Source organism: Sapajus apella, unplaced genomic scaffold (assembly GCF_009761245.1).
Source record: "Sapajus apella isolate SASKATOON/1434 unplaced genomic scaffold, GSC_monkey_1.0 scaffold4, whole genome shotgun sequence".
In the NCBI taxonomy this organism is placed as follows: Eukaryota; Metazoa; Chordata; class Mammalia; order Primates; family Cebidae; genus Sapajus; species Sapajus apella.
This window is the reverse complement of record NW_022436944.1, coordinates 34005541-34077629: the sequence shown is the minus strand read 5'-3', so window position 1 is coordinate 34077629 and position 72089 is coordinate 34005541. Positions and strand designations below refer to the sequence as shown.

General features: G+C 40.4%; 1 long non-coding RNA gene and 2 other non-coding genes across 3 annotated transcripts; all 3 read right to left on the bottom strand.

The window, feature by feature from the left end:
• Positions 1-29135: 29135 nt before the first annotated feature.
• TRNAC-GCA lies at positions 29136-29207 on the bottom strand. The gene has a single exon. It is a non-coding gene; the product is annotated as a tRNA-Cys (tRNA).
• Positions 29208-31812: 2605 nt separating this feature from the next.
• On the bottom strand, positions 31813-31884 carry TRNAC-GCA. The gene has a single exon. It is a non-coding gene; the product is annotated as a tRNA-Cys (tRNA).
• Positions 31885-40636: 8752 nt separating this feature from the next.
• LOC116542012 lies at positions 40637-49814 on the bottom strand. The gene is made up of 2 exons (XR_004265040.1): positions 44912-49814; positions 40637-41446 (listed from the first exon to the last, which is right to left on the bottom strand). It is a non-coding gene; the product is annotated as an uncharacterized LOC116542012 (long non-coding RNA).
• Between the last annotated feature and the right edge of the window lie 22275 nt (positions 49815-72089).

Here is a 72089-nt window from a genome sequence, read left to right as displayed (position 1 = left end):
TTTGATCCAATCCAGCACAACTCTGAAAGACCACCCCAAACCCAGAGCTCCCTCTAAGTTGACTGAAGCTTTTTTTTTTTCTGCATTTCAGTTCAACTTTCCTTTCTTCCCAGTCTTGCTTTCTTCATTCCCACATGGGGGTTGATCCAGAGAGCACTGGCCATAAACTTTCTGCATTTAAATCTCAGAGCCTGCTTCCCAGAAAACCCAATCTGAGACAACCACTGCCCCTCTCCTTCCAATCCAGCTTCTCTTTAACCATGGCCCACACTGATGGGCTTACTTCCCTCCTAACTGGTCCCGTCAGTCTGTGTGGGCCGCTGTGCACAGGGCTGGCCAGCAGAATTTCTAGGTATTGTTCCTCCTGAAACACATTTTTATCATTTTGCTCAGGCCACAGCCACTGCCACTAGCATGGGTGCTGCTACTACTGCCCACTCTGGAGAGCTGCGCACAGGTAAGTCTCAAACTGTATCCTGTATACAATACAGATTCCAGGGCCTCACACCTGCAAATTGTGTTACGGTAGATCTAGGATGGAGCCTAGGAATCTATATACTTAACATGCATTAGCAAGCACCACAGGTGATTCTAAAATTGGTGGTTTGTGAACCATTCATTTAGAAAGTTTATACTATGCTAGCACATAGTAGCTACTTCATAAATATTGATTCAAGAGATATTTCTAAGTACCTATCTTGCTACCTATATAAACCGATTGATGTATGTATATATATGGATATGCAAATAGTAAATTAAGACCAATTAAATCAGCATATGAATAATCTGAATTACACATAGAACTTTAGAACTATATCTTCCTTGAGGATAAGAGTCATTAATAATACCTCATTGAGATGAGAACAGGATTAGAGTGGTTAAACTTGGGAAGACGTTACCAGCTCACGTATGAATACTGGACTGACATATAAGGTAAAGGCATGACAGAGCTAGATGCCAGAGAGTGGGAAAGAGAGAGGCTGCAGCATACCCTCTCCAAAGGCGACAACCAAAACTTTTATCCATCAATTTTGACATGTAAAAATGGGAAAACAGTATTTCCAGGTCACCTAACTTTCAAAAGTAGACTAAATACTTAACAATATAAAATCTATAGGTTTTTAAACATTGGCTCATGTTTACTGTTTCTTGAGTCTGTAAATCAATTAGGCCCTCAGGTATTCTGCAGTAGCTAAAGTATTCTGAGGGTAGCAAGTAGGGTAACTGCTCTGTTTGTGAAAAAGAAATATTCCAGAATTCCCAAGGATTGTGGTCAGAGGAGTTCTGGGGGCCACCTTTGCAGAAAAACACCACAAACATTCTTTAATGAGTCAGAAAGGAACAAAAGCAGAAGTTTATAAGGAAAACTAGAGTTCAATTCATACATAAACATTCCTGGAATGAGAGTGCAAGGGTCAGAAGGGAAGTACAGCTGAAGATCAGACTCCGCATCAACTCTGGGGATGACCGGGGCTTGGTCAAAGCAGAGAAGGCAACTGCCTGAACAGAGGCCACCTCCAGGAGATGCAGAATAGGGGCTCAGCTTCACAGGTCACAGAACTTAGGCTGGTTAGAAGTCACTGTGAGAACTGGGTTCAAAATCAAGTTACGCTGCCAGCGGGAAGGATGTACTTTTGAGGCAGCAGAGGTCAGGGTATTACAGGCCTATCATAGAGCCATAAGAGAGACTACATTTTCAGTCACAGATGAATAAGCCAATGGCTGGTTCCAATCACTTTTATTTTTGTTTGTTTTAGTTGGCAAGTCAGCTATGATTGTATTCTAGAAGATAAATGTATGTAAGAACTGACATGAAAACTGGCATATCTAAAGGTTAATAATTTTAAAAGATTAAACAACTTCCTTAAAGATATCACACCTCCTAATGATGACTATAGTTCTTAAAGTTAGGAAAGGAAGGAGACCCAGATGTTAGATGCACTTCCACCACTACCAGACTATGTGACAGGTGCCCACCCTGGCTTACTCCTTCTATAAAATAAGAAGTCAAAGGGGATAAACCTCAGGTTCCTTTCAGCATGAAACAGTATTTTTAGCATGTATTTTCAGCATGAAACAGTGGTCATCTAGATCTGAATATTTAGGCCTTGTTTGCCTGCAAGTAACAGAAAACATAACTCAATGTGGTTTAAGCAAGAAGGAAAATCATGATCTTATGTAATTTAAAATTATCTGGGGGGGAATCAGATATGGATTAATCAGGGCTTGAAGGATGTTCCCAGAAACCTTTATTTATTGGCTTTGCCTTCTAAGTATTAACCCCAGTCTTAGCATTCACATGAGAGCAACATGCTGCAACAATGCCAAGATCTATGTTCTCTTCAATTCAAACCCAGTGGAAAGACTGCTTCTTTCCATCCCATGTCTCAGTGACAGTCCAAACATATATCATTGGCTTAGTAATGAACTTACCACCCAATCAAAATTCATCTTTGTAGCAGAAGGCATAAAATGTGTTGATTGGTTTAGGTAACATGTTCTTCTCCAAAGATGGAGATAAAATTCCCAAAGAACTGGTACTAAAAGTGAAATAGACAGACGCTGAATGCCCAAAAGAAAGGCAAACAAAATCTGACCTTGTGACTTCATTAGATGCAATATGCTGTATTCATAAATAAGCTGCTTTTCAAAACACATCCTTTCTGATAGGCTCATTAGGTCATATAAGGTATTACTCTCATAAAGATGTCATAGAAGAAACAGTTACCGTAATCTACCTCATGTTGGTGTTTGGGTCATTGACAAAGTCCTTCACGTATTGAACAGGCTCTACTTTGTTGTTGCTGTTGTTTTATCAAAAAACCTGCCAGTTTTAGGCATTGAAATCAAGAACGAATCCAAAGAAAATATACCCCTGCTACTGCTTTGGGTTCTTTAGGAAGAAAGTTGCTCACGTTCTCCTAGTTGAGACTGTTACCTGTGGTTTTTCACCCTGGAAATGGCTTCATAGACCTCGAGAAAACCAGCTAATAAGTATGAAACTGATCCCACTCATTAGGCATCGAAATGAGAAGATTCAAGGGCACCTAAGATCTGGGGAGAAAATCAGACAGAAAATTGTCTAATGATATTTCATAGTTAAGAGCAAATAGGGTAAAATTTAAGATAGAGATTTTTTTAATTAGTGCCAGAATTCTCAGCTTGCATTATTCATACTCCCCTAGTAGCTAGAGAAACTGCTCAGTGTGGAACTAAGCCAGAGGTTCCTAGGACCTCTTTGCCTTTCCACGTCTAAAAATGAGGCCATTGGAAAGGCAGAAAAGTGCAGCCATATGCTGGCATCAGTCAGATCTTTCCCCTTGATTCTGGCTGTTTCTTTAGAAAAGTTTTGGGGTTACCTGATGAGTGATCTAGCAAAGCTGGCAATTAAGTGTATGGTGAACCGCAGGAAAGGCTTCTTGTGCAACTCTCATTTCCGCTTGCTTTAACACACTATCTGAAGTTATCCTATAAGAAGTAGCGATGGCACAAAACTTGGAAGATTCACGAAAAGGAAGAAATCTAGGCCACGTTTTGAGGTAGTGTCATTAAAATGTCAAATGTACAGAAATGCAGGAGTGCTATTGTACAGATGATGTGGGTTTCATTAGTGTAGAGTTGATTCATAATCATCCCTACTGCCGTATCACAAAGCCAAATATGCTGACTGTCCTTCTAAAGCTAAGCAATACACCAGTGTCTTATGTCTCAGTGATGGTTATCTTACTAATTTAACGGTCTATTTTTCTGCAGTTAATCTAGTTGTAATATTTAATTTGCTGCAATTTTTTTTGCTATTGCTTTCCAACATCCTCTCTTTTGTAGAAAATTTAAAAGGGCATTTACAAAATAGGGGAAATTATTATGGGTCGAGCTCACCTCACAAGAACATCACAAGTTCATTTGTGTCCTATCTGTGAAAAAGAAAAAGATCGAGAAAAGTGACATAAACCCAGGATCTGGAAATCCAACACTTTGGACCACAGGTTCATAAGTAAGATATGCACAGGGAAATCTCAGTTACAATGAACTTCCGTGAGCTGAAAGCCCAGCAGTATGTTAGCTGCAAGAAATTATCATCCAAAGAAGCAAACTATGGCCCATGGGCCAAATCCTGTCCGCTGCCTATTTTTATAAGTAAAGTTTTAGTGGAACGCAACCACACTCATTCAAGAATTATCCATGGCTGCCTTCATACTAAAACAACAGAGAAAAGGAGTTGTAATAGAGATTGTACGACCTACAACGCCTAAACTATTTACTATTCTGGCCCTAGAAAAACAGAAAAAGTTCTTCCAAACTGTCCCAAAGGCTAGAAGCAAGTGGATTTTATGGTCTCCTGATCTTAGTTAGCATCTGGGTTTTATCACACCAATGAAAAGAGTGAGAAGGAAAGAGAGACCCAAGAACATGTGTACCGAGGAAGAAAATTAAATGTTTCTCCTTGAGACCTCTAGCAGAGCAGGACAAGGTTGCCCACCCTAGGCCTTCCAAATGCAGAAGTCTCCTTTCAATGAGGCGACAGCTCCATTATAGACCTCATAAGAGAAAGTGATGCACTTGATACACGTACAAAGAAAACACACCCCAATGACGAGCAGGCATGGGAATTAGTTGGGCTACTTGATTGTCACACCTCATAGTTCCATTCTTACATGCCTCACAGCAAGGTATATTCTTTGCCTCAGAGAGATTATGTGCGTTTTCCACTTAATACTGTTCATTGTAGCCATGACTTAAGGAATATTTGATATGGATATATTAACAACTATGTGCATGAAGATAAAATGTGGAGTAATCTCAAAATTTTCACCTTTCCCTCATCACACCCCAAACTATTCTTTCTAACCTGTGACCCAATAGCTATCTGCCTTGAAAGCCATTATATTAGCAATCCTTCTTCTCAGAATGAACTTTCATGAGTGTGCTACATTGGGAGGATGGTGAGGGAAGAGAGGGTCAATTACTCTTCCCCTAGGGGCTAACTCTAGTTATATCTCTGCCTGCTTTGGTAGGATGTGTTGTTCTGAAGAATAAGGATCCAGTGGGAAATGCCTTTCCCTCTATGGCCTTCTTAATAATTTGCCATGTACTTAGCACACTAAAGTCTTTAAGAAATAATATAATAGAGAAGTTTGTTTAACTTTGCTTAACCCAGTATAAAACTTCATGACTTACTGTAAACGTTTGTTCTAACACTTACAAATCTGCTGGTTACAATAATTTGGCTGATGTAGGCTGCTTCAGGCTGAAAGTTGGTTGGGCTTAGCTCAGCTCAGCTTCTGGGGCCCAGCCTAGAGTGGCAGCAACTACACAGAGGAAGTTCTTACACAAGCATGTTTCAAGCCTCTGCTCATGTCAGATCTGCTAACATCTCACTGACCAAGGCAAGACATATAACCAAACCCAAGTCCAGAGGCAGGAGAATATATCCCACCCACCACAAGGCCATGGCATGAGCATGGGTGTGTGATTCAACCACTCTGACAACCCATTGGCTTTCCTGCATTTCTTCTAGCCCACCTTAACCCCACAAATATTCCAACTAATATCTTCAGCAGTTCCCAACTAACTTTTTTTGACCACAGGACTTTCTTCTAATATTATTCAAAACTAGTTGCATGAACATACTTCATGTGCATCTACACACAACTGTATGCATTCCTATGGAGTGAGGCTCAATTTTCAAACACAAGATTCTTTATACTGCAAGAGAAAAAGAAGAAAAAAATCTCTCAGACCCATACTTTCTAAACATGTATGTGCCTCATGTGTAGAATACTACTTGAAAGAACCTGAAATTGCAAGACTTGCCTCATATGTAGAATACTACTTGAAAGAACCTGAAATTGCAAGACTGGCCTCACACTGAATTTGAAAATTTTTCCAAGACTATGCCAGCTGTCAGGCGATCATTACTGACTCCTTGAGATATATTGACTTCAATAATTGTCCAACTTTCCTCCCATTCAGCAGGAATTTCAGGAAACTGGCCTGGGAGCCTGACCTGGGTTATGGGTGGAAGACATTAGCTTCTTTATCACCTGTTTGGTTCTCAATTTCAAGGAGACTTAAGAGGTAGCATCTGGGGTGAAACAAAATCAGAAGGCAAGCAATCAGTGGTGTCAACTGAATAGGTTGACGAGATAGGCAACAAAAACAAGAACCAGATACAAATCATCCAAGGCACAGCAGCTGGGTCCAGCACTGGGGCAGGCAGGGGTGGTCCCTATAGCCCCTCGACTTTGCTGAGGAGTGAAAAGAATCTTGGGTCAGTCTGGACCAGTTATGAGTTGCCGGGTGGAACCTGGGGACACCACAAGTTAGACTTAGCAATCATTTCATAGTTAATAGAAGGGTTTTTAGAATATTCTAAAACATGTTTCAGAAAACGCAAGTTATGTGGTATGCTAATGGATATTATATGAAATAGGATTCCATGGTCAAATGAGTTTTGGAAACAGTTAAATAAGTTTAGAGGGATTTCTTGGCAGGACTTTGCAGAATCTTTATAATGATAATGTTTACTGCCAATCTTCAAGAGGAATATATCATTTACAGCATTTTCCAAACGAATTTGATTATGAAATCTCCCTTTTTAGAGCATTTTGCTGAAATACACTTTAAGATGCATGGATATAATAACACGCATCAATTTGCTTTCTACTAACAAACTGCACAGCATCAACATAAAAACATGAAAAAAACTAAGTATAACAATATTATCAACTTAACCATTTTATTCCTCTCATTATTTTCTTTTCTTTTTTTAAAATTAGACTATTTTATTTTAAAAGTAATTTTCTCTTTTGCATTTCCACATACTGAACTTCCTGTAGTTTACCAGAAACATCTATTTCCCTTAAGATGGTTAACAATTATTATTGCAATTGCGCAAGAAGAAAAACAGTTAATATTCAGCTTCAAAAGTTTAAAATATGATTTTGTAGCAACTTAATGGTTTATAAAAGCAAGCTTTTTCCAGAGAAAAAGGATTTCCTAAGTCTTTTTAACTCTCATTAGCTTACCTAGGCCTAAGCCTAAGTAAGCAAGATCATACAGTTTCTTCTACACCTGCTCTTCTCAACATTTAGTATACCTATAGGTCACCTGTGGATTTTGTTTAAAAATGCAAATTCTGATCCATCTCAGGCCAGGTGGAGCCTGAGATTCTGTATTTCTAACAAGCTTCCAGGTGCTGCCATTGCTGTTGGCCCAAGGACCACAGGTTGAGTGAGGTTACATGTGAGGGAAGCTACTCCTTGTATATTTATTTGATGGTTCACCATGAGGCTTGCCAGCCCAGGCAGAAAGAATATAAAATGTAGAGAAAATGGAAAGCCCCAAATTGTTCACTTTCAACCTGAGGGATGGTATAATTAACAAAGGAGGTAGAGGAAGCCAAGATGTATCTCAGTCTCACCTCTTTGGCTTAGAGTCCCAGAGATTAGAGTTACATTAAAAGGGAGTCGAGGGAATTTCCAAGAAGGAAAAGACTTCTGTTCAACTTGTGGTTGCCAGCACTACCAGAAAAGTACTCCTCAATCTGCCCTTGCACCAGGGTGAGCACTTGGCCTCAAATCAAATTTGATGAGAAACAATTAGGCAGAGCAAAGACCTCAGTTAACTCGCCAAAGTTGCCTTCTGGTCCCCTAAGTGGGAGGGGACCCAGCCAGACTTCATGGCTACCCACAGCACGGCAAGAACCAAGGCAGAGGCTAGGTTAACAGGGAAACCTGTTGCAATAAGAGAGGACAGATCATGCGAGTCCAGAAACAGAAAACATCAACAGCAGACATCAGCAGAACACCCCTCTGACGGAACTAGTTGGCCTTAGAGTTCTCCAAGCCAAGGAGCAGCCCAGCTCAGCCCTTCTGCCAGAGAGATCACAGTGATTGCAGAAAATAATCCACAGTTCAAGAATGTCACCCCACCACCACCAATGACGACGACCAGCCAAGGTCACATAAGCCACACACCCCCAATGCACCCACCATCACTTTGAAGAGGCACAATGGGTGAGGAAAAGAAGAGAGTGGATAATCTATTCAAAAGAAAATAAGCATAAACCTATAAGTACTGTTTAAGCTATTGGCCTGGACTCAATAAAGCTGTGTTCACCTGTGATTTGATTCATTAATTACTTTTAATAACTCTCTGCCATTTGGAGGCCATCAAGTGGTTAATTTCTTTTCATATAAGTTATGCTTCTTGTTTCATGTAGCTTCAAACAACTGACCCTGACCTTTTTTATCTTCCTCAAATAATTTTCTACGGATGTCCTGAGACACTGAGGAATGTCTTAAAAGGAAATGCCTTCTTGAAAGAATGCATATCCCAATATTGGGCATTAAATGATTAAATATGTGAGCCCCTCTAAACAGGTTGCCAGGAAGAAATATAGAAGTGTTGTCCAATAACCATCCTGGCATCCTTGGTACCGCCCAATGAGGAATGTGCCTTCGTGTTAGATCTCAAATGGGAAGTGATTTGGCCCACCAAAGATTTACTAAAAGACTTTAAAACTTCCTTCCCAAACCAACAGCAGAAAGAGACACACAAATTACTGCAAGCCATTTATGACTATACACATACATACAACACAGTATCCTGAATCCTGAGGTTATAGCAATGCTCCTTAGCGAAAAGCACCTCAAGGAGAGGAGAAGAGGATTTCTCAGAATCTCTGTGGCGTGCCCCTTGGTGATGCGTAATATGTCCTTTCATATGTCACCCCAACCCCATCTCCATTCCTGTAAGAATCACTACCAAAGACAGCCACTGCTACAAATGGAAAAGAGGTTAGTCTTTCAGATTGCTCAGACCAAAAATAATGGTAATAATAATAAAGCTGAGAAACACTCTACATTGGAGAAACAAGAGCTGCTGTGTCACCAACCTGAATACAAGGCAGTGCTTTAAAACAGGGGCCCCTGTTTTAAAGGTACGGTAACAATTCATGGCCTCTTAGGAATCAGGCAGCACAGCAGGAGGTGAGTGGTGATCGAGGGAGCATCACCGCCTGAGTTCCACCTCCTGTCAGATCAGCAGCAGCCCTAGGTTCCCATAGGAGCACAAACCCTATTTTGAACTTCACATGCAAGGGATCTAGGTTGTACACGCCTTGGGAAAATCTACTGCCTCCAAAACCATCCCCACCACCACCTTCTGTGGAAAAACTGTATTCTACGAAACTGGTCCCTGGTGCCTTAAAGGTTGGAGACCGCCGCTTTAAAGAGTTATAGCAGAAGGGCATGACAACTCTCATTAAAAAAATTGAAAAGTGGGAGTTTTACAGTGAGAACGCATGGACACGGTGGGGGAACAGCACACACCGGGGCCTGTTGCAGGGTGGGGGGATAAGAGAGAGAGAGCATTAGGAGAAATACCTAATGTAGATGACGGGTTGATGGGTGCAGCAAACCCACCATGGCACATGTATAGCTATGTAACAAACCTGCGCGTTTGGCACATGTATCCCAGAAGTTAAAGTATAATTAAAAAAATCATAAGGCGGGCAGATTACGAGTTCAAGAGATCGAGACCATTCTCACCATGATGAAACCCCGTCTCTACTAAAAATACAAAAATTAGCCGGGTGTGGTGGCACGCGCCTGTAGTCCCAGCTACTCGGAAGGCTGAGGCGGAAGAATCGCTTGAACCCAGGAGGCGGAGGTTGCAGTGAGCCGAGATCGCGCCACTGCACTCCAGCCTGGCGACAGAGCAAGACTCCGTCTCAAAATAATAATAATAAAATCAGTTTCTTAATTTAAAAACATTGTAAAGGACATATTCCAGACAAATGCATAAGCAAAAGCCAAAAATGATCCATCAATTATTGAGAGATAGGATATACAAAGAAAGTCTACCTACTGAGTCATAACTAATTTCTAGATCACAATTACAATGATAGTCACCAGCCCATTCGTGGGTAAAAATTTATCATTTGTGTCCTTAATTGTAAAAATTCATAGTTCACTGTACCTGGTTCTCATTACAATATTCTCAGCAAAACTTTTATCATCTTTTATACATCCAGACAAGAACTAAGCACATTCTAGCAACTCACAGTCAAGACTATAATGCCCCGGCTGGAAGGAATGAGGCATTATATCCTCCCTAGCAAACTATTTAATTGGAAGCTGCCTATGTCAGATGCAAGTGGCGTCAATGCTTCCTGCCTCAAGTGATGATACACTCTTGTTGCTTAAAGAAGCCGGACTCTGTTGCTTCAGAACTTGTTGTAAACCACCTAAACAAAACCAACTTTATCAAAGGTCAAACTAATGTCTTTATGCCCCAGCCCATAGCATACTCAAGGCACTCTGGAAACAGATGAGTGGCCTCCTCACAAGCCAGCAAACAGAATGAGCTTTTCTCCCTTGTCTCGCTGAGTGTCCCCAATGCCTAAGTCATACTCATCCATTAAAGATCATCACATTCCACTTCCTTAAAGGTGTCCTCCTTGGCCACTCAAAGTTTCACTGGTCTCCCCTTTCACTGAAATTTTTGAGCAAGTACTGATTGCACCATAATTGCTGTATTTAACCATATATGTCTTGTCTTGTTTGTTTTTAATACTAAGGCATTTTCTGAAAATAATTTTAAAATCTCACTACTGCAGGGTTTTTCAAACAAGGGGTTGGGTTCCAGGTTTCTAAATAACATGGTTATGGTTTTAATTTACGGTTCTTTGTCAGAAGCCCAACTGTTTCCTGATCTTACCAGGACAATTACCCCTTAGAATACTGTGACTCAGGATAACTACCTCCAAAGCAGCTGGTGCTCCCTGGCAGCCCATTAGTTATCTCACTCTGACACACTCACCACTTACCCCTGCTCCTCGCTTGCCAGCTTGCATTCCTGACTTAGCTTCTCTCTTCCCCTCACTAGCCGGGACATTGCCTTTTCTCGTGGGCGTAGGGAACTGCCTCTGTTTCAGGCTCAGCCCTCCTCATTTAAGGCTAAGTTTCAGCCTGCTCAAACTAGGTGTGTCTTCAGCTAGGGTAGCCAGCTCCTGGCTGCTGTTCTAACCTCCTGATTGATAACCTTGGTTCACCTGGCATCTACGGACCATTTGGCAGCTCTCTGCTGTCCCCTCCTGGCCATTTGTGGGACAATGTCATTTCTTTCAAGGAACTCAGCCAGCTGTCTTGACACTAGTTAAATCCTGTGGATTTGGCATTTCTGGTGACAAACAGTTGCTTAATATCACATGAGGGGAGATATTTTAAGTTTAACTACTATTTCTTTAGCACTCACTTGCCTATTCCACATGCAGCGACTCATAAGCAGCTACCCCTGCCTTTATTAGATACTAGTAGATATAAAAGTTTCTCCTAAAAAGCCAGCTACCTATACCAGACAAACATATACGTATCCACGTATATAATAAAACGAAATGGGAAATGTAACGCTATGTGAGGCACTGCATGTCATTATACTGCTCCCTTTCTCTGAGTCCTAATTCATATAATAACAAAGGTTAGGTCTGATGGTATACAATGATAATTCTCAAAGTTTAGTTTATATGAGAATTGTCTGATAAGCATGTTATAAGTTAAAATTCTTGGGTATTACCCCTAGAGACTAATTTTCCAGGTGGAGCCCAGAGATCTACATTTTTAGAGGCGGGGGTGACAGAGTCTCACTATGTCATCCAGGCTGGAGTGCAATGGCACAATCTCAGCTCACTGCAACCTCTGCCTCCCAGGTTCAAGCAATTCTCCTGCCTCAGCCTCCCAGAGTAGTTGGGATTACAGGTGCGTGTCACCAGGCTTGGCTAATTTTTGTATTTTTAGTAGAGACGGAGTTTCACCATGCTGGCCAGGCTGGTCTCGAACTCCTGACCTCGCGATTCACCCACCTTGGCCTCTTCAAGTGCTGAGTTTACAGGTGTGAGCCACAACATCCAACCGAGATCTACATTTTCAATCAGCACCAGGTAATTCTAATGCAAGTGGTCCATAATAAACATTAATCTACTAGCCATCTTCTGGTCTATTATCCTATTCCTTGATTCAGCCAAAACTACACACTCTGAGGTTTGGCAATGGAGTAATAGCCTAACAAGGACCCGAGGCAAAAACAAACTTCTATAAATAAGCATCTTTTATAAGCACAATAATTAGGAAAGATTCTCTTCTTGCTGTGCAACAATTGCAGGCCCACAATATGCCTAAACTATCATCTGATGTAAGAGGATTGTAATAACCCTCTCCTCCATAATTTACCACACTGGAACTTGCCGCACACAGAGATGAGAAATAACTGAGTCAGCAAACATTTTAGCTCTCAGCAGACATAACTGCTGTTTAAAATACACTGTAGAGTCCTTTGTTAGACCTAGAGACATGAATTTGGGGAGGTTCATGGTTTTCTTAATTATTTGCTTAGCCAAATGACTTATCAGACTAACTAGGCCCCCTAATATTGTTGGAGGAAAGACCTAAAAAGAAGATATTTCAGCCAGCTTCACAGCAGCTGAAAATATACTTTCACTGCATTTCACATATAGTGTTTGGTTAGTAATGCTTCTCAAACTTTCAGGTGCATTTGGATCAATAGGGCTCTTGCTAAAATACAAATTCTGCTTTGGCAGGTCTAGGGCAGAGGTTGAGACTCTGCATTTTCAACAGGTTCCTGAGTGACCCCAGTGCTGCTAATCCACAGAACATATGTAGAGTAGCAAAGCTTTCTTTAGGTTTCTGCTGTAGAGGCAGGCTGCTTGCCTTGTAGTCCTGGGGTTACCATTTATTAACCATCTGACTTGGGGCAAGCTGTACTTTGAGCCTTGGTTTTTTAAATGTGTAAAAGAGTACTTCCCTCAAAGGGTTATTGTGAAATTTAAAGAAGAAATGGCTGTAAAACTCCTGACAAGTGGAAACATCATAAATGTTTATCCTTACTGCCATATGACCCCACAACTTCATGTGACACCAGAGGCAGATTATGATCACTGTTTCCCAATATTATTCCCACCCTCCTCCTGGATCATCTTTCACCTTGTGTCTACACTCAGCACAATGCCCAAAAGATACCTTGAGGCCTGAACAGCCTGCCAGAGTTAGTGGAAGTCACAAACCCCAGGAACAGCCCCGAACAATCTTCGCTTCTTGGCACAATAGGAGAAAGAGAAGGCAAGGTGATGAAAGCAGAGAGAGAGATTTGAAGATACCACGCTGCTGGCTTTGATGACGGAGGAAGGGGCCACGAGCCAAGAAATGAAGCTCCAGAAGCTGGAAAAGACAAAGAGATTCTCTCCCGGAGTCTCCGGAGAGTCTGTGACCCTGCCGACACCTTGCCTTTAGCCTAGTGGAAATGACATGGGATTTTTGGCCTCCAGAACTATGAGAGAAAAATACAGGTTATTATTTGACTTTGACTCATCATTATATTTTTTCTATTTTTCTATTTCTGAGGCCTACCTAGACTGCCCCTTTTTATTCACCTCACTAAAATATAAATTCCATAAGGACAATGGCCCTATGTTATTACCTGCTCTACCGCTAGTGGCTTGAACAGCACCTGGCAAATACCATGTGCTCAGTAAGTAGTTGTTGAATGAATAGATTGTAGCCACCTTCTCATCATTCCCCGACTTCAAGAGTCTGAGTCTAGTTCTTTAAGCTCAGCATTATTCTTGTTGACCGAAAACTCTACAGTAGAGATGAAACTGGATTCCAAGAGTGATTACAGGATCAGTGAATACAGGCAAAACCATTTCTGATTTGCCACTAACAGAACAAAATGAAGGAAAGGGACCTCTTGCCTTTAAAAGCAGCAAATCATTACTGAAAATGAGGAAGAAATGAATAGCTTTTGATCATAGATGAGGAAACTAAATCTGAGAGAGCAAAGAATTAGGATTCTTCTCTTCTTCAGGTTTGCAGTTTTTACTATCTAAATGGTTCCTCTCACATGTACTTTCCGAACTACCAACAACACATCAGCAAGAAAGGTGTGGAAATGCAAATTCTTCAGCCCTGCCAAGACCTACTAACCAAAAACTCTGGGTGTGGGGCTAAGAATCTGTGTTTTAATAAGCCCTCCAAGCCAGGCATGGTGGCTCACACCCGTAATCCCAGCATTTTGGGAGGCCAAAGCGGGAGGATTGCTTGAGGCCAGTAGTTTGAGACCAGCCTCTACAAAAAGATACCAAAATCAGCCAGATGTGACGTCGTGAGCCTGTGGTCCCAGCTACTTGGGAGGCTGAGATGGGAGGATCACCTGAGCCCAGGTGGTCGAGACTGAAGTGACCCGAGATCACACTGCTGCACTCCAGCCTGGGTGATGACAGTGAGACAGCAGCCAAAATAAATAAATAAATAAATAAATAAATAAATAAATAAATAAATAAATAAAAGGGCTCTCAGGCAATTCTGTGCACATTAAAGTTTGAGAACAAACATACTCTACCATGCTGCTCTCGGCATCTTCATACCTACTTTTAGAAATGTTTAAATAGTTAATTCACAGAACCCACTAATTACCCTGGAAATTATAGACTGAGTGTAAGAAGATAAAAAGATTAGTTTCCCTCGTAGGATGGAAGTTTGACAGAAAGCCCAAAATGGTGGTCCTGGTTCCATCCCAATCCCCATGTTGATGCCCTACCGCTCCTCCACCCGCACATTTCCCTTTCCCTTCCCACCCCAGCCTCCGTGGAGGACACAGCACAATGCAAACAGATACCTCGAGGCCTAAACAGGCTGCCAGAGTTAGGGGAAGTCACAAACCACAGGAACATCCAAGGGGGAAAAAAGCAAGGAATATTATCTTGTGAAGGGAGATAATACTTTTATATTTACTATTTCATGAAGGGAAATAGAGATGAAAAGTGAAAGCTTGGCAACAGAAGAGACAGATGTTATGGTTGAATGTTTGTGTTTCCCAGTTTCATATATCAAAATCTAATCGCCTGTGTGGTGGTATTAACAGGTGGGGCCTTTGGGAGGTGACTAGGTCTTGAGGGCAGAGCTCTAATGAGTGGGATTAATGCCATTATAAAAGAGGCCTGAGGAAATTTGTTTGCACCTTCCACCTGTGAGGACTCAGACGGAAGACACCATCTAGAAGAACGGGCCATCACCAAATGCACTGGTACTTGGATCTTAAACTTCCCAGCTTTCAGAACTCTGAGCAATAATTTTCTATTGTTTATAAGTTTAAAAGGTCTTTTATTAATAGCACCCCAAAGAGACTAAGACAATATACTTTAGAACAGAAAAGGAAATATAAAATTAAAGGAAGCATAGTATCTAAGGGTGACACAAAATTTGGGATTTTCTTAAAAATACTCCTGTCAGATAAAGGTAGTAGAGAGAATATATCAAATAAGATAAACAAAATGTTGGCAAATGTTCAAGCAAAGTAATAAACATTATCATTCTTTTCACATTTGTGTGCATTTGAAATTTTTTCATAATAAAAAGTTTATTGGCCAGGCGTGGTGACTCATGCCTGTAATTCCAGCACTTTGGGAGGCCAAGGTGGGTGGATCACTTGAGGTCAAGAGTTCGAGACCACCCTGGCCAATGCTGTGAAATCCTGTCTCTACTATAAATACAAAAATCAGCCAGGCTTGGTGATGCACACCTGTAGTCTCAGCGACTCAGGAGACTGAGGTAGGAGAATTGCTTGACCCTGGGAGGTGGAGGCTGTAGTGAGCCAAGATCACACCACTGAACTCCAGCCTGGACAATAGAGTGAGACTCTGTCTCAAAACCAAAATAAAGAGTTTGCTATTTTTCCATAATAAAAATATATATACACAAAATATATTAAAATGTCATATATTTATATATTTTAACTAATTGTATACATAAATATTTTATATATAACATATTTGCTACTAACGGAACAACATGAAGGAAAAGTGATCTCCTCAGGCATATTTATAATGTATACATATATATGTATTATATGTATAATACAGAAAATGTATATATATAACATATGTAAATATATATTATACAGAAAATGTATATGTAATGTATGTATTATAATACATGTTATTTATATATTTTTTATATATTGTATACATATATAAAATAACTATATACAGTATAGTCATAGTGCTTAAATGAGAGGTAAGAAAGAACATGTGACTACTTCAGCCTGCTAAGGGCATTTGTTGAAATAAGGAAGAGGCTATATGTTCCAGGAACTTATAATGCAACTATTCTGTGGTCTTATCATATTATTAATAACTGCAGTCTGTATCACCTATAGGTTCCAGGATGCTAACACAATAACCCATTGACCCTAGAAGAGAAAAATCCCTATATTCTCACATTTAGCAAGGCCATGTAATATTTAAATGAGATATATTCATATTTAGAAAGTATTTATTCTCTAAAATTTAACTTTAGCTGGGTGTTCTGTATTTTCCAACCAAAATTTGAAATCATGGTCACAGGTTGATCCAAGTATATTTTCTGAGTCAATTGATGTTGTTTCCCTCTCTTCTGCTCATCTTCTCTCTATCTTTCCTCTTCCTTCCTAATGTATTTTTGCTTTCCTCTTCTTCCCTGCTGTCTGTATCTTCTTATTGTTAATTTCTTCCATACTAAGTGTACTTAACTCACACAAATCAATGGAATATTTTCTCAAAATGATACCAATTGATGACAAACCTAGATTCAAAAGAAACAGGTAACGTTGACAGCTCACTGGCATTGGCATTTTCTGAATAGCTGCATATCTTTCCAGTACCAGAAACCCAAAAGTCAAGCATTTAGAAAGATTGAGGAAGAAAAGTAAAAGAACAGAAAAGAGAGACCCAGTCAAGCTCTAAATCCCCTCACCTCCCGTCAGAAGGAGAATTATTTTTAGTTTAGCTGTTTACACCTTGAGAAGTGAATCTAGATAATTAGTCATTTTTTAAAAAACAATTTTTATTTTGTAAAGGGGAAATTAAAAAGAAGGCAGGAGAATCAAGAGTAACAGATATGAATATACAGAGCCCTTTTGCTAACATTTTGCTAAAATGAAAGATTTCACAAGTGTTCTTAATTAGTCCTCAACCTCTGTAGGTGGTGGGTGGCATAACTCATTATCAGAGATTCACAAAGAGAGAAATAAGTTCGGCAGGATGAAGGGACTAAATGGAATTCTGAGATTAAGATTTAGAGTGTAAGAAAACTGGACTTTGGTGCTAAGCATAGGACTCGGGCCTTATTGGACCTCTGTAATTACTGGAGCAGCTTGGTGTCAAGATGCATCCTCTGGGAATCGTTTGTTTGCAAGTCACAGAAAACATGAAAAACAAGGAATTTACCGGGTCTCACAGATGAAAAGTCCAGGAGTGACTTGCTCTGGGGGCTGAAACCATGTGACCAGGTCTTGAGTATTTTTCTCTCTGTCTCTCATCTGTAACATCCTCTGTACTGGCAGCTGCAACCACAGAACAGATTGCCCTTTATGGTTTTTAGCTGATAGCAAAAGCTCCAGCTTCACATACTATCAAATTCAAGTCCTGCAGGAAGTAAACAGAGAAAAGAAAAGATCCCTCTCCCCCCTAAAAAATCAGATAAACCTCTTTGAGAAGCACTGGCCACACTCGAATTGTGACTCTGTTTCCTAATCAATTACTGAAGAAAGAGAAATGCAATTGTCTGACTGGCTTAGGGCCCTGGGACAAGTATGAATCATCCCAAAGCCTATGGCCCAAACAGGGTAAACTCCTCAAGTGACTTCTCGAACTCCTCCAGTGCACTTGCTTTGTAATTAAATTTTTGGATTCTGAGAAGTGGTGCCACCAACTGGAATTTCTTAGAGCACCAGAGTTGTAAGCTTCCTTCTAGCCTTTTCTCAGGTAGGTCAATCTACCACCCATATATAAGGAGAAAAATACTCTTTGGACTCCCTTCAGAAGAGTCAGTACCTGTGATATCAGCTAGCAGTCCTTGGAAATGAGCCAGCATAAGAAGGCAAAATGAAAGACTGGTGATATCAAGAAGTAACACATCCAAAGCATACCATTCTTCAACCCAGACTGCAATGTACAGCTGGGAACCCTGACTGAGAACTCAGTTTCCTCTCTGCAATTCTCCTCTGTAGTGACTAGTTACACCAACATGTGAATCCGGTGATTGAGTGTACAGAAAATACAATTTTTTAATCCATCCAAGATCTATCTCCCTCTTTTTCTGATAAAAAAAAAATCCAACTTTTCTTTAGGTAACTACCAACTCCCAATCTTAGTGGTTTGAATGAGGTGGAACCAACTCTCAAAGTCTAGAAATACACAAAGAATGAAAGTCCAGCTGAATAGAGAATTTCATGGTCAATGCCACAGTGACTGGTTGAGAAACCAGGCCAGTGAGACTTAATCACAAGACTTCTGCTAGAACTATCCAGAAGACAAACTTCCTTTTGTCCTAGGATTGCCAAGAGGTCAGTGAGTAAACCTGGCCAACTTGCCACCACATGCAGGGAATTTTCCTCAAAACAATGTTAACACAGAGAAAACAGATCCAAGAGTAGAGAAACAGGTTCCTGATAACATGACTTGGATGGATGGATCCAGCCATGTTCAAAGCCAATACAAAGCCTAGGTTTGTCAGTTACGCTACTTTTTTTCTAAAACCAGTTTCAGTTGAGTTTCCGTCACGTGCAACAGAAAGAGACACAACCAGGGCCGCTGTTAGCCTATTCACACCTATAAGAGAATCAGAAGGAAAAAAAGGTCCTAGTTGGGTACAGCCCTGTGGGTTTAAGGTTCAGCAAATTGATGGCACATTTGTGCTATCAACCCGAAATAATCAAAAAAGGATTAGAATCCATTTTTAAAGAGTTTATTCAAGTGAAAAGCTGGTTATGGTCATCTGGTAAACACAGACTCCAGAGAAATGAGGTCAGTGCTCTGAACTTAAAAGTTAGGGTTTTGTTTGCATAGGAAGAAAACAAAGAAATTTAACAGGATTACATTTCTTATACAAGGCTTGTTTATGAGTTGCAACAATTGAATTAGTGACCGTTTGTTTTCTTTTCCATATAGATTGTTTTTATTTCCTTTTGAAGGAAATAAAAAGTATATTTAATATTGTGTCTTAGACAATGTGATAACCACAAAGTCTTTGTATGAGATGTAAGAGGAAATCTAATCTGTAATGAAGATAAACAGTAAGAGGGAAGGGGTCTGCCCTGCTGCCCTGTAGCTAGTTCCAACATTTTACAAAACAATATAGGTAAGGAAGAAGGCTAATCTATAATTGGAGAAACAAAGATTAAAGCTGCCTGGGCTACAGCTGCCATTACTCAGGCCCCATAATCATATCCGACTCAAAATAATTTAAAGTTCCAACAGTTAAGATTTTTATTTATTTTCACAGTTCTCATTAGAAGAAAGGTTCTCTTTCTTCTAAGCACATGCAACCCAAACCAGGGCTGTGGCTCACAGAGGATGGGCTGGATTTCAGCCACTACTGACCCTCAGCTGGGCAGCTTGGTGTAACGCTCTAGCTGGATACATTTACGTGGCAGCCTGGAACCTAGTTAGCATACAAAAAACTCAGACGTATTAACTCAAATTATTATCTTATTGACAAAGGCATTTGTTGTTAGGACATGTCACATTCACCAAGTTAAAAACAGGCAATAAAGGAATGACCAAATGTACTGGTTGTCAATCCCTACAGTAGGTGCTCAATAAATGGCTGAATTTTATAATTAATATAAGGTTCACTGAATATCAATTCAACATGGATTAAGTATTGAAAAGAGATTAAAAGGGCTATTCATCTGGTATAGAGTGCAGGGTACCTGGTCAAGGACAAAGGTCAGCCTCTAGAATCTGCCAGAAATGGGCCAGCAAAGCACAGCATCTTAAGAAATGAGTGATATGACAGGAAACTTTCTCCAAAGACTATGGTATTTTGAAAATATGCTTGTAGGCTGGGTACCGTGGCTCACACCTGTAATCCTAGCACTTTGGGACTCTAAGGCAGGCAGATCACAAGGTCAAGAGATCGAGACTATCCTGGCCAACATGGTGAAACCCCATCTCTACTAAAAATACAAAAATTAGCTGGGCATGGTGGCATGCACCTGTAGTCCCAGCTACTCTGGAGAATAAGGCAGGAGAATCACTCGAACCCAGGAGGCAGAGGTTGCAGCGAGCCGTGATCGCACCACTGCACTCCAGCCTGGCGACAGAGAGAGACGTCGTCTCAATAAATAAATAAATAATAGAAAATATGCCTATAAATCTTTGACACTCCTCCCTTCAAAAAGGGGTGGGGGGGACTAATTTCTCTTCCTCTGAGTGTAAACTACCCTTAATGACTTGCTTCTAACAAATAAAATGTGATGGAAAACATGGTTTATGACTTCAGGGACTACATCCTAAAAAGCATGACTTTCTCTTCAATCACTCACTGTAGGGGAAGCTAGATGCCATGTCATGAGGATACTCAAGCAGTCCTATGGGGACATATAGATGCCAAAGAGCTGGGTCTTATTGCCAATAGCCAGCATTAGCTTGTCAACCACATGAGTGAGCCACCCTGGAGGCAGTACATCCATCCCCAGCCATGTCTTCATCCCTTCTATAGCTTGCTTGCAACCCCATGAGAGACCCCAAGCCACAATCACCTAGCAAAGCTGTTCCTGAATGTCAGATCCTCTGAAACTGTGAGATAATAAGTGTTTGTTGTTGCTTCAGGCCAATAAGTTTGGGAGGAAATTTTAATGCAGAAATAGGTCATTAATACACTGACTAAAGAGCAAGTCTACAGCTACTAAGAGTAATGAAAGAGTCAGGCAGAACTCCAGCTCCAGAAGAAATGGGGCACTGAGCTAGGAACTAAAGCAGAACTCCAGATAGAAATTGGGGTAAAGTCGGCTGGGCACGGTGGCTCATGCCTGTAATCCCAGCACTTTGGGAGGCCAAGGCGGGCAGATCATGAGGTCAAGAGATCGAGACCATCCTGGCCAACATGGTGAAACCCTGTCTCTACTAAAAATACAAAAATTAGCTGAGTGTGGTGGTGCGTGCCTGTAGTCCCAGCTACTCAGGAGGCTGAGGCAGGAGAATTGCTTGAACCCAGGAGGCTGAGGTTTCAGTGAGCCTAGATTGCGCCACTGCAGTCCAGCCTGGCACCTAGCAATGGAGCGAGACTCTGTCTCAACAAAAAAAAAAAAAAAGAAAGAAAAAAAGAAATTGGGGTAAAGTCAAAGCAAGAACTACACATTTGACTGAGTTCTAGAAGCAGAGGTTGTTCTATTTCTCCCATGCTGCAGAGTGCGGGGCAGGACTAAGCCTGGAAGTTGGGCTGGTAATGAGCCAATCCTCCTGCCGGAGTAAGCCTAGTAGAAGTATTGGCTGCCTGGTCCAGATCCAGAGAGACTGAAGTCCCAGGGGCTAAATAACACCAAAATAAACAGTCTGGAGCAAGCATGCGGATACCAAGGGACAGGTTGAATCATATCATTTGTCAGTTTCAACATCTTAGAATGAGGCTAAAGATGAGATATCAAAATCAGAGCTGGAGAAGAATTCATGGTTGAGACAAAACAAATAGTAAGAGCTCAGAATGAAAGCCAGAAGAGGGGGGAATCTGAATTAGGCGGGACTTCAGGGGCTATGTGAGGAGTGACTGGGTAGGCCTGGTTAAAAGTTCAAGATAGATCAGTGTTTCTCAAAATTTAATGTCCATCCAGTATCACCTGGAGGACTTTTAAAAACACATCTTACTGAGCACCACCCCCAGAGTTTCTATTCAGCAGCTCTTGGGTGAAAACTGGCAGTTAGTATTTCACCAGTTCCAAGGTGATGCTCATTCTGCTGATCCACTTTGAGAAGCACTGAGCTAGATTGTAGTCAGATTTGGGTATAAAGGCTGGGATCATGCAGGGGTATGGGTCCAAGTTTGTCACAACAGGAAGAATGCGTAGAGGAGGTATCTTTGAGCAGAGAATCATTCATGTCCCCTGAATCTAATTAGGCATCTGCGTGTCCTGTCCCTACACCCCCCTTAATATTTCTTAGGCCCCACTCTCTGCTACTCCTTTCACCATTGAAAAAGAAGTCACTGTAAAATAAGAATTGTTATCACTTACAGGGAAATTTCTATCTGCCATGTACTCTATTGACATATTATTTAGTAAAGGGAATATTATTATCCCCAATGTACAAATAAGAAGAATGAAAACTCAGTGAAGTTAGTTAGCTGACCTCAGATCATTTCAGGGAGCTGGAATAAAACTGTAAAGACTTCCTAATTGTGTTACAATAAGAGAGGTACAGTCCTTTGTGAGCAAGAAGTCCAGTTTGCTCCAGAATAAAACAATCCATAAGATAGCAAAGTACCACATAATGATGTTTGGTAGTCATTTATTTCAAAGAAAGATGAGACAGAGATAGTAACTTGTTTAATGAAAGCTTGGATGCAATTCATTTTCTTTTAAAGTAGAAAATAATCGAGAATGCTTTGATTTTTCTCTAAGGGCCCATTCTATACCACAACCTTCAAAAAGCATTATATAGCTTTCCTCCACAGGGGAAATTTCCATGTGGAGTATTTCTTTTCCATCATGTGTACAAATGATCCATCTGTGGCTTATTAGTTTGTAATTCTGACCCTTGAGACAAAGCCCAACTTTGTTTAGTGCTGGGTCAATTACAGTTGGTTAAAAAAAGTTGGAAACAGTGGAAATATCTAATATGTTATTTTCATAAATTTTGTTAATTCATAATAAATATTATGTAGCTTTAAAACATATATTTTAGAATATTTTCAGAATAATGTCATAAATAGGATATACTGTTAAATTTTAAAAGTCAGTTTACAACTCTTTTAAAAATTACATATTTTGGCGAGGCATGGTGACTCATACCTGTAATCTCAGTACTTTGGGAGACCAAGGCAGGCAGATCACTTGAGCCCAGGAGTTCAAGACCAGCCTGGGCAACATGGCAAAACCTTGTCTCTACAAAACATACAAAAATTAACCAGTCGTGGTGGCACACACCTGTGGTCCCAGCTACTCAGAAGCTGAGGTGGGTGGATCACCTGAGCCTGGGGAGGTCAAAGCTGCACTAAGCCATGATGATGCCACTGAACTCCAGCCTGGGTGACAGAGTGAGACCCTGTCTTAAAAATAAAAAAAAAAAAGGAAGAAGAAGAAGAAGAAAAATTATGTCTTAGGTTGATGTCTTGGTGTCTTGGTTTGTGTTCCCATAGAGCCAAGCCCCAAGTCAGGAATTCAAGTGCAACTTTATTTGGGAGGTGACCCCAGAATATATCGGTAGAGAAGAAGGAAAGTACAATGGAAAGCAGCCCATCAAGCTTGCATTATTATGCAAATTATGCCGTGGGAAACCAGACTTAATTCCACTGAGGACCGCCAGGGCCCATCTAGAAGGCATTGCAGCTCAGAGTTCTCCCACAAATGATATAAGGAATCTGGGTATTTAAACAGCAATTTCTGTCAGTCATTGTTGGAGGGGTGCTCCCACAGACCATGAATTCTCTGGCACATTCAACTTGCCATAAACAGGTGCAGAATAGGCTCTGGCTACCAGAAAAAACCCTTGGGGAAAGAGAGGCAGACACTGGCAATTGGAATCCTGCCAGGGTGAACTATTGTGATAAATGCTAAGGGGAAAATTGGCAGAGCATCTGTAGTGTCTGCTACACCTGAGTACCCCAGAACCTAGAGCTTGAAGCTGAATCTTACGTGCTATATTTTTTCAGAGAGTGCAATCCCTGGGAGCAGGAGTCAGGTAAAAGAAGGTGCAGCCGAACAAAAGGATTAAATTAGCTCAAGGCTGTATTTCCAAGCTTGCCATCACATGATAACAAGTACAACTGATTGCTTAATCTCATAAAGAACTCTCTCAAGAGAGCGTACGAAATACGTACCGCATCCCGGGGCAATCTGTTCCAAGGAGAAGAATTTACCCCTGAACGTTCAAATCTCATTGATGAAACGTTTTCCCCATGATGCATTAACTTCTCAACCTTTCCAGATTCTGCATGTGGGACGGCGAGTGGGTCTCATGGCCTCACACACCTCAAAGGCAAGAGGAAAGCCAAGAGTGGGAGGTGAGAGGCATCCAGTGTGGGCAGGAGGTAAGGGGCAGTAGGGGTTTTTGTCTGTGTGCAGTTTATAGAACCCACACATCTGGTTACCCACTGGCAGCCAGTGCAGAACTGGTGGCCAAAGGCCTTAGAAATAGCCAAGGCCAAAAACATTTGACATGCTGCTTAAAATAAGACTGATACATATTTATTCCAATTTCTGTTTAATATTTACACCAAAAAAAACCCCCACATTCACGTGCATGAACACAATTACAAATAAAAATGACAACAATTAAAATAAAAACAATGATTAAGATGCAGCCAAATTGTATTTCTTCCTACCTATATTATTTCACATATTTAAAGTTTTATACAATAAAGGTATTTTGATATTATAGTGGAAAAAAGATCACAAAATCATATGGACAGTTTTAGAAAGGAAGGCAGAACAATAAATCATTTTTTCCAAAGTAAAAAAAAAAATGGTTAAAAAATTATTCTGACCTAAAATGCAATAAAATTTAAAAAAAATTATTCTGTGTTTTACTTCATAGGCATAGACAAGGTTGTCTTCTTCAATTCAAGGTTGAATCTTTCAATAATTTGTTTGGAAAAACAAAAATAATTTGCTTTTTAAATATGAGACACCTAAGTCTTGTCTCATAATAAATTACCATCGTTTCTAAATAATTTGAAATATATTTGTTTATACAGTCACATGCCACATATCAAAGTTTCCATCAACAACAGATTGAATGTATGTCAGTGGTCCCATAAGATTATAACGGAGTGAAAAGTTCCTATTGTCTAGTGAAGCCATAGCTGTTATAACATTGTAGAGCAATGTATTGTTTATACATTTGTGGGGTTACTGGGATAAACAAACCTATTTTGCTGCCAGTTATACAAAAGTACAGCACATACAATTATGTACAGTCCATAATACTTCTTAATGGCAAAGCACTATGTTACTGGTGTATGTATTAACTATACTATTTATTGTTATTTCAGAGTGTACCCCTACTTATGAAAAAAAAAGTTAACTATGAAACAGCCTCAGCCAGGTCCTTCAGGAGGAATTCCAGAAGAAGGTATTGTTATCACAGGCAATGACAGCTCCATGCGTGTTATTGTCCCTGAAGACCTTCCAGTGGGATAAGATGTGCAGCAAGAAAACAGTGATATTGACAATCCTGACCCTGTGTGGGCCTAGGCCAATGTGCGTATTTGGATCTCAGTAACAACAACAAAAAAAGATTAAAATGTCAAAAAACAAATTGACTATGTGTGGTGGCTCACACCTGTAACCCCGGCACTTTGGGAAGCCAAGGCAGAAGGATCCCTTGAGCCCAGTTCAAGACCAGCCTGGGCAACATAGTGAGACTCAGTCTCTATTTTTTTTTAATTAAAAATTGTAAAAAAATTTTAAAAGCTTATAGGATAAGGATAAAAAGAAAGAAATAATTTTCTGCATCTGTACAATGTGTTTATGTTTTAAGCTAAGTATTATTACAAAGAGCCAAAAAGTATAAAAAACTTTTTTAAGTTTACAAGGTAAAAAAGTTACAGCAGCTAAAGTTAGTTTATTACAGAAAAAAATAAAATTTTAAAGTAAGTTTACTGTTGGCTAAGTATACAGTGTTTCTAAAGTCTACAGTAGTATACAGTAATGGCGTGGGCCTTTATATTCACTTACACTCACTCAGTGACTTTCTACCCAGAACAACTTCCAGTCCTGCAAGCTCCATTCATTGTTAAGTGCCCTATTCAACAGAAGCATTTTAACCTTTTATATGGTATTTTTACTCTATCTTTCTTTAGATATGCTTAGATACAAGAATACTTACTCTTGTGTTATAATTGCCTACAGTGTTCAGTACAGTAACACGCTGTACGGGTTCGTAACCTAGGAGGTTATCCCACAGAGGGATACTATCCCATAGAGGGATGCGACACACCTACTAGGTGTGTAGTAGGTTTGTGTAAGTACATTGCTACGATGTTTGCTATGAATAAGTCACCTAATGACACATTTCTTAGAATGTAGCCTTGCCATTAAGTGACGCATGACTGTATATCTTGTGAAAGAAAAACAAAATTTCAGAACTCCAAACTCACCTTTGTCAAAGGGAAAAGTTAAGCTTGGGAACTGAGTCATGCAAAACTGTCTCCCATTTTGCCTCTAAATAAGACAGCTCCAAAGACAGAAGTTCACATGGCACCCTAGGAGGCCTCCCTTACAATTTGCTCAGAAGGAAATTCCTTCTGGGTCCCAAAATCTTTCCCTTAAAACAGAGTTCTATGGAGTTTCATTCTGATGATGTATAAATCAGCATTGTCCTGTATTATCACAGGTACAGAACAAAGATAGGGCTAGAAGTCATCCCTCTGCTCACCTGAGACAAATGCATATTTGGCTGTTTCCTCCACTCTGTGTTTATCTTATGTAAAAATTCATATTGATGGAGCAAGAGACTAATGCAGGGTTGACTATTTCTCTACCCCCTCTTCTCACGTGTAAAATGTGAATTCAGTGAACCCTGCTCAAAGCCTCAAAGGAATGCCACCACATGCCTCTTATCTACTCTCCTTCCTTTTTTCTGTCCTCCTTCCCCTTCTGCCTGCTCTTTCCCCTTTAAATATTGAAGTCCCTAAACCCTCTTTGGAAACAGCACAGATCACAGATGTTGCTGTGATCTTGTGTTCCTTTTGCCCAGGCACATCCTCAACCTTGGCCAAATAAACTTCTAAATTGATTGAGACTCACCTCAGTCATTTTCTATCCCCAGCAATTTTCAAGTATACATTATTATTAGCCATAACCACAATGTTCTACTATAGACCTCTTGAGTTTTCCTTCAGTCTAGGTGAGATTTTGTATCCTTTGACCAACATCTCCACAACCCACCCCACCAAACTACTCTCAGCTTCTAGATACATACACTTTCTTTTTTATCTTTTAACTTTTTTTTTTTTTTTTGAGACGGAATCTTACTCTGTCACCCAGGCTGGAGTGCAGTGGTGTGATCTCAGCTCACTGCAACCTCCGCCTCCCAGGTTCAAGAGATTCTCCTGCCTCAGTCTCCTGAGTAGCTCAAACTACAGGAGTGTATCGCCATACCAGGCTAATTTTGTATTTTTCATAGAGACAGATTTCGCCATGTTGACCAGGCTTGTCTCTAACTCCTGAACTCAAGTGATTGGCCCCCATTGGCCTCCCAAAGTGCTGGGGTTACAGGCATGAGCCACTGTACCTGGCCCTCAATTTTAAGTTCCAGGATACCTGTGCAGGACATGCAGGACATAGGTAAATATGTGCCATGGTGATTTGCTGCACCTGCCAACCCATCACCTGGGTATTAAGCCCCACATGCATTAGCTGTTTATCCCGATGCTCTTCCCTTCCCCCTGACAGGCCCTGATGTGTGATGTTCCCTTCCCTGCATCCATGTGTTCTCATTGTTCAGCTCCCACTTATAAGTGAGAACATGCAGTGTTTGGTTTTCTGTTCTTGTGTTAGTTTACTGGGAAAAATGGCTTCCAGCTCCCTCCATTCCCTGTGAAGGACATGATCTCATTTCTTTTCTATGGCTGCATGGTATTCCATGGTGTATATGCACCACATTTTCTTTATCCAGTCTATCATTGATGAGCATTTGTGTTGATTCCGTATCTTTGCTATTGTGGATAGTGCTGTAATGAGCATATGTGTAAACACATACACTTTCAATACTAAGTCACAACATTCAAATGGAAGACCAGATTTCACTAGAGTCTACTCTTACTGTAGACCCTTTTCTTGGTCTGGGATCCACTAAAACCTGACAGTCTTATGGGTTATTGTTATCTGGTAAATATACCAGAGAAGCACATCAAAATATATTGCCACCAAAATCCAAATTGGCCCACCAAGCAATGGGCCTTGTTCTGTGTGGTGAGCAGTGTAAGGCATAGCCACATATTTCACTTTAGAAGGCATATCCTGACATGCCCCAGATGCTGGACTCCTAAAAGTTTTACCAGTGTAGCAGAACCTTTCATCACTGCAGCATTATCTTGCATCCTTGATGTGATATGAAAAAAAAATGGCACATTATCCTTGTGATAGTTTTCCTAAAAATTCACACCAGTCTAATAATGACAAATCCAAAGTGAGGGCATTCTGCAAAATATTTAACCAGGATTTTTCATAAATGTCAAGGTTAAAAGAAAAATGACAAAAACAGGAAAAGACTGAAAAACTGTCACAGTCTGAAGAAGACTAAGGAGACATTACGATGATAGCAAATAAATGCAACATGGTATCCTGGATTGAATCCTGGAGCAGGAAAAAAAAATAGCAGAAAAAAATAAACTGGTGAATAATCTGTCATTTGGTTAATAGTGTTGCACAATTGCATGCCTGTATCAAAGTATCTCATGTAACCCATAAATATATACATTTTATCTGTACTGACAAAAAGTAATAATAAAAATAAACAGTGTTGCACCAGCATTTATTTCACAGGTTCTTTTTTTCTTTCATTGTTACCTTTAATGGATACATAATAATTGTGATACAGTGTGATATCTTGATAAATGTACAGTGTATAATGATCATATTGGGGGTAATTAGCGTATCACCTCAAACATTTCATTTCATAGTTTTGATAAATACACCATTATTTTGTAACATGTTAACATATTACAAGGTAGGTAAAGGATATACAAAACCTCTCTATTGGTATCTTAATAATTCTTCTGTAAATCTAAAATTTACAGAATTTATGAACTCTTCCATGAAATCTAAAATAAATAAAAAACGAATAAAGGGAGATAAAAAATGCATGGTTAATAAGATTGAATATACAGGAAAGAAGAGATAAAGATACATGTAAGAAAGCATACATGTGTGTCAGGGCTTATGACTGTGTTTGTGTGTGCACATTAGAGGAAGGGTGAGTTTATGTGAGATGGCGGCTCTGCTACAAGAGAACTAATGAGCCAAGGCACTTGCATGAACTGATCGTAAGCATCTTCTTAAATTTTGAGCGTTATGCACCTTGCTTGCCTTATCCTATTCCAGGACCTTTAATGAAGCTGCCAAGAGCAAAAGTATTCTACAGGGGGCACCTGGATTTGAACCAGGGACCTCTTGATCTGCAGTCAAATGCTCTACCACTGAGCTACACCCCCTTGACAGTAGTAGGCTTCAAATAAACATTTATTCCACTTTTATGACCTGCAAAACACCTCATAAATACCTTTGGTGTCTAAGATTCCTTTTGAATTTAAACTTCTCCCCAATTTCCTCCTAGCCATACCATCTCTTGTTTTTCCTAGAGCATGTATACTCATTCTCTTCCCAGCACCTGAAGCTCAGTGCTGTATCCTCAGTCTAATATTTCAGCTTTAAAAATATACCACCAATTGCCCATTGATCTCTGGGCACGTCAATGAATGTTTTGAGCATTAAAGGATACCAAGAAGTATTGGACATGGAGGGGATCTTAACTGGGTATCCACAAGTGGATTTCAGATGTTTAATTTTGAAATTATAGGCAAATACTATGTATTTGCACATACTGCATATTGTGCATATTTTCATCAGCTTTTCAATGGAGACCTCATCCAGGACCAACTGTCTCACTTCAGAATTAAAAAAAAAAAAAAATTGCCAAAGAGAAAAACAAAACACGCTGGATGTTCCAAAGCCCAAAATTCAATTTTGAACACCTCTGATTCCTATTCCAATCTGAGAACTCAATCTTGTGCATCTCCAAGACTGAGCAAAAGGTCAAGGAAATTTTTGTTAGTGCAACAAATTTTCCCTGGCGAGGTCTGTCAGCTACCATGGGACCAGGGAACACGCATCAGCCAGAGCTCCAGCTCACAATCTGTCTCAGGGCCCCAGACACCCACTCCCAGCACCCCTCAATCGGATGCCCAACAAGAGCCTCAGATTTCAAATCCAGTACACCTAAACCTAAGCTTGTCATCTTCTTGCCCAAACCTGCCTCTCCACCTATTTTGCTTTGTACTAATAATAGCTCACATATGTTGGGCATTTTCAATATGCTAGGCATGGTAGTAAAAGTTCTACGCACAACCTCCCATGTAATTATTACAAAAATCCTATAAAATAAACAGTAGCAGTAGTATACAAGTTGGAAACTGAGGCACAAGTTGATTGGAATATCTAGCCCTAGGTCACACAGCTAGCAGGTGGTGGGGCCAGGATTCCAGCACAGGTTCAGATTGTGTGAAGAGTCTGCCTGCTTAACCAGCTGAGCAGTCTCCTTCCTATTTTGGTTGGAGATGCCACCACCCTGTACTCAGTCATCTAGACAAAAACACTTAAGGCACTCCAGGCTCCTTCCCCCCTCCTCCCCAGTTGCAGTGAATCACCAGGTGCTATTGATTTTACCTCTGACATTTCTCAAGTCCATCTCCACCCTGCACTGTCAGTGCCACCACCTCCTAAATACCCTCCCGGCCTCCACCCCCGACATCTACCCTATACTGCTTCCAGAGCAGCCTGTTTGAAAACTAAGTCCATCTAGATCACTGCCCTTTAAACGCCTTCACAATAAACTTCAAGTCTTAGCACAACACGCAGTTCTTCTCATCTGATTTTTACCTGCCTCGTCAGCTTCAACAGTATCTTTTGACGCTCCTCATATCACATTTTGTGTTCCAGCTGCCTCCAACTGTATCTACCTGGCTCCAGCCTCTGCTCAGCTGTTTCCTATGCCTGGAATTGCAACTGCCCCCTCCACAACCCCACCTCCATTCCACCCTCCATGTGTGAGATATTATCCATCTTTGAAACCCTGATTGCCCATCAGCTCCTCCAGAAGCTTGCCTTCACCTCCCCTCCTCTGGACAGATGTAATCACTGCCTCTTCCGTGTTACTGCACCTATCACAGCTAGGTACAGCTCATCCACTCTATTTCCTTATTTTATATGCCTACACCCTGTATAAGGGTTAATGAGGGGCTAATGTCTTATTCAACTCTGGGTTCACACTTTTCATGTTTCTGGTACCTACCAGGTGCCCCGTGTATGTTGTTCGGACTGATCTAAAAACAAAGCATTGCCTGTATTGTGGGTGGGAGTTACACCTGACTTCTGGCTCCATGCCTGGGTCCTGAATCAAGTTACCCAATGAGGGGGTACTTGGCTGTAGGAAATGAACAGCGGATGGAAGGTAGTAGAAATCCTTAAGTTTTAAAGAGGAAAAAGTGCAGTTCCTTAAACTTCAGCCCAGCTCTTGTTTACACTCCCGCTAAAATGTTCTATGGATAAAACTCTACTCCTTTGCTTTTCCCTGGGCAACGCAAAGTATGGGCACAGTCACTGAGTCCCTGGTTTTCTTGGTAGCTAACAGGTTCTAAAACTCTATGGGCAATCACAGGACTGTGGAAACATTGCCTAGTAGGATTTTGTCACAAAGCTTTTGACATTAGGAGAGCAGTATGTGTAGCATACTTAAGTCAGTGAGAGTGTGTGCTCTGAGTTCAAATCCTGAATCTGCCCTTTATAGCTTTTTGACCTTGAGTGAATTACTGAGTATCTCCAAGTCTCGGCCTCCTCATGTAAAATGGAAATACATACAAACAAATATGTATCTTATAAAACTGTGGTCAGAAGTAGAGGAGAACCAATGTAAAGGTCTAGACTGGCATGTATTAAGAATGGAAGCAAGGGACATTAGTTATTATCCAATCAGCCATGAGCCACAGAAGATAAGAAGTCAAAGTCAATGCATATTCTTCTGAAACAAAAACACAAACGCATAGGGGGCACCTGGATTTGAACCAGGGACCTCTTGATCTGCAGTCAAATGCTCTACCCCTGAGCTATACCCCCATACTGGTAAACCTCCTTTTATAGCCTATCTCTCTCTCACTTGCTCTCTCAACATTCTGGTTCTAAAAACCTCCAATGACTCAGGGGAGCTATAATTAGAATGTTGTCTGAAGGAAGTCTGGGCATTACAAGCTTTAGAAGAGGATTATTATAAAAGACAGAACTTAGTTCTCAGGAGCCAAGAAACTCTTCTTAGACTGGCCAGTACCCAGAGCCTTATTCCTGTCCACCATATCTCACATAAAGCAGACCTCAGTTCCAAGTAAAAATAATCAGATTCTGCACAAATGGCAACATCAATATAATGTGGATGACTGGATTCCTGTCTAGCTTCTCTTAGCCAAGGCTCCTAGCAACTGAGATTCTTATTCCTCTTCATGATTTCACAGAACTGAGCTCAAAACTGGCACTCTAGATATTTGTTGCATTAAATTGACTCTGGAAAAAATATGTAAAGGTAACAATTTGTAAGATAGCTTTTCCAAGCCACAACTGTAAGATTATTTTAGTCACACAAAAACAGATGGTCAGTGAGTTACACTCTTGTGTAACATAACTTGCCTGAAATGTGGAATACTGTCAACTTTGAAAGGTTATTTGATAAAGAAAAACAAGATTCCAGATGAGGGTCTCTTAATAAACCAAGTAGATAATTTATCCTAGTCCTACCACCAAAGATTCATTTTCAGCTCCTAAATGCAACCACAATTACAGCAACCTGTATTTTCTGACCTCATAAACATCTCCTCTCACCCTAATAAATTGTGCAGGTCCTTCTTATGTAAATCTTGCATGTTTGGGCCTATTGAGAAGTCTCTCTTCTGCCAGTTTCCTAGGCCACATACATTATTCAGGCATTTCCAAGGGATCCTACATTTGGGATGATCATTTTGTGTCAGGGTTTTGGTTGGTTGGGAGCACAGAAGAGGTTCCCCTGCCTCAGGCTGGACTTGAGAGCTAAGAAAAGAATCACAGTGCATGCTTTGCTCATTGTTCCTCTCTCCTGCTGGCCATCCGTAGGTGTTGAGAGTTCAACAGTAGCAGATGTACTGTGTGCTTCATCTCAAAGAACTCCAGTGCTGGAAGGGTTTTAGGGATCATTATTTCAAGCACTTCTTCTGTACTCTAAGCAACACAGGTTGAGAGAGGTCAAAGAGCCTTGCTTAAAATCACAAGCATGTCAGTGGCAGGATCTGGACTGGGGTCCACTCTACTTACAGCCTGTTATAAGCAGGGATCCTTTGGAAGCTCCCACTGCCTGGAACAATACAAATATTCAAAAAAATGTTTGTGGGATAAATGTCAGGCTGTAGTTGTATACAGGGTGACCAACCATCCTAACTTACTGGGAACTCACAAAGTTTTAATACTAAATGTTCTACATCCCAGGAAAGCTTTCAGTTCCAGGAAATTTCTCAGAAAATTAGGTATTTTCTAAATGTTATCACTTACTTTTTCCATTGTCACTGTTTTAATCATTTCCACATACCTCCTGTAGTAGTATTTACTTAATATTTGTCTTGAAATCAACTTAATGTTTTTTCTTAGCCTCATCCTGTCCAAAAATATCCTTGAAATCATGCTAGGTATATTTCTTTTTACTGGACATCAAAATAAACAGATAACTATTAAAATATGTTAAAATCATATTTAACATGCTACATTTACAACTTGCCATGCATGCTTCTAAACACTTTACAAATACTGATTTAATCCTCAAGATGATCCAGTGAGGAAAGAACTGCTATTATCTTTACCTTGCAAATAAGAAAACTGAGTCACAGTGAAGTTAAATAACTTGCCCAAGGTCACACAGCTAGTCAACTTGTCTATATGTCCCCAAAGTCATCCTGAAAACCCTCAGTGGTAACCATAGTATATTTATTAATTTAATGGTTTAACCTGACTGGGCCACAGGGTGCCCAGATATTTGTTTAAACATTTTTCTGAGTGTCTGTGAAGGTATTTCTGGATGAGATTAACATATGAATTACTAGACTGAGTAGTGCAGACTGCCCTCACTAATATAGGTGGGCTTTCCCCAATCAAGTTGAGACCCAAAAAGAGCAAAAACGCTGAGTGAGAGAGAACTCCTCCTGACTGGCTGCTTTGAGCTGGGACATTAGTCTTTTCCAGCCTCTGGACTCAAAATGAAACATCAGCTCTTCTTGGGTCTTGAGCCTACTGGCTTTCAACCTGAAATGATACCATCAGCAAGCCTGGGTGTCCAACTTACTAACTAGAGATATTGGACTGTCTCAGCCTATATAATCATATGAGCCAATTCCTCATAATAAGTCTCTTTCTGTATGTATATGTGTGTATGTGTGTGTGCATGCATATACATATATACATATGTGTGTGTATGTATATATATATTTGTGTGTGTGTCTGCGTTTGATTCTTTTTCTCTAGAGAACCCTGATTAATACACACAGCATACTCTGGAAAGAATAGTCAGGCCTGCACTAGTTTTGAGGATCCTATTCATATTTGTTGAGATTGTATAAACCCCATGAGTCCCAGAATAGCACCTGCCACAAGGTAAAAGCTGAACTGATCTGCTCTTACATCCCTAATCCTCTGCCGACATGAGGTCACATACGTGAATTTGCTCTCAGTGCTCTGAAAACATAAGCAAAAGTAAAAATTAATGTTTGTTTTAATTATAAGGTATATAAGCCAGACAGTCTGGTCTGAGTTCCAAAGCCTAGCACTCAAAGATTTTCATCAGAGCCACAAAAGAGGAGGGGATTACAAAACAAAACATCTTGCAGAGAACTCAGAAAAATTGTGGCAATTATTCAAAATATGTTCAGCCGCAGTGTTTTAGAAACTGAAACCTCCTAATATTTCCAGATTCCATAAAACTATTTAGTAATGGAAAAGAGAATTTAAGTTTTTCAAAGCTTCTGCACAGCAAATGAGACAATTAAAAAATGAAAAGGTAACTTACAGAATGGGATAAAGTATTTCCAAACCACATATCTGACAAGGAGTTAATATTCAAAATATGTAAAAAATTTACATAATTCAACAGAAAAAAAAACCCAAATAGTCCAATTTAAAAGTGGGCAAACGACACAAATGGACATTTTCTCAAAGATGACATACAAACAGTCATCAATTACATTAAAAAAAGTTCTCAACATCATTGATCCATCACAGAAATGCAAATCAAAACCACAATGAAATCTAACTTCAAGTTATTAACTGTTAGGATGACTATTATCAAAAAGACAGGAGACAAGTGTTAGCGAGGGTGTGAAGAAAACCTCAGGTTCCTCAGGGAACTCTTGTGAACTATTGGTGGAAATGTAAATTGGTATAACCATTATTGAAAAGGGTATGAAAGTTCTTCAGAAAAATTAAACATAAGAATACCAGCCAGGTGCAGTGGCTCACGTCTGTAATCTCAGCACTTTGGGAGGCCGAAGTGGGCAGATCACCTGAGGTCAGGAGTTTGAGACCAGCTTGTCCAACATGGTAAAACCCCATTGCTACTAAAAATACAAAAATTAGGTGGGCGTGGTGGCGCAAATCTGTAGTCCCAGCTACTTGGGAGGCTGAGGCAGGAGAATCACTTGAGCTCAGGAGGCAGAGGTTGCAGTGAGCCAAGATCATGCCACTGCACTTCCGCCTGGTGACAGAGCGAGACTCCATCTCAAAAAAAAAAAAAAAAAAAAAAAAGGTTCTCACCATTTGAAAAAATAGTAGCTATGTAAGGTAATGGAAGTGTTAACTTGATTATAATAATCATTTCACGATGCATATGTATATAAAATTATAACATTTTATATCTTAAATATACACAGTTTTGTCAATTATATGTCAATGAAGCTAGGAAAAAATTAAAATTTTCAGTAATTAGAAATATTTTCCCCTTATATCAAAATATTGCTCACTTGAATTTTTTTTCACTTTTTAATCCACGGTTTACTCAACTGTAAAATGCAGATGTTGCAATTAGAAGATCTACTAAATTCTTTCTAAGCCTGACAATTAATGACTCACAAACTCAAATTTTACCTTCTCATGGAGGACCAAGTCAGAAAGTACAAGTATGGCCACATAATGGCAGAACAAAATGATTGAACCCTGTGAGAGGTTTCAAACACAATCCCACATTAAAACGAAAATGTGTTCTTACCATGGTCACAAGATTCACCATCAACCTTACCACCTTAATTCTTCCCCATATTATTTTGTACAAAGTATTCGTTCTTATAAATGCCTATGTCCTATGAAAAGATGCTCAACATCCCTAATTACAAGTAAACGCAAATCAAAACTGCAATGAGACATTGCCTCACACCCATTAAGATAGCCAATATCAAAAGAATAAAATAACAAGGGTTGGTGAGGATGTGGAGAAATTGAAACTCTTGTGCACTATTGGTGAGAATGTGCAATTATTGTGGGAAAAAAACATGGAGGCTTCTCAAAAAATTAAAAACAAGATTACTATGTGATCCAACAATTCCACTTCTAGATATTATCCAAAAGAATTCAAAGCATCTCCAGAGGTAGTTGCACATCTGCATTCATTGTAGCATTATTCACAGAACCAAGAGGTGGAAACCACCCAAATGTCCATCAACAGATGAATGAATAAAGAAAATGTGGAGTATATACACAAGGGAATATTACTCAGCCTTTAAAAAGAAGGAAATTCTGTCCCATGCCTCATCATGGGTGAATCTCAAGTTATGCCAGGTGAAAATTGAAACCTGGGAAAACCTGGATCAACTTGAGAGAGAGAAAGAAAGAGGAAGGGGAAAAGAGAAGAGAGAGAATGAGTCTGAGGGTGAATTTTAGAGTAAAACATAGCACACTAAAACATAGCAATTTTAGAGTAAAACATAGCACACTCCAGGCTACAATAGAGCAATCTCCCCTTGAAGGCTTTTGAGAGGTAAACTGCAAAGCTATTGAACTACACACTTTTAAAAAATGGCTAATATGGTAAATTTAATGCTACCTGATTTTTTTACCACAATAAAAAAAAAACCTATGGTCTAATATTAGGAAGAATTTGTGTAATCAAGTAAACCATCTCAAGAAAGCAACTGCGTGCCTATTGTGAAAATGGCAAGCACCGGTACGTGTTATCTCACATGAGGGTAAGCTACTCTGCAACCTCTAACTTAGTGAACAGATTGTGCCTGATTCACAGACCAAGACAAATTCTTCCTTTAACTCGATAGCAAACTCAAATGCTTCTCTCTGCCTGCAACAGGGCATGCCACTACCTGGCTTCTTTATTTCCCAGATGGTCATTGTGTCCTTTAGCCTTTTCATTATTCACTTAACACCAAAAGAAAATGCAGCTAATAATATTAGTCTATTTTTCTGCTCTTGGAGAACTAGCATCTGGACTTAGGCCCTGTGCCCAGATTTCCCACTCCATTGGCACTGTGGTCTAGGAAAGTATTTCAAGGTTTTGTTAAGCCTTCAGCCAGGTGAAAGGTATATGTTAGTTTTTTTGTTTTGTTTTGTTTTGTTTTTAATTTTTTTTTTTTTTTTTGGGACAGAGTTTCGCTCTTGTTACCCAGGCTGGAGTGCAATGGCGCGATCTCGGCTCGCCGCAACCTCCGCCTCCTGGGTTCAGGCAATTCTCCTGCCTCAGCCTCCCGAGTAGCTGGGATTACAGGCATGCACCACCATGCCCAGCTAATTTTTTGTATTTTTAGTAGAGACGGGGTTTCACCATGTTGACAGGATGGTCTCGATCTCTTGACCTCATGATCCACCCACTTTGTGATCCACCTGCCTCGGCCTCCCAAAGTGCTGGGATTACAGGCGTGAGCCACCGCGCCAGGCCTTGTTTTTAATTTTTTAAAGGAAGAAAAAGGAATGTCCCAGTCAAAGGGCACCAAACTAAACTGTCATGGGAAAATTGACCAAATGATATATTTAATCAATGCTTTGCAGTTTACATATCAAAATCCTTCGAGGGGAGACTGCTTTATTATACCTGGAGCTCATACAATGTGCTATGTTTCACTCTAAAATTCACTCTCAAACTCATTCTCTCTCTCTCTTCTCTCTTCTCTCTTCCCCCTTCCTCTTTCTGTCTCTCAGGTTGATCCAGGTTTTCCCAGGGTTCAAGTTATTTTCTGAATGGAACAAAAGCCCTTTTACAAGGTGCATTCAAGCTGCTCAGATTACTTTGTTCTAGTCCAGCAGTTACAATTTCCAGTAGAGATGTGCCTTGTTTTATGAGAAAGGTTTGTTCCTTCAAGTTACTGTGTGACCATCATATCAGTGTGTCCTTCCGTGAATGCCTCTGCTAACTTGTTTCATGAAATGTCTCTTTTTCTCATATATGCTCCCTCTCTAGGCTTTCCTAAGAATTAAAAGAAAAAAAAAATAGCAAGCTTACCAACTCTTTGGCTAGTGCACTGAATATAAGATTATTGGAAGAATAAGGAGAATAATTTAATTCATGCATATGGTGGCTTGTATGAAATCAACTTAGTTAAGCTGGAAATTCATCTCCCAGAATTCCATTCTCTGCATGGTTGTCTATCACAGTTGCCCACAAGAAAATGTGCAGATGTGAAGGTGGAAGTGAAGCAGCATCACATTTACAATGAGATGGAGGTGTGGAAGCAGCTGCTGTGACAGTCTGCCCATAGTCACTGATCTTGTGGCTCACTTTGTCCATCAGGGCAGTTGCAGGCCCCTAGTTCCTCCACTTCCTACTGGATCTTCTCTTTAGCCTCTTTGAATCCTGGGCCAAGTTTGTGAGCAGCTTTGGGATGAAATGAGCCAGGCATTCTGCAAATCCCAACATTGGAGTTGGAGGCTTGGAGGCAATGAGAGACTGATGTGGATTCCAATTTATCCTTTCTCTCCCCTACTTCATATTAATCTTCCTTTCCAGACTGCTGGCCTTGCTGACTTCAGGACCAGCACTAGACGTAGAAGCAACAGACTTACCTATACTCTCACCAAGGTCCTACAGTTGTGTGAGATCTCATCCCTATTATAAGTATTTTATATCATTTATATGGTTCTGCTTCTCTGATTGAGCTCTAATTCCTTGGAAATAAGTCAGCAAATGACATGCAAGAATGAAATTCTTTGGTTTGACCAAATCCTACAAGGACCAATGATCAACGGATGACAAGCTTTTACAAATCTCCAGCTTCACTTGTTAGTGTACCCAAGCCAGATACAATTGCCTCAGACCCTTCTCCAGGCAATCCAGCATTCCCTATCAGGAGGGGAGTGCAGCCAGCAGCAGCTTCCTAGTCAGTAGCTACCTCTCCTCCTACACACTCAGTCTCCTTTGGACCTGAGATCTCAAGTCTTCAAAGAAGTGAGATGTTCTCATTCTACTAAAATGCCATCTGGCACACAGCCCCTAAGCCTCTGCTCTCTACTTCCTTCTGCCAAGCAATGCCATCAACACTCTTCTTACTGAAAGGCCATGTGTTTCACGGTACTACAATAATTCTCAAGGTAATGAAAGTAATGCCAAGTGGAAGACCAAGAGGGTGGGCGGAGGGCTGATGGGCTGGATGAAATAGCCACTCGATTGCCAGTTCATAAAAGATGTGGCAGCAACTCATTTTCTGGCCCGAGATCGTGGATGTCACATCTTTGAATCAGGTGGCAAGGCATCTGTGAAGGGCAATGTGGCATTCCAGGCAGTGGGTGGTGAGATCAGGAAGAAAAAATGGAAATCAACAGATGGTGGATCCTACAGCTGAGAACTGATTCTTCAGTTTGACATGGTTGGCATACACATTTTAAGTGGAGCTTGGTAAAGATCAGATTATTTTACCATTGACCAAGCCCTTGGCCTCTAGAAGGTCTTAAATTTTTATTTGCATTCCTTTCATGAATGTTTCTTTGCTTTTCGGGAACTTCAGGAAAAGAGGTTAAGTAGTGGATGGAAGAAAGAGGCAGGGGTTGGCAGATCAAACACAGGACTTAAAAGTCCTAGATCTAAATCTTAAAATCCCCAAATATTTTAAGTTATAAAAAGATGTCCCACTTTCGTAATCCAGTTCTGCAAATAGTTTTCCGAAGTCGGGGGACTTGCAAAGATTTAATTTGCCTGACAAAAATTTTCATTGGCATTTTCTATATTTCCTAGTGCCACCCTCTATGGTTTTCAATCCCCAAACGTCTAAATTAATGTGGACATCTGCTTCTAGCAAATATAGTCAGAACTGCCCTGCCACTGCCAATTTGCAATCATAAAATCATAGAGATGAAAGGAAGAGGAAGTTAAACAGGACAACTCAGCCCAGCATCCCGGAAATGGGGCGTTTTGTAACTTGCTCCCCTCCTCCTACCTTGTATCCTGCCCTCTCCCGCCATGTCCCAATCTACTATCATCATTTCAACTGCCAAATATACATAATAGGAAACATAAACCACAATCCTATTTGTACTGTAATCATTCAAACATCACCAAGTTTTTGTCAGGACAGAAAATGAAAACTACGTGAATAAATATTGCATTCAACGAATCTTTACACCCCCAGCCATTTAAGCCACAAGCTTAAAATGAGGAGAATCTCACACTTTCTGGAAAGGCTGGCACCCGGCTCCTGGCCTGATGGTCATTATGTCTCCCTGACTTGGCTCCAGCTCCAGGCCAGCACTGTCCAGTGGAAATGGAACGTGGACTATGACTGCAAGCTACCTATGCCATTTTAGATTTCCTAGTAGCCACAGTCAAAAAGGAAAAAGAAACAGACAACATTAATCTTAATAACACCTTCCGGTTTTCTGGTTTTTGCAATTTTAGAGCAGGTACTGTTTTTTAACTGGCTAGATAAGAAAAAATAATTGTGGTAGGCACGTTCATTCTTCTAATAAGCCTGTTGATCTGGTCTTCCCTGTTGTCAGCATCTCCACCTTCTACAAAATGGGTGGTCTTTTTCTTCATTCCACCTTGTCGAGAGGATAATATAAAGGGCCACAAGAAGTTATACGCTTCTTTGAAGCGTTTTCCAACAGTATAGATCTCATAAATCAGATTTCTCCATGCAGACGATGCCATATTTGCCAAGAGATCGAGCAATTAAAGTCTTATCTGTCAGAGCAATTAGCTTCTTATTGATTTTGTTATAACACACTTGTAGATTATTTACTGACTTCAGATTTGAGTATGTCCATGCAATACATGGTTCTGCAATCCTCAGCATGTTAACTGAAGCCTTGTTGAGCTTCACAAAATTTCTATTAAAGATTTGATGAAGGCAAAGAAGTTGTAACACCTTTCAGACCTTTGGGCTCACCCAGTTGATGCCTCTGATCCTGATGACAAACACCAGTTTGGGTTCTGCAGGTACATGCAAGTTGTCAGCTTTTCCTGCCATCCTCACCATTTGAATCCTGTACATCAGCCTATATTCCCCGTGATAGTGCTTCACTTTTTCATAGATAAGCTTCCTCCTTGCCTTTGGAAGCATGTTTTCAGCAAACTTCTTTCTCAGGCGCTTGATCTTCAGCTCTGCCAAATTCCTTTGCTTTTTCTTAAGGGTTTCTGGCACAGCAGGAACCTTCTTCTTCTCTTTGACACCCTCCACAGTTCCAGCTGGAAAACGGAGTTAATAATACTTTTAACCCAGTACATCCAAAATCATTTCAGCATATAGCCCATATAAAAACAAATATTGAGACATCTTATAGTCTTTTTCCACACAAGTTCTTTAAAGCCCAGTGTGAATTTACACAATCCAGAGTACTCCCATTTCAGGTCCTCGATAGGTGGCTGGTGACTAGCTTAATAGATAGCACAGATATATGTAGATAAGCCTGTCCTTATTTGTATGGCAATGCCTGTTTTTTTTCTAAAAGAAAATGTCCCTCCTGAGTTAGGCAACTGGAAATGGGAATTCCTTTTCCTTAAAGTACGCTTGCCAGATAAAACACAAGACACCTACTTAAATTTGAATTTCAGATAAATAACCATTTTTTTTAGTATAACTATGTCCTAGTATTGCGTGGAACATACTCATGCTATAAAAATTACTCAATGTTTATCTTAAATTCAAATTTAACTGGGCTTCCTATATTTTTATTTGGTAAACCTAGCAACCTCACCTGAACTCAACTCAAGTCAGAAATGGAGGGGGAGGAAGAAAACATGGCAGCTGCTAAAGGCAGCAGCAGATGATGGTGCACGAGGAAGTCAGAGGCAGAGCTACCCGGAGAGCCACTGTAAGAACCACCATCGTTGGCCGGGCGCAGTGGCTCACTGCTGTAATCCCAGCACTATGGGAGGCCGAAGCGGGTGAATTGCCTGAGCTCAGGAGTTCCAGACCAGCCTGGGCAACACAGTGAAACCTCATCTCTACTAAAATACAAAAAAAGTTAGCTGGGCATGGAAGCATGCATCTGTTATTCCAGTTGCTTGGGAGTCTGAGGCGGGAGAATTGCTTAAACCCGGGAGGCGGAGGTTGCAGTGAGCCGAGATGGCGCCATTGCACTCTAGCCTGGGTGACCGAGTGAGACTCCATCTCAAAAAAATAAAAATAAAATAAAAAATAAGAACCACCATCATTAAGGATGAGTAATGGCAGCACCTGTCAGGAAGGCACACAGGCTGAACAGCAGGTGTCGCTGCCTCTCTGAAGCCTGTACCTGTCTGCCTTGTTTTCTCTTTCTCTTTCCATGAATTTTACAAAGATATCTGTACATCCTGCAAGCATACGCATTTTGCAAGACGTCAGTCTCAACATGGCATCTGAAGCTTTACAATTTGCTATGGATTTTCCATGCTAATAAATTTTTTTTTTTTTTTTTTTTTTTGAGACGGAGTTTCGCTCTTGTTACCCAGGCTGGAGTGCAATGGCACAATCTCGGCTCACCGCAACCTCCACCTCCTGGGTTCAGGCAATTCTCCTGCCTCAGCCTCCTGAGTAGCTGGGACTACAGGCACGCGCCACCATGCCCAGCTAATTTTTTGTAGTTTTAGTAGAGACGGGGTTTCACCGTGTTGACCAGGATGGTCTCGATCTCCTGACCTCGTGATCCACCCGCCTTGGCCTCCCAAAGTACTGGGATTACAGGCGTGAGCCACCGCTCCCGGCAATAAAAAAAATTTTTTGGGGCCCAGTCACAGTGGCTCACACCTGTCATCCTAGCACTTTGGGAGGCCGAGACAGGCAAATCACCCGAGGTCAGGAGTTCAAGACCAGCCTGACCAACATGGTGAAACCCCATCTCTACTAAAAATACAAAAATCAGTTGGGTGTGGTGGTGTGCACCTGTAATCCCTGCTACTCGGGAGGCTGAGGCAGGAGAATCGCCTGAACCTAAGAGGCAGATATTGCAGTGAGCCGAGGTCGCACCATTGTACTCCAGCCTAAGTGACAGAACAAGATTCCATCTCAAAAAGAAAAAAGAAAAAAAAAATTCTTTTTTTGGCCAGGTGCAGTGACTCATGCCTGTAATCCCAACAATTTGGGAGACTGAGGCGGGCTGATCACCTGAGGTCAGGAGTTTGAGACCAGCCTGGACAACATGGTGAAACCCCGTCTCTACTAAAAATACAAAAAAAAAAAAAAAAAAAAAACCTTAGCTGGGCATGGTGGCAGGCACCTGTAATCAAAGCTGCCTGGGAGGCTGAGGCAGGACAATTGCTTGAACCTGGGAGGTGGAGGTTGCAGTGAGCTAAGATGGCACCAGTGCACTCCAACCTGGGCAACAGAGTAAGACTCCATCTCAAAAAAAAAAAAGAAAAGAAAAAAATATGTATATATTACTAACAGCTCATGCCATGGGTGAAGAGACAGAACTATTGAGTTTGTTCTATGTACTAGATACTCCTTTGTGTGTTCCAAGTGAGAGGCGGGAGCCATGCCCAAAACATTTTCCTAAAATTCCTAAAAATTTCAAAACAGTAACCTAGTTAGAGCTAAGGGGCAGGAATTACAGACCTTTTGGGAAAACGTTGTCTTCAGATGGCTAATGCTCTCAGCTAAGATCCAGAGAGACTGATGTAGTAGGTAGGGGATGGAACCTCAGGATTTGCAATTCTAACAGTTTCCCAAGTGATACTAATACTGCCGATCCCGGAAAACCACTTTAAAACATGCTTTGAAAACCACTGTTTTAGATTCTGAGAGTGTTTCCACGGGGATATATATAGCACTTGTTTAGAGTTTTTGTTTTGTTCTATAGAGTTTCCTCAAATTAAAAACTCAGAGAAGATACACTGCCTCAGCAGTGGTCCTGCAGGGCCAGTGGCCTCTGTTGTTGCTGTTGGTCATGCAGGTGAAGGATACTGGTTTTCACATCATGAGTCAGACGGCTTATCTGCAACACTGCAGGTTGGGGAAAGAAGTGACTCAATGGTGATCCTTTGAGAACAGGTATCCCAAGCTAGACTCTTCCCATTTCTTGGTCACCTCTGCCCCTTCCACCCTCTATTCATTGTGCTTCCTTCTAGTCAGCCCTGAATTTCCTAGTTTGTCCCTCTGCCTCAGCCTCCAGACAATCCTACGCTGGGTCATGGGAGGGTGACCCTAGCCAAACCTCAAGGTTACCATCACCCAGAAAGTTTTTGCCTCACCAGCTCAGTGGTAGTTAGGAGGCCCACTTGGTAGCAATGTCATCAAGTCCCCAGAATGACTAGGTAGTTACTTCCTGTCCAGGAGGAGAGAGCTCAGACATAGAGTGGTCCCAGGCAAATGAGGAAGATGGACTTTTATTATATCAGGGAAATAGCAATGAGCCTCCGTGAGATTCTCAGCATTTACAAAAGGCATTTCACTGCTTTACCTTTTCTGAGTCAATGTCTTATCTCTAGACACCTTCCATCAGGCTTCCTTTCCAGCAGGCTTCTGAAAGGTCACGTTGTTCTCCTCCCTCTTTTATGGATTTCCTTCCTTAGCATTCTCTCCAAGACTTCCCTTTCCTCAGGCCACCCTTGCCCAGCCATCCATCCAATAAGGACCACAGAGTACTTATTTAAGGACTTTATAACTAAATTAAATAGTTATAAAGAATGCCCAGATCAAACATATGGAAGCCCCAGAGGTTCAAAACACCTTACCACATTCTCCTAGGCTTTGCCTCTCTTCTGTTCCAAGAAGCCCTATTACCCTTTCTCCTCTCTTTTATCCCCAAGGATACAGAACATCAACCACATCAGCCACCTTGTGCCCTGCTTGCTGAGAGGAGCTCTTCCTTCATGAAGATCCCTTGATGCAGAGCCCTTCATTTTGCTAAAAAAGAAAGTTTAGGGCAGATCAATAATGGTGACCTAGGAGGATATTGAGCTTCCCCTTTATCTCAAGTGAGAAACATTCCTCAGAGGAACTTAAAAAGGGTCTTTGAGAACTGATGGAGAGGCAGCATGCTGTCTACAATGAAGACCTAATTTTCACTAAGTGTCTGCTTAGAATTTCACCCAGAGCTGTGGCTAGACAAACCCTAGCCTTGTCTCCAATTTAAAGAAATAAACAAATTATTGTTAATAAACATATGTTGCAAATTAAATAAATCTTAAAGTGCAAGCAAATTATTTCCCTCTTACTATTCTTAATGGGGTCAGCTCATTTCCACATGTGATAGCCAATGTCTGGAATCCATTTACCATTTGCATTAGATGAAAATTTCTCTGGAAATCAAAACTAATATTCACTTTGCATATTTCTTTTCTTCATTTGAAAGGGAAGTGACTAGGAAGTCTTCCTGTGGCCTGACTTCTTTCTTTCCCATTTCATTGTTCTAATAAACTAGTATTTCTCCAACTGTGGTCAGTGGGGCCACTTTCATAAGAAACACCTGGGATGGTTGTTAAAAATGCAAATTATTGGCCTCATCCCAAACCTACTTGAGTGGAGTGGGGACTTGCCCAGAAAAATCTCTTCTAACAAGCTCCTTCAGTGATTCTTATGCTCACTAAATTTTGAGGCCCACTACAGTAAGTACCATTTATATTTACAGGTGTTTTAAAGGCACCAGTGTCCCTAGAAGGCAGGGGTTTGACAAAGCTACTCCCCCTCGGGAGCTCCAGTTACTCTGCTGGTTTAATTATGGCAAAAAGCACAAATGTTATTCTAGATGGGACTCAACATTGGGTCAAATGCTTCTTTGTTTTTTCCTGCGATACTTTGTCCTTTATTACTTCCTCCCCACTTCCCAAACTTAGCCGGCCATTATCCCCAATTCATTTCATACTTATTATTCAAGATTCAATCTTCATACAATAACTTCTGTGATTCTATGACATTATGATTCTATGACATTATCTCAGCTGACATTTCTAATCCTGACAACCTAACTCATCCTCCAGGTCAACAACATCAGTGCTTATAGTACAGCTCACCCCTTTTCCTTGAGCCCAGAAACCACCTTGTGTATTCCTTTTTACAGTAGCCTGGGCTGAATTGGTCCTTGTAAGTAAATCACCCTAGGTCTTCATTTCCCCAATTACATTGCCATACTGCCCTTGCTCACACATACTTCAAATACCAACTTCCACCTTCAAGGTAGAGGTAGCTTATTAAGCGTTCCTTTGTACTGACCACATACTATAAACACATTTCAATTATTGTAACTATCTCACTGCAGTGTAATATTTGTTTACCTGTGTGTTTCCCCTACTAGATCTAAACTACTCCTATGCAGGCATTCAGTTAATCACTCTGCTATCTCCAATACTAAGCCTAGTATCTGGCACATAGTGGGCATTTAATATTAACGTTGAGCTAAACTACTCTCAAACTTTTATGGGCAGAGACACTATCTCATTTAATGCTGTGCCATAAAATGCTGACTTGTTATGCCACTATTTATTCTCATAAATATTATGACCATATATATATATAATGCATACAATAATGTTTACTATATACAGTACATCTGTGCAGTGAATTTAATATATGTTTTTCTTATGGCCAGACTGCTGGTAGAGTCTAAAGCAACACTGTCTCCTAGAGTTCTCATTAATGAAGATAATATTCTATGTCTACACTGTCTAATATGGTAGCCACTACTTACATAGCACTAATGAACTCTTAAAGTGTGTCTGAGGAAGTGAATTTTTAATATTATTTTATTTTCATTGATATCATTGTAAACAGTCACATGTGGCTAGTGGCTACCTTATTTGACAATGCAGATCTAGTGTATGGTATTTTAATGCTCTCAGCCAGAAAGTACTAATGAACTCAACTGTGCTTCCTTCACTGTGGACAGAACCTGGAAGTGTTTGCTCAGCAGTGGTGTTCCCAGAGCAGCACCAGATGGGAACAGTCAGCTGAGGTACAGAGAAGATTTTTATCACTGACATCATTTAGAATTGCTGGTGCTCAATGATAACAAAGCAGACCAATTTTTTGTCTGATTACTGTTTTTAAGCTCTTTACAGACAATGTGCCCACTCATTGCTTGCACCCACAGTGGACCACTCCTACCAATACTACCCTTGTTACACCAGAATCTTTGGTCACTTTATCTCTTCCTGCCCTCATGCCATGTTCCAGTGAAGGTTTTTGACTCGTGACGGATAACAAAAAGTTTGCAAGTAATTGTGCTGAAAATGACTCAAAAGTGGCGAGGAAGATTATCACACTGAGCATTAAAACACTACTTTTAAAACAGCTCAAGATGCCTTCAGAGAAATGGCAAGGGACACAGGGTGCCTGTCAAAAGCAGCCAGGGAATTACCACTGCAGCTTGGGAAAAATGACCACAATTGAGGGAATCCTAGCCTAAAAAATGGCCTGAGGCATCTCCTAAATTTAGGAGATTTTAAAAGAATTCAAAGTAGTTATGAGCTCAATTGCAGAAAAGCGCCTTCAGAGAGGTTATGTTCTGCTGACACCACCTCTTGCTCATCTGGCTCATTTGGTTGGTCTCTCAGATTCAGAAATTCATCCCATATCTAAACAAGGCATGCCTATACTTCTCTATCAACCAGCTACCTAAACTCTGAACGCCAATCTGTAAAGGATAAACTGTATAAAAAATTAAATCCAATGTATAGAAGCAATGGATATTGCTGGCTGGGTGGAAATTCAGTTGTAATATGGGCCTCATCTTCTATAGTAGCCTGTGTGCCTACAAATTGGCCTTGAAAATAAGGTACTTTTTAATGTTTAAGTCTATTTGTTGCCATGGAAGTAAATTTATTATGTATTTAAGGGGAAAAAGCTTACAATATAGCATGTGCAATGTAATCCTGATGTGTGTATGTGTGTGTATGCATGTGTGATAGCCACTAACTACACAGTGTATGTGTATATGTGGAACACATGGTACGTGTGCAAATATGTACTGTCTATACACAATCAGTGAACAAGATACAGAGGATGACAGAGAATGTAACCAAAAAATAGCAGTCAATATGTCCATAGAGTAAAATAACAAGTAGTTTATTCCCAAATTCTACAATAAATGCAATCAAATAAGAAATAAGCAAAATTATTATCTTTAAATGTCAGTATATTCAAATCCTTTAGTTATCAGATATATCTTGCAGCTTACCACCTTATCTGACAGTGCTCAAATTCTCAGATTTAGGTCCTGGTGTTTTGTTTGTTTGGCTTGATTTGGTTTTATTTGTAGAATTCACTCTGATATCCATCTGCTGTGTACAGCTAAAAGTTGTTTGTCTTGGCCAGTATAAGGATTTATGCTCAGTTTTCTCCTAAACAGGTTTTGGTCAATAAGCGTTTGCCTAATGATGTCAATAAAGCCATGGATTGGGTGAATTTCCTCTTTACACAAATGCTCTGGAATCTTGTATTTTATTTAGGATGATCTGAAACCATGGTTCTCAAATCTTTTTGAACTCAGAGACAAGACAAAGTCTCTACAGACACCTGCCTCATCTGTTTCTGCTCATCACTTTTAGAAACCAGACACTTGGCATTGCTTTCGTGTAGATACCAATAAGGTAAAAAGTTTTAAGAAACCATGTATCAAATAGCATTACGATTTTATCCACCAAACCAAAACATAGATACTGTCATAATACTAAATGCAATAGAGAGCTACCTAAGAGAGCCAACTCAGTGAACCTCAGGCATCACCCTCACCCAGACACCAACGAAAATTCTGATACTCTGGAGAGGGCCTGTGTAACAGGAGGAATGGATGGTAAGACCAGTTACAGCCTATGCTGTAAATTGAGATCTAATGCAAATAAAGCAGACCTTTGAATTTTAAATCAGATACAAAGTTGCTTCACCATCTAAGCAATTCTAAGGCAATTAGAAACTGAGCCTGCCTGGTTGGATGGTTGGATTTGCACAGTAAAATAACCTCAACAAACTACAGCTCTGAATGAGGCAATTCTGGACAACTGGGTTGCAGTGCCAGCTCCTCCACTGATTGGCTGTTTGCTCTGGGCAAGCTAGTCTCTCTCTGAGACTTAGCTTCCTCAGCTAAAAGGTAGCCATCACTGCCTAACTCTCAGATTTGTTGTAAAAATCAAATGAGTGTATGTTAAAGTAGAAATATGTTATTATGTTCAATATTTCTATTTTCATTCATTCACACAGAATTTGGGAAGGGGGGACAATATTGAACAGGTATGCTCTGTCAGCCACCTTGAACAGGCAGATTCATTGTTAGTATTATTATCAACAGGTAAGAAAAAATTTTGTGAAAAATGAAAGCCACCTATTTAGGCTTTTCCTAAGATGTAAATTATAGTTTGGGAGTCTTTTGAATCACCTACTGATTCACCACTGCTGATCTGCTCAAAGTGAGCCTTCTAAACTCAGTAAGGAATTGACTCTAGACATATTCCTGAAGGAAAGTATCAGAGGAAGATGGGGTGATGGACAAATAGGGCAAATGAAAGGAGGAGAAAACTGAGAAACAGCTTATCTATAGGATAAAAGTAGAAGATAAAAAGGTTCAGGGCTCCTGAAGAGCCAGCCAAGACGGGCAACCCAGGCAACAGACAAGGAAATCAGGACGAAAATGTCTCAGTGCTTTAGTATTTGTGTTAGCCCTTGTCTATTTCCCTGGAGAAATGAGCAGTACAAACCTTCAGTTTGTATTTCAGTTATTACTGAAATAAATAAAACTGAAGGTAAATGTTTAAGTTTAAAACCTTACTTTACTACTAAAATAAAAGCAACAACAAAAATCTTTGTTCTCAAAGCAGCAGAGGACTGAGGAGTGCTGTTCAGCTCCACCTAGAGGAGGTCAGAGACACCAAGTGTCTCCTAGTATGCAGGAAGGGGTAAACAGGACACCAGCATGCAGCGTGGGAGAGAAGAGAGTGTGAGAGTAATCCAGACTCAAATCCAGACTGTGCCACTTCCATGTTATGAGATTTGGGGGTGGATACTGAAATTCTCCAAGTCGTCAGTCTATCACTGGCAAAAAAAAAAGGGGGCGGGATACTGATAATATTGTTATGGGCTGAATTGTGTCCCCCCCAAAATTCTTATATTAAGGCCCTAACCCTCAGTAGCTCTGAATGTGACCTCTAAAGAGGTAATTAAGATGAAATGAGATCACTGAGGTGGGCCCTAATCCAATAGGACTGGTGTCCTTTTAGGAAAAAGAGATTAGAACACAGAAACACATAGAGGGAAGACCATGCGAAGACAGATGGGGAAAATGGCCATTTACAGGCCACGGAGAAAGGCCTTCAGAAGAAACCAATCCTGCCAATAGCTTGATCTTGAACTTCCAGCCTCCAGAACTATGAGGAAATAAATTTCTGTTGCAGAAGCCACCCAGTCTGTGGTACTTTGTTATGGCAACCCCAGCACACTAATATCAATACCAACGTTACAGAGTGTTTGTGAGGATTACATGAGAAAATGTTACAAAGCAGGAGAAAACAGACACTCAGTGGTTATCTTTCCATTCCTTTCCTGGTTAAAATGGTGCTTAATCTGCAAGTTGGCTATTTGGGCAGAAGAGGATCAAATCAACGAGGGATCATAGACAACAAAAGTTCAGCCCATGAGGCTCTGAACTCCAGAAGCTATCATTGTTACAGATTCTAAGTAAGCTAAGAAACACATTAGTGCAGAGGTGATTTCATAAAAATGTTATTTTCTATTGTCAGAAGTTATAATAGAATTACTGTGACCCTCCAAACTGCTGATTTTCTAAGATCTCTCAAAAAAAAAAAAAAAGCTTGGGTATGCTATTCATTTCTATAGATGACTACCTGACTGAGACATGAAAAGTTCATATTTCATACCTATACGAAACCTTCTGACTCAAAAGTAGAAGCAGGCCCGTCAACTGCCCATAGTTTGGTCCTTCGAAGTAACTGAGTAGCCAAGAGTTTCGCTTCTTAGTTACTGTGTATCATACGTAGGATTCAGTAAGTTTTCCTCTTTTAAAGGACAGTTCCCATAGACGACTGATAGAGGGCACTAGGTGGCTACAAGAAGTAAAGTTTCTTTACAAAAAAAAATACTTTGTACTATAGAAATGTTTAAGCAAATAACAAAACTAGAGAGACTATGATAATGAACTCCCATGTACCCATCAGCCAGTGTCAACAATTATTAACAAGGGGCCAATCGTGTTGACTTATCCTGCCACTGGATTATTTTGAATCAAATCTCACAAATCTTAATGTCATCTATAAATAATTTTTAATAATTTGATAAAAATCAAGAGCAAAATGAGCACCTTGATCAGGATGTAATCTGTCTGAATTTTCATATATTTTATTTTAAATCTCAAAAGTTTCATTCACAAAGGATTCTTTTAATGAGCAATTTATACTACTTCATTTCGGTGGTTCTTAACTCAAAGTACTACAATTCATTGTTTTTTTCTTCCTCACTGAACATCCCCTTTTAACTCCCAGCTCTTGTTTCCTCCACCTCTACCTTTTTCATATCCTCAGGCTCCTTAAGCAATCATCAAGCAAAAACTTTACTTTTTTTTAACTGATTTTGTTTAGGCAACTTAGAGTTTTTTCAAAGTTTTATTACGTCAAATTTGCCTGTTATTTATAAGGAGGAGAATTAAGAAACAGGTCTATGAAACAATTATATTTCAAACTAAACTATAGATTTTGTTCATGGGAAGTTTTTTCAAGTTTGTTATTTATAATGAGGAGCATTAAGAAATAGGTCAATGGAACAATTATGTTTCCAACTAAACTACAGATTTTGTGCATGGGAAGTTTTTAGGTGAGTCTTGTGTTTAAAAGACTTTGTTGTTATAATGATAATTATTCATCCTAAGAGCATTATGATGTACTCTCCGTAATTAACTGGGTTCTGACTCAATTTCACATTCGCCACAAACCCTGACCACACATTCAGGCTAGAGAAGCAGGGGCAGTAAAACAGCAAACCTCAAAGAGCAACATGGGGTGGGAAGAAACTGGACTTAGAGAAGATATGACTTGGGCCCTTGATGCTACCACCTATCACTACAGGACCTTGGACAAGTCACTTCACCTCTCTGTGCCTCAGTTTCCTCTTCTGCACTAAGGGAATAATCATACCTGCTCAACTTACCTAACACAATTATAGTAGAGATGGAGGGAGATGATTGTGAAAGCGCATTTCCACTTATAACATGCTGCATGCCCTCACAAAGTTAGGCAGCATGGTGGTGCAAAGTAGGGGTTCAGTTGTAAGATAGATCCGGGTGTGAACCCTGGTGATGCGTGATCTTGGGCAGGTGGTTTTACCTTTATGAACCTCTTTCAACACCTATAAAATAAGGATAATTACAGAACATGTATCATAGAGTTATTTTACAGATTAAAAAACATGTGCAGGTAAAGCTGTTAGCAGAGTGCTTGACACATTTCTGAGATAAAGAACCTCAGAACTGTAGGAGCCACATGGACTTCAGAGAATGTTTCCTGAGAGAACACTTTAGGGCTGCTCATTCAAGTTCACATCTGTTTCTTGGCATCAAACTCACCCCGGAGCTTCCCTAAACTTCTCAACTGGCTACCCAGTATAGGCTTTCCCGGGTCCTTTAGACCAGGCCTCGTCTCCTTGAGGGAGGTTTTAGTTAGAGCTGTACTTCTGAAGCTAAAACAAAGACAAATTGAGCTCCTGGAATGAAGGTCAGGGAATTCGTGTTCTTTCCTCAGCCTTCTTGTTATCCCATGGGTAACTTGACACAGTCATGTCCAGCTGTTGCTTAAGGAAAATGACTAGTGCTGCTCTGCCACAGACAGTGATGAGTTATGATGCCAAAATGCGGTGACTCACTTGCTTCCTAATAGCATTCCCCTACACGTTGCTCTATCCATCTCTAGGGAGGCTACAGATGCGTGACTAGGGGTTTCCCCAAGCAATTTGCCTCCTCAGTTCCAAGTGGGAGGGACGTGGGAAGCAGCAGCTGCCTTAGAGTAAGTCTGGTCTCAGTTCTCACAAAAGTCTGTGGGATTCGCAGTAAGGGAATTAACATCAATCTGATCTTATTACCTCATCTGCCATTTTAAAATCAGCCTCCCACTCAAGTGTGATACTTTATACTGTTGATGCTCTTAAAATTGGGATCTTAACAAAGAAAAGCTTGCAACAGATGCATGACTACTGTTCAAATCATCGCTGAGGCACTCAGAGACCCAGAAAAGATCTTATGTTTGCTTTGTAGTGTTTCTAAGAGCAGTGGAATGAGGGAGGTTTTCTTTGCAAATTTCCGGTAAAGCTCCACGTAAACAAACTTACACCAGTAAACACAGCCACCTTCTCATCTTTCCTGACAGCAGCCCAAACTATTAACCATAGTCAGGGCTTTTGATATTCATACAAAACCTAAATGTGACATGTAAACAGGAAGTGAGAGATATAAAGAGGTAATTACCCTCTTATAAGTGGAGGAAAAACAGAAAGGTGGTCACCAGGAATAGCATCTCTCTCCCACTCACAGAAGAAACCCTAGCATTTCCCAAACCTATCTGACCAAATGATACAATAAGTTAATAAATTACATAATAAATGACAAATGATACAGCATGTTAACACCAAGAGGGGACTCCTTCGTAAAAAAATAAATAAATTCAAGAAATATTGGGCCAGGCACAGTGGTTCATACCTGTAATTCCAGCACTTTGGGAAGCCCAGGCAGGCAGAGTATGAGGTCAGGAGTTTGAAACTAGCCCGAGAAACAAAGTGAAACCCCATCTCTACTAGAAATACAAAAATTAGCCAGGCATGGTGGTGCGCGCCGGTAATCCCGTTACTCAGGAAGCTGAGGGAGGAGAATCACTTGAACCCAGGAGACAGAGGTTGCAGTGAGCCAAGATCTCTCCACTGCAGTCCAACCTGGGCAACAGAGCAAGACTCTGTCTCAGAAAAAAAAAAAGAAAGAAATATTGGATTAAAGATGTCACTTCACTGAAAGATTTATCAGAGCCTCTAATGTATCACTGTGCCTTAATAACATTCCAAGAAAGCAAAGCATGTCTGAAGCATTTCCTAAGTATATTTTACTATGAAATGCTTTGTGCACAGATTATGTAAAAAATCGGGAAAAGTTCCCTAGACATATATGTTTTAAAATCCTATATATTCAAAGTGTTGCATTTTCCCACAATATGTAAAAATTCAAACATGGAAATAAGCAAACCTGTTTTAGGTGAAAGAGTTTGCATTCTGGATCTACCACCTGCTAGCTAAGTGTCTCTTAGCACTTGTTCCTTTAAAACACATGCAGTCATGAACCTGCCATCCCTCTCAGCCTCAAACTCCAGTTGCCATTAAAGGAAGTACTGTAGTCTACAACCCTCTGTTATGGGTTGAATTGTGTCCCTCTAAAATTCATGTGTAGAAGTCCTAACCTGCAGTACCTAAGAATGTGACACTATTTGGAGAGAGGGCTTTTACAGAGGAAATCAAGTTAAAATATCATTAGGGTGGGGTCTAAACCAATATGACTCTTCTTCTCATAAAAAGGGGAAATTTGAATATACAGACATGGTTAGAGGAAAGACAATGTGAACAGAAAAACAGAAGACGGCCGTCTACAAGCCAAGGAAAGAGATCTGGAACAGATCCTTCCCTCACAGTTCTCAAAAAGAACTAACCCTGCTGATAACTTGATCCTGGACTTCCAGCCTCCAGAATTGTGAGGACAATAAATTTCTGTTTAAGCCACCCAATGTGTGGCACTTTGTTACCGCAGCTCTAGCAAACTAATGTACCATCTTTACAATCAGCTTTCACTGCACCTATTCATTCATCAAATATTTATTGAAAGCTTGCTAATTTCCAAGATTGTTCTGGGTACTGGAGACACAATGGTGAATAGCTGCAGGCATCTTCCCTGCCATTGTGGATCTTACAGCCTAATGAGAAACACAGATATGAAATCAAATAATCACTTACAAATGTAAGATTACAAAAAGAAAATAACTATGAAAATAACTAAAAAGAGACAATGAGGATGCTAAATCATTCACATAAGCAGGTGCCTGATCTCATCTGGGGTGTCAAGAAAACTTCCTTGAGGCAATGATATATGAACCGGGATTTGAAAGATTGGCAGGAATTGGTAACATGAAAGGAGAATGTGAAAAGTGTTTCCGGCTGGGCGCAGTGGCTGACACCTGTAATCCCAGCACTTTGGGAGCCTGAGGCAGGCAGTCACCTGAGGTCAGGAGTTCGATACCAACCTGACAAACATGAAGAAACCCCATCTCTACTAATAATACAAAAATTAGCTGAGCGTGGTGGTGCATGCCTGTAATCCCAGCTACTCCAGAGGCAGAGGTTACGGTGAGCCAAGATCATGCCATTGTACTCCAGCCTGGGCAATAAAAGTGAAATTCTGTGTCAAAGAAAAAGAAAGGAAAAACTGTTCCCAGCAGAGGGAGCAGCAGTCCAGGGATAAGAAGGCAAGCTGAAGTGGGTGAAAAGAAGCCAGGGGCATTGAAGTCATCAAGGCTGCAGATCAGCTTTCAAGCAAGTCCTTGCAATCCAATTTTAGAATTTAGATATTTTTCTTAAGATACTCTTATATGACCTCAGATGAGTGAGGAATTCCATGTCTAAGTACATACCCAAGAGAAGTGAAGACATAGGTTCACCCAAAAACATGTTTACAAATGTTCATTGCAACATTATTCATAATAAACAAAAAGTAGAAAAAACTCAAATGTCCATCAACTGATGAATGGATACACAAAACGTAGTGTCTCCATACAATGGAATATGATTCAGCCATTAAAATGGATGGATTAATGATATATGCTGCAACATGGATGAGCTCTGAAAACATGATGTTAAATAAAAGAAGCCAGTTACAAAAGACGAACATATTGTGTGGTTCCACTTATGTTAGATGTCCAGAATAGGTGAATCCGTAAAAACAGAGAGCCAATTAGTGGTTGCCAAGAACTGGGGGAAGGGGAAATAGAGAGTGATTGCTAACAAGTACAGTTTCTTCTGGTGATGATGAAACTGTCTCCATTCAGATAACGGTGATGTTTACATAACTTTGTGCATACACTAAAAAGCACTTTAAAAGAGTGAATGTGGCTGGGCGCGGTGGCTCACACCTGTAATCCTATCACTTTGGAAGGCCAGGGCAGGCAGATCACCTGAGGTCGGGAGTTCAAGACCATCCAGACCAACATGGAGAAACCCCATCTCTACTACTAATAAAAAATCAGCTGGACATGGTGGTGCATGCTGTAATCCCAGCTACTCAGGAGGCTGAGGCAGGAGAATTGCTTGAACCCAGGAGACGGAAGTTGTGGTGAGCCAAGATCACAACATTGCACTCCAGCCTAGGCAACAGAGTGAGACTCCGTCTAAAAAAATTAAAACATAAAAGACTGAAAGTTATGCTATGTGAATTGTATCTCAATTTTTAAATGTATGAATGAGAAGCACTTCTTTTTTTGGCAGTATGGCAGACTGAATCCATTAGCACTCCCACTGAAAACAAAATGATTCCACTAAAATATTCAAAATATCTTTTCAATATATTGATAAGCTTGCAGGAAACAAAGGAATAGTTAGAGGCCAAAACAAAAATGAAAAGAAGTAAACTGAATATTAAAGTTGGCTCTTACCTTGAAGTCATTTGCCCTGTCAAGTTACTGATTTTCTGTTTACATACCCTCACAGAATATGGAGGATAGGTGACAAAACCCACAGCCCAGCCAACATGGATCATCTTACAGCAAACACCTCTATCTAAAGCTGGGACTTCCCAAAGGTATCCAATTTGAGCATAAGGGTAGACAATTAGGTCAAGCTGTTAAGAAATTGCCAATATTTGATTATTTTTGACTTATGAAAAACAATTTCATATGTTTCAACCTACATGTTAGCCCTCAGTGATCCACCTATCCACACTCCCAGAAATTGCAAGGAAAATTGCACTTTAAAACTTGGAAATGGGTAAAGAGAAAAATAATTCCCTTGAGGAATAAATGTTCACTCAGAATTACATGCTAAGGAAAGACATTTTTGAAAAACAGGAACAAGTAAAGACATTTTCAAATGCCTAACAGATGGACCAACAGATTCTCACTAAAGAAATTTTTAATGAATGTTCATCCTACAGAAGAAAAGTAAATCCAGATGAAATAGCCAAGAAGAAAAGAAATGTCACTACTATATTAACCAAAATAAATATAGTAGCGCTACATTATTGTCCATCAAGATAGACTTTTAGACAAAAAGAAAAACAAAAGATATCAGCACATATTATAAAAAGATCCATTCTCCAGGAAGAAATACTGGCTACATTCTTCCTAATAAAATATTTTTCAAATGTATTAGCAAAGGTTGACAGGAAACGAGAGAAATGAAAAAAATCTATCATCATGACAGTTTTTAATACACCTCTCTCTATAACTGATAGATTATGAAGACAAAAATCAGTAAAGACATAGAAAACTTGAATAAACCATAAGAAGCTTGATCTATTGAGGACTTACTGATATATACAGAATGCCACAACCAAAATACCTAATCTTTTTAAAAACACAGAGAATCTTTATGTATTAGACTGGAAAGAAAGTCTCAAAAACTTTCCAGGAATTAGTGTCAAACAGACTATCTCAGATCACAATGTGATTAAGTTAGAAATAAATACCAAACAGACAAAAACCCTTATGTACAGAAATAAACATACGTCTAAATACTTCACAAGTTATAGAAGAAATCTTCATAAGACTTACAAAATATTCAGCAATGAACAATAATGAACTACCTCATTTTTATAATTTATGAAATGCAGCTAAAATAGTAATCAAAAGGAAATACATAGCCTTACATATACCAATTAGAGGATGGGAGAGACTGAAATAAATGAGTTAAGTCTCTCTGCTGATCAATTCTAGTGTACCGCTCCAGATCTACTGGTTGCCCTTCTGTCTGTGATTCTGTGCTTCCAAAAGGCTTGCCTATAAAGACTACATCATCCCAGCTACTTTCCTGCTGACTTCCAATTGGGTTACTCAGTGGGTGATACTGACAAGACATCAGAGGTTAGAAAGAGAGATAAGGTTTTTTATTATATCTGCTCCCTCCTTACTGAGCCATGGTTTTAACAGAGGCCTAAGGTCATAGCTTTTTAAAGCAGCCCCTCTATTAAAGTTCTGGAAAGAGTCCACCTTCCCCCTCACAATTTAGGTGTAATAATAATACTACTACTACTAATAATAATACTGTTGCTAGTTCTGGGTGACTCATCTCTTACTGGTTTCTTTAATGCTGACACATCTATGCAAATACTCTCCTCATTAAACTCTCTTAGGTCTTCCTTTGAATGTGCCATCTATTTCTTGCCAGGATCTTGGCGGACAGAGCATCCAACTTAAAAAATTAGGAAAGGAAAAACAGAATAAACCCAGCGAAGGTAGATGGAAGAAAAAATAAAGATAAGTAGAAATTAATGCAATACGAAGCACATATACAGTAGACAGGACCAACAAAGACAAAAGGTGACAAACTCTCACATGATTGAGCAAGAAAAAAAGACAAACCCAATACTATTAAAAATGTAAAGGACATAGCTAGATACGGTGTAGAGATTTAAAAGATACCAAGAGAATAGTATAATTTTATGCCAATAAATTTGAAAACAAAGAAATGAATTTATTTGTAGAAAATATAATTCAATTTCAATTAAAAATCCAGAAGATACAGCCCTATAAGTGAGTGTCATGCAGCCATCTCACAAAGGAATCCAGGAGTTAATTATTAAGTCAATTATTAAGGAATTTGGGGAGCTGATTGTTAAACTGTTGGTAGCTTGATGTTGGCCAGGGTGGGAGTACTTACACTACAAAAGTGAGTGCACATTACAACAATTACAGAATTTGAGTCACTAGTTAAAAATATGCCAACGATAAAAACTTCAGACTTCAAAGGTTTAACCAGAAAGCTCTATAAAACATTCATAAAACAAGTAATTCCAATCTTCTATAAACTCTTTCATGTAAACAGAGAATCATTTGATGAGTTTAGCATGAGTTTGATGTCCAATCTGATGAACTATGAAGGAGAAAAATCACAGGACAATCTTACTTATTACTAACCAAGAAAAAAAAAACACACTGAACACAAAGCAAAGCAAATCCAGTGATGTGTATAAAATATAACATGAACAAAATGGACTTTTCCCAGACTTTTATTAGAAGGTATAACACTAGAAAATCTTTTAATTCTCCACTTAATACTGTCATCATCTCAACAGATAAATAAGAGCCTCAATAATATTCATCATTTTAAAAAAGAAGAAAAACTCCTAACATATCAAGAATAGGAGATAATTTCTTTAACCTAATGAAGAGTAACCCCCGCAAACCCCTCGTCCCCAGCAAAAATATGTGGTAACACATTGAATCCACTTTTTGTAAAGTCAGAAACAAATCATGGGCACTCAACCACTTTCTCTACTTCTATGCAATATTGTGCTAAGGGTTCTAGCTAGCATTTTAAGGCATGAAAAAGAAATAACCTGAATAAAATAACAAGGCTTATTACAAAATATAGCATGGGAGAAGGTAGCTGTCATCATTCTCAAGGAAGAAGTTTAAAACCACATCTACACTACAACAAAACTTGAAAGCAAGGAGAGAAGATTTACAGAGAAAGGCCCAAGAAGCTAGAAAAAGCTTCCCTCCTTCTTCTTCCATAATGATTTTTTCTGTCAGGTGAAGCCACCGCCACCACCACCACCAGGGAATTTTTTTTTTTTCTTTGAAGTGGAGTTTCACTCTTGTTGCCCAGGCTAGCAGTGCAGTGGAGCGATCTCAGCTCACCACAACCTCTGCCTCCCGGGTTCAAGTGATTCTCCTGTCTCAGTCTCTCAAGTAGCTAGGATTACAGGCATGCAATGCCACGCCCGGCTAATTTTGTATTTTTAGTAGAGACGAGGTTTCACCCTGTTGGTCAGGTGATTTGCTTGCCTCCCAAAGTGCTTGGATTGCAGTCCAGAGCCAGTGTGCCAGGCCCCACCAGGGAATTATTAAAGAGCCCTGAGATCTCACCAGGTGCCATAGAATCTGGAAGCACAATGAGCAAGAAACCTCATTCCATCAGGCCCATCCTAGCCACCAGTAGCCATCCAGGGTAAAGCAATTGCTCCTTCCCTCTTGGGACAATGAAACCCCTATTCTCTGCCCCCTTGCATGGCTGGTGGTTTCAGATGTGAGTGTGCTGCCGTGCTGCTCAGAGTGCAGTCCAAAGACTGCTGTAGTTCTACTCTTTGTTACTGGCCACTAACAAGAAAAGTACAGAAATGGAGTCAGCAAACAGAACCTGAATAACAACTTGACACAGTCATTTCATGTCTGTTCAATCTAACAATAATTTTTTAAAATTGTGGCTTATATTTGAAAGTCTTTTTTCTCAATTTTATTTTTCTATTAATTTACTTTTGATGTATTTTTTTAATCAAGGGATTTAAAAATTTTAAACAAAACAACCAAAGAAAACAAAACTGATCCCTCACCTGGGCACTTTTAAAATTCTCAGTGCCCCGCCCACACCCTGCGCCTATACCTCTTGCATCAGAATCTCTGGGTGGCGCCAGACATCAATATTTCTTTATAGCCCAGGTCATTCTAGTGTGCAAACAGGGTGAAGCCTTCCTCTCCAAAGCGTGCCTGTGGACCAACAGCATTGGCGTCACCCAGAACTCATTAGAACTACAGAGACTCAGACCCCACCCAGACTATGGAACCATAATTGCATTTCAACAAGGGGATTGTATGCCCACCAAGTCTGAAAAGGTTGCATTTAGAGGATCGTATCACAGGTACTGGTCTGCTTGTCAAGGCCCCAAGAGCACAGAGATTTTTCTGGAGAGGCAGTGTGAGGTGGGTTATCACCAGCCCTAATATTACTACAAGGACTCCCTAATTGACTATCCTTCCCACTTCTGGCAGGGTGACCTTTCCTAAAGAAACCTGTTACTGCTCTCCAGTGGCCTACAAGATGAAGTCCAAACCCCTGACTGCACAGGACACTCACCACCCCTCGCCCCATCCCCAGCATTTTGTCCCCTTCTTATCTGCTCAACCGCCTTCACACATACACACACACACACACAAACACACACACACACAATCCACATACGTATCACACCCACTCACACACACCACGCACACACCACGCACATACTCCCATACATACCGCATATACTCTGCATACATACACATCATATACACACACCACACACACCCTAACACACACCACATATGCCACACACACCCACACACACATACACATCACAGATACCACATCTACTCACCCACCCAAACACATACCACACACATACCACACAGGTATACACCACACATACACCACACACACACCACACACACCCTACATACATCACACACACACACACCCTACATACATCACACACACACACACACACACACACACACTCTGGACACAACTCTATTCCTCTGCTAATTCCCCTCTCTCTGCCTAAAATTCTACCCCCTCTCAACCCTCAATTAACCTCACCCTCTTGCCTACCTAAAGGACTCCTTCCCCTGGTGGCTCACACCTGTAATTCCAGCATTTTAGGACACATGAGAATCACTTGAGCCCAAGAGTTTGAGACCAGCCTGGACAACATAGAAACTCCCTGTCTCCGCAAAACAAAAAATACCTATATTTATATCTAACTGGTAGGGTGAGAGCACTAACAAACCAGAAGAGATACAAACCACATTAAGGTCCTAGGGACTCCTGATGTGCCAGGCAAGAATACCTTGATTGCACACTGCTGGGTCATGTGGAGCTCTAGTGAGAGTCCAAGGGAAGAGCTAGGCAGCTGGGATGTCATGGGGACAGCAGCTATTTACCAACCCATTAGGGAAGAATTGCAATATCTTGTATTAATCACTTTAACTAAACTGGCCTTTCCTGATACCAAAGTAATACCAGGCTGAGAAATTCAAAATTTCTCCTATTACACATTATTTTATAAATCTGTTTGACCCATTTACATTGGAAATTTTATTACCCCTCATCCAGACAGAAAACCTAATTGTATCTTTAAAAAGGGGAAACCTCCAGACACTGAAATGATTTTAATAGCAATCTGTTGGTACTAGCAAATTGATTACGTTTCACGTGGTACCACCCCCAGTCTTCATGGACAAGAACAGGGTCTTCTCTGTAGAACTGCAGTGTTGTCCAAATTTGCAAAATTGCCAGTTCAAGATAGTGTCACACAAATGCTGAGGGAAATGGAAGGAACAACCTGTTATCTTACTTCTGCTTCAGCGCTTTCATGACTGAGATGGGAGGAGTCATACACTGGCTCGGGCTCAATACTCTTCAAGGTATAATCTAGTCTGGAGCAGTGCTTCACAAAATAGAATGTGCTTACAAATCACATGGGAACCTTGGTAAAGTGCAAACACTGATTTAGTAGGTTTGGACTGAGGCCTGAGACTTTACATTTCTAACAAGCCCCCAGAGACTGCTGTTGGTCCAGGGACCACACTGTGCATATCAAGGTTCAAGACTGGAGCAGTTGTTCTCAGTCACACTTGGGCATGCATCAGAATCACAGAGAGAAAACCTGTGAAAGCATAGATTGCTGCCCCACCCCACCCCGGTTTCAGATTCAGTAGCTCTGACTTGGGCCTAATAATTTGCCTTTTTACCAAATTCCCAAGTGACAATAATGCTGCAAGTATGGGGATGGCATGCTGAGAATTACTGATCTAGACTAGTGAGACAAACCCTTAGAACCATGTCTCCTCCAGCATTTCCATAGACATAAAAATGCTAGCCTTTCAACATGTTGACAAAGAACTTAGATTTCCATAAAAGATAGAACTCTAGGGCCAGGCGCAGTGGCTCACGCCTGTAATCCCAGCACTTTGGGAGGCCAAGGTGGGTGGATCACCTGAGGTTCAAAGTGTGAGATCAGCCTGACCAACATGGTGAAAACTTGTCTCTTTAAAAAAGAAAAAAAAAGAAAAAAAAAAAAACAAAGATAGAACTCTAACGATGAAGTTCCCAAGGACAGGGACCACATCTTATATTCATTTGGTACAATATGAATATAGTAAGAGCAATTCATACAATCCAGATTTATGGCAATTAAATAATGAATTTTACTATCTGATGGGACCTTTTACCCTTTTAGTGCTTTCTGTCTCAACTAAGGCAAAGCTAATCACTAGGTGCCAACTCTTGCTCTTCATCCATTTTTACAAATTTCAAAGTCTCTTCTCTCCCCTTTTTTCCAAATGAAAAACCCTAGAAAAAAGCAACTGAGAGTCAGGGGGTTATGGCTCCTTCACTTTGTTTCTCTTATGCCTAAAAAAGACCTGTCAAAATGTAAGTGCTCAATAAATACTTGAGGAAAAGGAATGAAAAAAAAAGAGTGAAAGAAAAAAGGGAGGAAGGAAAGAATAGAGGGAGGGAGGGAGAAGGGAGAGAAAGAAAGAAGAAAGAAAAAAACGGAGGAGACATATATTCTTAGTTCCAGTTGCAGTTTGCCATTGGCATGTCTTGAAAACGATTGAGCTGAATAACTTTCCAAAGGCAGAATTTTGTTTCATTTCAGTTGGGCCTTTATTCTAGATGAAGTCCTTCCGGCAATAAAAATTTGAATGACTTCTTAATAATAATAATGATAATAAGTTTTCTAAGTCAAAGTGTTATGATACTGTTAGCTTATACAAAGCAGTTGGCAACTAGGTCACCATGTACAAGCATTATCTATAACATTCTCTTTCTTCTAGCTAACTGATATATCAGCAAATCCATTTCCCCTGTAAAAAAGATGGCAACTACCAACCAGACACAATCACGGTCTATTTACCCAGCTAAATAATTAAGGCCAGATGTTTGCCCACAGCAAGTCAACTGTCCCTTAACTAAGATGTTCCAAGAACTGACGAGGCTTCACTGCCTGCCCTGATGATGAGACCAAGGTCTACAAGGATAACAGGTGCCTACTGCATGCTGGTGATTTCTGGGAGTCGGGGGGAGGGGAGATTAAAGGAGAATCAGATGCAGCATATAGCCCTAGTAGTTGGCAGTTTATCTAGAGAGAAGAGCAGGTAAATAAGTTACGATATTTTAAGAGAGGTATGTACAAAGGCTATGGGATGGAGGAGATAATGTCAAAACAAAAGTGAACTTAGAGCTAAGAGTCAAGACACAGTGTTTTCTAGGCAGAGAACAGACATGAAGACATATTGTAAGTACACTCTTAGAGAAAAACAGACATCATTAAACCAGGGAGGAGAGGGAGTCATCTTGTATCTCAGCATTGAGCATCTGTCACCTGGGTTCACCCAGGCTGATACTTGCAGGTACAGTTTAATTCAGAGCTTGATGACAATAGCAAACAATTCCTTAAGAGTGACTATGAGGCCAGGCACGGTGGCTCATGCCTATAATCCCAGCACTTTGGGAGGCCAAGGTGGGCAGATCACTTTTTATCTCAAAACACAAAACAACAACAACAACAAGAGTGACTATGGCATGAAAATCACGTAGAGTTTACTGCACAGCTCCAGTAGCATGTACACAGTTCCATATCTACTGAGATGGATTTGGTATTTATTTCTAGTTTCTCATCACCAAGGAACTGGTAAAAGTCCTTAGCCACTGGGACTGTTATAACAGATTTCAAATCTTCTTTCGCTGTTTACAATCTGCTGATCCACTCTTTTGAGTCTCCTGCTATTTTTATCCCAATACAATCTGCCCTGTTTTCTCGGACCAGAACCTGTACTCTCAGTGCCTGTTTCAACATATATTCGAGGGGCACTTTCATAACAGAGACTTCGTCAATAGTTTTGCCATGAAGAATTCTCCCACTTACTATGTGAATTGTTGGCCCACAAATGGCTTCTCTCTTCAGTGACAAAGTCCTGCAGCTTTCTCTCCCCGTTTCTTATTTAAACATTTACTTTCCAGAGCCTGCTTGTTCTTCGTGATTAGCAGTCTCCTGTGGTGAAACAAGGAGAAAAACATGACATGTCTTGCGGCTTTTTGGTGAAAGAAATACTTTCTTGAATGGATTTAAACTGAAAGTGGGTCCCCCTTGTGGGTGAAGTTTTGGATTCACTCATTCAACAATATTTACGAAGCATCTGCTACGTGTCGGGCATTATCCCAGGCGTTAAGATAATGCTTGTAAGCAAAACAGATTTAAAAATCCTTCCTTGTCTCAACTACATGATGCCCCTGTGTAATTTGGTAGGAGCTCAAGCTTGCACCTTTAAATGATTCCGAGATGACTGTCATGTAGGCTATACAAAGAAGTGAAGAAATACAAGAGCAGAATGCATTCAAGGAGCTGTGGAAAGCCATGCCTGTTATTTCTGTGCTTCTCCCTTCTAACACAAGTACCTGGTATAATTTATTACTTTAATGTACATTTTAACCTGGAGATCTTATTAAAATGTAAATTTTGATTCATTTGATGTGAGAGTGGGGTTGGCTGTGGGGTGCAGGGACTTGGATTTTGCATTTCTAACAGCCTTCCAAGTGATGCCAATGTTGCTGGTTCATGATCACACCTTGATACAATCACTTACCTGGAAAACAGGTAAGTTAACAATTAGAAAATAGTAAGTTGAGGCTGGAAGCAGTGGCTCACACCTGTAGTCACACACTTTGGGAGGCCGAGGTGGGCCAAACACTTGAGGTCAGGATGTTTGAGACCAGCCAGGCCAATATGGTGAAACCCTGTCTCTACAAAAACACAAAAATAAGCTGGGAGCAGTGGAGTGCACCTGTAGTCCCAGCTACTCAGGAGGCTGAGGCAGGAGAATTGCATGAACCCAGGAGGCAGAGGCAGAGGTTGCAGTGAATGAAGATCTCACCACTGCATTCCAGCCTGGGTGGCAAAGTGATACTCTCTCTCAAAAAAAAAAAAAGGAGAGAGAGAGAGAATAGTAAATTGATACATAGAAAACACAGGGTAGCAGGAAAACTAGAAGAGGACCCAGAGTAAGAACTAAAGATAGAGAGAATGGGATGAAACTGGTCTCCTGAAATATAACTCTGAGTTCAGTATGAAGGGTAATAAGGGAGAGACTGAAGACATAAGCTAATACTCACACCAATAAGGACAACATTTACTGAGTATTTACATCATGCTAAGCATTGCGCAAAGTACTTTATAGCCTGAAACTCACTGAATCCTCTCAATATCCCTGTGAGATAGATACCTATGGTAGACAGAATAATGTCCCCCAAAGTTGCTTATGTCCTAATCCCTGGAAACTATTGATATGCAAAAAAGAATTAAAGTTGTGTAGGAAATGAAGCTTCCTTGTTGTTGGAAACAAATGCTTGGGTGCCGCAAAGAACTAGCACTCAGGCAAAAAGTTTTCTCAGCAAGGCAATTTACTTCTGCAGAAGGGTGCTGCCTGCATCAGTCACGATCACAAGAGCACGACGAACAAAGGAGAGAAGGGGTTTTTATCCCTAACACAGTTCCTGTCCCTGTGTCCTTCCCCTGTTGGCTAGGGTTGTACTGCACAATCTAAGCTGATCCCAGTTGGCTAAGGCTTAAACTTTTCTGAATATGGTTAGCACATGATTTGTAAAAGAAGGAGGGGATGAAATCATCTGTCTATTATGGTACAAGGCATGTCTGGACATGTCTGGGCAAGTTAGGGCATAACTAAAGCAGACTAAACGTGCAGTCTGGACACGTTAAGCATAACTAAAGGGTGGTTTTCAGGCTGGAAACAAGAGTGTATAAGGAGGTTGGGCTTCTGAGCAAAGGATAAGAGCATTACACAATTAAACCTTTTGAAGAGGAATTTATTATTCCTAACATTGCCATCTGATTTTAAGCTATGGAGAATATCCTGGATTACCCAGATAGGCCCAATGAAACCATAAGGCTCCTTACAGTGAAAGAGGGAAGCCAAAGAAGAGTCTGTGTTCGTGTGACACCATGTGAGAAAGACTCAACCAGCCACTGCTGGCTTTAAGGACAGAAAGGGGCCATGAACCACAGAATACAGGCAGCCTGTATTATAGTGATGATAATAGCATTCCCGCTGATAGCCCAATGAGACCCAGGAGTAAGGCCAATGATTCTGACCTCTAGAACCATTAGATAATAAATTTGTGGGTTTTTCATTTTTCATTTTTGTGGGTACATAGTGAGTATGTGTATTTATGGGATACATGTGACCAATACAAGCATACAATGTGTAATCATCACATCAGGGTAAATGGGGTATCCATCACCTCAAGCATTTATCATTTCTTTGTGTTACAAACATTCTAATTACACTGTTTCAGTTTTGCTTTTTGTTTTGTTTTGTTTTGCTTTTGAGATGGAATCTCTCTCTGTTGCCCACACTGGATTGCAGTAGTGTGATCTCAGCTCACTGCAATCTCCACCTCCCAGGTTCAAGCGATTCTCCTGCCTCAGCCTCCTGAGTAGCTGAGATCACAGGTGCCTGCCACCACACCTGTTGAATGTTTGTATTTTTAGTAGAGACTAGGTTTCACCATGTTAATCAGGCTGGTCTCAAACTCCTGACCTCAGGTGATCCACCCACTTTGGTCTCCCAAAGTGCTGGGATTACAGGTATAAGCCACCACACCTGGCTCTTTTAGTTATTTTTAAATGTACAATTAATTATTGTTGCCTGTAGTCACCCTTCTGTGCTCTCAAATACTAGATGTTATTCATTGAATTTGTATTGTTTTAAGCCACCAGGGTTGGGGTAATTTCTTACAGCAGTCATTGGAAACTACTATAGTATTCTTTAAAGATAAGGAAATGAATGCACAAACGTTCATACTAGTAAGTAGCTAGTTTAGGGTCTGAACTCTGGACTCATGTTAACTACACCATAGTAGACTCTGGATCTAAGAAATAGGACTTGACAGGATTTGGAATCTGGTATGCAAGGATTCAAGAGATGAAGAAATCTAGGATACCACCAAGGTTTCTAGTTTAAACCACTGTTGGGGAAATGACACCACTCATTGATGGAAATATAAGAAACAAATGTGCAGTTAGTAATTATGGGTGATGCTTAAAACATATTTGTATTTAAATTGCTCACTCAAATCCAGATTCTGCCAGTAGTCAAGCTAAACTATGGTAATTCTCCTGAGACACAATATCCTCAATCTGATCTCTCTGGCTCCTCATTCAAGTTCAACAGATGTAGAGTTGGGATGAGGAGATGCTAAAAACATCATGTGAGAAATACTGTCAAACAGGGTCAGCCTTTATCTTTCAAAAGAGGACATCTCTGTGGCGTGAGAATTATTATTGGATTGGCACTTCTCTTCAGTGTCATCAACTTCTCTCAAGATCAACTTAGGAAATAGCTGCCTATCAAGCATCCCTAATTCCCTCTGCTTCAACCCACAATACAATACAAAGATTTGAGGAACCTCCTTTTAAAGATATTTTTTAATTTTAAGTTCAGAGGAAAATGTCCTACTGGCTAAGACAGCTAAAACTCCTTGCCTGAGAAAGGTTCTTTTGCAGGAACTCGTAGGCTTTGAAGTTACAACGACTTGTGTTTTAATGTTGGTTCTGCTGCTTACTATCTGTGTGATCTTGGACAAGTTACTTAACCTCTCCAAGCCTTCTTTCCTCATTTTGCAAAATGAAGATATAATTTCCATCTTTTGAGGCTACTACGAGGATTAAATGAGACACATATGTAAAATGCCTGGTACATGAAAGGCACTTAACATTTCCTTTAACTTTCAAATCAGAAAAATCTGTGGTAAAAGAGAGAGGAAAAAAATCTACCTGTAATGTATCATTACCTATTATGGGAAGCCACCTTTACACAGTACATTTTTATCACCTCTAAAATGTGCCTCAGTCTTGGCAGCTACTTACCAAGTAAAATGGAGATCTCTGATATCTACCATTATAACTCAGCTGATTTATTACCCAGGTTCAAATTCTGAGCTTCCAAGCTCTGCAGGGCTGCTGGAATGACAACTTCACTTATACACAAAGACCTGATATCAAATTTCCCCTGCTCTTCTAAGGTCACTCAACCCAATCAACTCATCAGGTGTAACCCAGGTAAAAAGCAGGTCCACATGAAGTCCATTCTCAAACCACAGTTGTACCAAAGACCTAAAGTTCACCAGGAAGATGAAACAGAAGAATCAAATATTTTCCTCTCTTTTCCAGATTATTTCTCCACCACAACTGCTCACAGCTATGCTATTCTCTCACAAAGTCACACTTTACTCCCTGACTTTATTCATGTCTCTGCTCAAGTGTCACCTGTTCAAAGACATCTCCCTGATATCTCTACCTAAGCATCTTTTGTTTCTGTCCTTTATCCTATTTAATGTTTCTTCATAGAACTTGTTAGTATCTAAAACTATATCATAGACTTATGTTTGATTATTGTCTATTATTGTCTACTTCTTCCATTCTCATGTAAGCTCTAGGAAGACAAAGTCTTCGTCTCTTTTGTTATAATTGTTATAATCATCATGATTGGGTGCTGTACTGTATACCTAGCACTTAAAACTAGTCTAGGCACATAACAGTTGCCCAATAAATTTTTGTTAGCTGAATATCAAAAGATCAGTGTTCTTACATTATGGATACGTAACTCAAGTAAAGGGGCAAAGAACAAACATACTCCAGAAAGGAACATGACCAGAAGAGCCAACAGAGATTGACTGTATAAGGGTCTATTTGGGAACAAGAGAAACACCCTCTCCAAACAACCTGCTTTGTTCTTTTCCAAAAGGCATACAGTACAGATTATTGCTCAGAAAAGTGAGTTCAAACTGAGAGCAGAGGGAGTAGACAGAAAACAATAGTTTATGTGAAGGTAAGAAGTGAGTGGCTGGAATGAAAGTTGGTACAAAAGCACAAAAGCTTATGGTCACGTGAGGAAAGTAATTTCAAGTTCTGGGGTGGCTTTGCTTAAGAGGACATAGTTTTTCAGAGAACAAGGGAAGAAGGTCTATGAAGCTCAGGGCAAGACATACAGAGCTAATTTCTCTCTTTTCTGCACACTTTGGGCACACACAAGTTAGGTAATTATTAGTTTATCTGATTTCACTTGCCTTACTCTGAAGTATTTCTCAAGAGTGGATGTGCTTGTTTTTCTCTATATCACCATCTTCTACTTCAGTGCCTGGTATTATTGAGGCTCAGAAAACAAATGAAGGCCTCAGAATCAAAAGTTTTCTGTCTGGTCTTCTCCTGCCCTCCTGTCTTATCAGCTCCATTCTGCCCCAAGGCTGGCCATAGAAATTAGAATCCCTCTTCCCTAAGGCAGTTCATAGAAACCAGGACCCCCTTTCCCCAATGACAGCCATAAAACCTAAAAATATTACCCTAATTTTCCCTCTGTTTTTATTTGTAAAAACTGGTCATAGAGAAATTATCTGACTTGCTTTGTTTGACTGCAGGTCATGTAACTGCCGAATGGGGTCACCTTGCCCTGCCTAGACAGAGTAGATTTATCAAGACGAGAATTGCAGTGGAGAAAGAGTAATTCACACAGAGACAGCTATGCAGAAGACTGGAGTTTTATTATTACGCACATCAGTCTCCCTGAGCATTCAAGGATCAGAGTTTATGCTGGGCACAGTGGCTCATGCCTGTAATCCCAGCACTTTGGGAGGCCAAGGCGGGCGGATCACCAGAGGTCCAGAGTTTGAGGCCAGACTGACCAACATGGAGAAACCCCGTCTCTACTAAAAATACAAAATTAGCTGGGTGTGGTGGCACATGCCTGTAATCCCAGCTACTCGGGAGGCTGAGGCAGGAGAACTGCTTGAACCGGGGAGGCAGAGTTTGTAGTGAGCCAAGATCATGCCATTGCACTCCAGCCTGGGCAACGAGAGCGAAACTCTTGTCTCAACAAAAGAGAGAGAGAGAGAGAGAGAGAGAGGGTCTTGCTCTGTTGCCCAGGCTGGTCTCCAACTACTGGGATCAAGTGATCCTTTTCTGCCTCAGTCTCCAGAGTAGCCAAGACAATAGGCATGAACCACCAATGCTTGGCTAATTAAAAAAAATTTTTTTAAAAAAAAAACAGGGTCTTGCTATGCTACCCAGGCTGGTCTCCAAATCCTGAGCTCCAACAATCCTCCTGGCTTGACCTCTCAAAGCACCAGCATTACAGGCATGAGCTGCTGTGCCCACCATCCTCTGTACTCTTTATTGCATCATCATACAAAATTAATACTTAAATATACACACAACTTCAAATCTCCTCCATCCACCTCCAAGTTTTCAGCTCCCTTTCTTAGCTAATTTTTTCCAAAGAGTTCGTGGTGGTTACTGCTTTAACATCTTCAGCTCCCACTCCTTTTTCAATCAGTTGTGACTGTACTTCCATCTCCACCACTCCACAGGACCTGCTCCCATCAGAGCATGGGACCTCATCTTGCCAAATCCAGTGGTCACTTCTCTGTCCTTGTCTTTCTTCAGCAAACACTCAGGGCTTTCAAAAAAGCTGACCACTTCCTCATTGAAATACTCTCTGCACCAAGCTTCTGCAACACTATACCCTCCTGTTTCCCTTCCAAGTTCTGCCTTCAGGTTTTCAGGCCCCTCCTCCTCTGTTTCAACTCTAGATACCAGAGGACCAGAGGGCTGTGCTCTTGGTCCTTTTTTTAGTGATTTTTTAGTTGTGTTACCAAACCAAACTGAGGTATGGTCACTCAGTGCAGTAAAGCCAAACGTCTACACTAAGGTTTTGCAGCAGGTAGGAAAAAGGCATTTATTTGCAGGGCACCAACCAAGGAGAATCAGGCAACTCACACTTAAGACCCATCCTCCACAATAGCTTACAAGCAAGAGTTTTTAAAAGCAGGGGTAAATTTCAGAAAAGC